The following is a 72,089-nucleotide window of genomic DNA, read 5'->3' as shown; positions in this document are numbered from 1 at the left end:
GACTCTCCGTGTGTGAGCTGGATCAGAGTGTCCCTGTGTCTCAGGTTTGACTCTCCGTGTGTGAGCTGGATCAGATTGTCCTGGTGTCTCAGGTTTGACTCTCCGTGGGTGAACTGGAACAGAGTGAGCTCTTGTGTCTCAGATTTGATACGACCAAACACTCCGAAAACGTCGAAAGGAGTGCATGCCGTCCACTTTTCCGACTGTTTGATCGTCGGACCCTAGGTTTATTTCCTAGTGGTGTTTTAGTGTGCAAATTCGACAAATACATCCATTCTACATTTTTGGACACAAGTTTTGTTCATTCGTAGGCTTTGTGATTCATTGTTCAATAACACTCAAGGATAGCAACGAGTGTAGTAGCAGTGTGTAGGCTGTCTCCCTAACACTAGAGAATAAATTAAAAAACGATCCAAATAAAGTCTAGAATGATAAGGCAAGTCTAGATTGACTCAGTTCTAGGATAAAATTAAGCATTGCATGTTTGGGGCTCCATTTGGATTATATAATTGTATTTTTGTAGACGGATATTGTTCAAACAAGATGACTTTATTTCTGAGACTAATTGTTAGTCTACAGCGGTTAATAGCACCACACCATACGCTTACAGCGTACATTAGGCCTCACACAAAATTCTTGTATCTCAAAATCATTATATTCTTTCTTTACCAACCACTTCAGCCTGAATTTATGTAGTAATAAATAAAAAATATATTAATGTGGTCTTTAGAAGAAAATAAATCACGAACGACATTACTGGTTGTCGTTGAAGGTTTCATCAAAAAGTGCTACTTCGGAATGGAAAATAACTCGTAAAAGGCGGAACCGAAACCGAATTACTATGAAAAACAATTATAAGAACTATTGGGTCAGGTCGATTTTAAGGTGATGAGATGACTCTAATTTCAGGTGGCCTTATCATAAACGGATGTTCAACTACGCTCTGGTACGTAGTGTACAACCATAGACGCCAAGCAGGCCACCTTACAACCTCATCTTGACAGCTTCTGCTTGTCTACTGATGCTTGTTATGGAAAGTGTCAGAATTTCTTACGGGGGAGACAATTTCATCTCTCTAATGGGGATCTATATATTCACATATAACCCCAACCTCCATCTATCTTGGAAACTGACAGCTTGGAGGTTTTATCATAAAATTGTCTCTTTCCGAACATCTCGCGACAAGCCGCCATGTTGTCGCCATCGAGGTCTAAGAACGTCTGCAAAATGCCGACCTATTGAATGCCTTGGACGTCTATGGTATACGGTTATATAACCGACATTTCCCCTAATGATTGAAAAGTTATTTCACAAGACCGTAATCCCTTTTCTCACATCATTTGGTGACTCATTTACGGTATTTAAACTGACTTTCCCCTGAAGTCTGACTGTCTCTCTCAATAACACCATTTGACTTAAGGCTCCCTTGTCTTCGAACATGGCATGAGGACGTGCAGAACTTTCTTGTACCTACATATAATAATATCCGCATATTTTTTTAATCTTTGACACGTCCTCATTGACATCCTTTGACGGCAGTGACAACGGTTGTGAATTATTGGAACTGCCAATGACTTAACATGTCGCCATAGTGGCTCCGTTACTTACGTAAGCCGTCAAAGTTTACATCGGGGAGGTGAAAGAAAATGTCATGCCTCTACTTCTACACATGATGAAGATGTTTCTCTGTAGAGTTGATGAAGCTGTGCAATTAGTCCATCACGCCGCCACAGAGCGGCCACATTGGCGACATATACTATTTTCCTGTAAGTTGACCTTAAAAACCTTTGAAGTTTTGATACAATGTCCAACATGTTTGATGTTGTCGGACAAAATGGCGACCACAGGTTTTGGGACCGATTAATACTGGGATTTTTGTTACAGACAGAATATCGTGCAGACAGTCCTACAAGTTTAAAAATATAGCTCTTAATGAGGAGCCGAAAAAATAGAATTCACTCACAACACATTTGTTTCAGGACATTCAGCATACCCACATTTCCAGAGAACAAATCGTTTTGTAAAAACTAAGGCCAAAGCTAAGGTTTTCCCGTGTTTTTTTGTGTTTTCCCCCCAAAAAATTGTAAATGTTTTGGTTTTTTGCTTGTACACGAGAGTCTCCCAAGATACGCACAGCGAGGACTTGGAGATTGTACTGTTTGGAAGATGGCCCCTGGTCTGGTCGCCCGACCACCAGATTCACAGAAGACAACACTGATACCATCCATCACCTGGTAGTGTACAATCTTGTATGAACATCTATATGTCAAAGGTTTGTGTCCGATGGGTGCCTAGAATGCTATGGGATGAAATGAAGGCTACGCGGATCGCCACATCTAATGCCATGTTAACCAGATATAATCGCAGGCCGGAAGATTTTCATTTTAGTCTGGTGACCGGTGATGGGACCTGGATCCATCACTATGATCGCGATAGCAAACAAGAATCTATGAAGTGGAAACACTTCGGGTCTCCCCCAAACCAAGAAGTTTAAAGCAACCAGATACACTAATAATGATATTGCCACCTTTTGGAACAATAAAGACATAATACACATTGATTGTTTGCCACGGGGTGCATCTATGAATGTTTGTTTGTTTGTTTGTTTGTTGAACGCCGCACTCAGCAATATTCCACCTATATGACGGCGGTCTGTAAATAACCGCGTCTGGACCAGGGTATCCAGTGATTGAGATTATGAGCATCGATCCACGCAATTGGGATTCGATGACATGCATCAAACCAAGTCACCGAGCCTGACCACCCGATCCCGTTAGTCAAGCATAGTCGCCTTTTACGGCAAGAATTAATTGCTGAAAACCTATTCTACCCCGGATCTTCACGGGCAAGAAAATTAACACCTTTATTAATACTGCGAATAGGATTATTTTCAAACATTAAAAAGGCTCACGATAATATTTCAATAGGAATGGCGCTCGCTACAAGCGTACTAGTTCCTGGATGTGAATGCGTTGCGTCAGATTTATTTTGTGTCTCAGGTAATTCTGGGTTTACGGGTATTAGGGATCAAATAAAATAACGTTTCACTGTTGTCACGTGTAATCCTTGACAGCCAGACAGCTCAACGCACTGTTGACATGGAAATGCATGTTCAATAATAAAACATAAATCTGTATCAGCTTAGAGCTTATGGCTACCAGCGATCTATCGTTCTTTAGCACGACACACGTGTAAATGCACATGATGAAACACCCATGCACTTAATGTGCACGATAGAAGTCGATTGTTGGGTGTTACGTGTACAGTGTCAACAGTTTGCCCGCTATTTCCAAAAGAAAACATATTCTTTTTTTACCTTGACCGGCTGACCGGCCTGAAAAGTGAAACCGAAGGCTTTCCGTTTGCTGCTCAAGACCAGTCACTTCCCACTCAAAACCGTCAATGTGTGATATTGCATCAAAATGTAAATATGATGAAAACAAGGCATTCCACAGTTTTCGTAAAAGAGCCAAAGATGTGGGACATAAACGGGTTGTCACTGTTGCTTTTGTTGGTGGTTCTGTACTGCTGGACGGTACAGAAATGAGTGTCAACCTAGCGAAGGGCCATATCAGATCGGCCCAGTTTATCAGAGAGAGGCTATCTGAATGACCACTGCATCGAGTTAACGTGCAGTGTGTTTAGAAGGTCAGCAACCCTGCGGAGTCCTTCGCTTGGATGAAGTTGGTTGGCCTGAAAGTGAAACAGAAGGATTTCTGTTTGCTGCTCAAGACCAGTCACTTCCCACTCAAAACCGTTCGTGTGTGATATTTTGCTTCAAAATGTAAATATGAAATGTAGATTATGCACTGAATTTAATGAGACCGACCAACAGATTGTCAGTGGATGCCCAGCTTTGGCACAAACACAGTATTTAAGCGACATGAAAGTGTTGCTCGATCATTTTATTATCGTCTTCGCCATGTTTGTGGTTTTGACACAAAGGTCCATCCATGGTACGACCCAGTATAATTATGTTGAGGGCGTCATGGAAATTCTTTGGAATAGGCCCATATACTGCCTCAGACGTATCCAGGCCAACAAACCTGATCTTGTCCTTTTTGATAAACACAATGATATCATTTCTATTATTGAATTTTCTGTCCCTTTTACACAAATGTGATTGACAAGATTCAGGAAAAACATTGCAAATATGCGGAACTCGCTTTTGAAAATGTCACGCTTGCATCCCAAGTACCAAGTTGTCCGACTCCCCATTGTTCTCAGTGCCCTAGGTTTGTTACCCAATCAGTTAAATGATGTTGGGAGAGTACCCGGGTTTGCTACCAGGAACACAGCCCTTCTGACAATCTGGGTAATGCAGAAGGCTACAGTGTTGGGGAGTCTTCACACTCTCCGAAAATTTCTGGTCGGGTTTGACAAGGCACATAATATATGTGGATTTAAATTCTGCCGTGTTCCATGACATAAGCATGCCCACAGCACGACGCAAGTACTAGCATGGTCAGTGAATCAGTCTGCACTCAAATTACATTCTGAGCTCCCTGGGGAGACAGTTCTACATTCACATTACCATCTCATCAAAACAGGTAATCATTCGTATGCTTGGTAAACAGAGGCTTATTTCGAAAAAAAGTCACTTGCCTAAGGAGAGCAGGACCGAAGCCCAGAAACTCATAGAAGTCCAGACTTCAGAACACGCTCACCCATCCAACAACTCCCTGCCGCCAGCGTTGCGCTGCTTCACCAGACTTTTATGTGTGCATTATTCACATGACCACGTATCACCTAATCCAGATAAACGGGTGGGTATTTATGCATCTAAAAACCAAAATTTCACTGATGGTTCGCATATGTCGAAACGCAAATGAAACCAAGGCGGAACAACCCAAATCAAACAAATGACCTGCGTACTTTTGACACAGACCCTAACAGCGCTGCCGATGTAATTAAGTGTTGTTACATGAGTACATCAGTTTGGGGTATATACAGGGCCACATCACCCCCTACATCTCCGTATGAAGGGGCCCGTCCCTCGCCTGTCATCGTATATTTACCTTGTCTCTGTGTGTGAGTGATGCCGATGCCATAAGTGAAGCTGTAGAAAGAGATACTTGAGGTACTTCAGCGATATTTAAAGCTGATTAAACTGAATGGATTTCTTTAGGAACATAAGGGTCGTTTTCTCACGTACTTACGACCGATTATACAGTGATATACAGAGAGGCGTTCTCCTTTCGAAATTGCCGTTTTATAGCGTGGTTCGTTCGTTCGTGCGTGCGTGCGTGCGTGCGTGCGTGCGTGCGTGCGTGGGTGAGTGAGTGAGTGGGTGAGTGCTGTGTTACGCCACAATCAGCAGTATTCCAGCTTTATCGGTGCGGTCTGTAATTAATGAAGCCTTGGTCAGGAGAACCAGTGGTTGATAGCATGAGCACACGTTCACTCCGTCGGGGCAAGGGTGAAGCAAATCACGCATTTTCCACCCGATACACATTTTAGTCCGCTCTGATGACTGTCACGGGGTACTGGGTACTTTTTATCACAATCTCATCTGACATCATGGAAAGACAAGCAATAGCATGGGGAGGGGTATAATCTACCTGGGCGGTCTTTGAGAATATGAATACCTTCAGCAAACAGTTTACTGGGTGTCATGGTCAATGGTGTATACCCTATTCGCCTTAATAAACGAACATTATGAACAAGAAAATTGACAGAGGGGTACTCATCAAAGTTAGATTGTGTTGTCAGAGATCGAGCGGTAGAGAATCGCCTTTCCTTGGTTCAAACGACCTTGATAATGTAACGTTTTCGAAAATAGTTACAAAGCATTTACATGCCCTTGCTAGATATGAATAGTAATGTAACATACACAGGAAAATACGGAATGTCATTTCAATTTTCGGGCTTAATTCCGGGCGCTTATGAAGACCGCTTTATGCAGACTGGTCTAGAAGCTGCACAATGGCGCTCAATACAGCGAATACGGTAACTTTAGTCCATTGTACTATGGCTATTTGACTTAAGTCAGTGGTGTATCAGTGTGTATAAAAAACGCCATGGGTTTGTTTGGCTTGAAGACACAGTGAGCGAGTGAGTGAGTGAGTGAATATTGTTTTACACCGCTTTTAGCAATATTCCAGCAACATCACAGCGGGGTAAACCAGAAATGGGCTTCACATATTGTACCCATTTCATGAATCGAACCCCGGTCTTTGGCGTGACGAACCAACGCTTTAACCACTGGGCTACCCGACCGCCCAGTATTTCAGTTATAACATGGTGCGACCACCTCCGTGGTCTGATGGTAGAGCGTCCGCCCAGAGAGCGGAAGGTCCGGGGTTCGATCCCCAGCCGCGTCATACCAAAATACGTTAAAAGATGGTACTTGTTGTTATCCTGTCTGGCGCTCGGCATTAAGGGGCTAAAACAAGGACTGGTTGGCTCGGAGTAAGTATACTGTGTCTGAGTGGGGTATTCATGTTAAACTGCCGCATGGTATCTCAGTGTGCAAGCACTATAAATCGGCATCAGTCCGGACTAGTACAAGCAGCCACACACATACATACACGTGCATGCACGTCGCTATATAAGTGCAATAATCTTGGACGCGACGTTAAACCCCATTTCACCTCACCTATAACATGGTGTGTCAGTTTGATGTTAGGAGGAAGCCGAAGTGATGTAGGTTTTAGACGGTTATCGCCACTTTGGTGAAACCTTTTATACCCATGTCGGGAATTGAACCCGGGTCTTCGGCGTCACGAGCGAACGCTTTAACCACTAGGCTACCCGACCACCCAGTATTTCAGTTTTAACATGGTGCGTCAGTTTGATGTTAGGAGAAAGCCGAAGTGATGTAGTTTTTAGACGGTTATCACCACTTTAGTGGAACCCAAGAGCACGTTTAGTGCTGACAAACTTAAAAACAATAAGGACGATAGGGATTCGTGTCCACAAGAACGTTTCCGGAACACCTAAGGGACGCAACTCTGCACAGTAGATGACGACTGGGCAACCAGTATCCTCGAGAGTGGGTATAACATTATAATGGTCAATAAATCATAATCACTGTCAACAGTTCATACTTATTGTCAGTAGCTCATTGATATACAGTCAATGGAGATTGATAATAGTCAATAAAACATATTTATAGTCATTAGTAGGTGATAACTGCCGGAGATACAACAATATTCAGCGGTACGTATTAATCGTCAAGACAGCGTATATATACATGGGACATTATTATGAACCGTGGTTCAAAATGATGATCTGTGGTTCACAGTGGTTGACGGCGGTACAATATTAATTCAACATCACAATGACAAACGACCAACCAACACATGACGGGCAGCTGGCGGTACAGACGAGGAGCTTCATGACTACTTCTGACGCGTTCTCCTCAACTCAGACAGAATTTCAAGCGTGTAGTATGTACTTCTATTCGTTTCCCATGGCCCTTATTATACTTTCTAATTTCCTGCCGTTGTTGTGTGTGATAAAGAATAGACATATTTTATCACTTAGTCTGAAATGATTTTCTGTTGGACTGGTCGGCGCACAACGTACCGGAGCCTAGGGACACACACAACTGGCGCGGGCATCGGGGCTACGTCAACGTTGTCGGCAGATTCAGTGCACGGCGAAAATAAAACTACGATAGATTTATGAACGAGGAGGGAAGGATGATCGTGTCTCGTCTACATGTTCACCCCGAGTAGCTTCAAACACTCAAGTAAAACTGTTGTTGAACCTTGACCAAGATAATATTGCTATACAGACGCGCCGTGACGGGTTGGAGTCAACTCTGGAATATATCACGCTTCATTACGAACTTTTATGATCTTTTATTTCGGAAAGCCGGCGTTCTTGTGAAGACGTGACAAGTGTTTTGAACTATCGGCACGTCATGTTGATTTCGAGGGGTAAATATGAAGTTGGAAGCGACAAAAATGTAAGAAATAAATTGTTTTTATATAGGTTCAATCTCCAGACTCGATTTTTATGTTATTTTTTCAGTCGGACAGAAGCTCTGGTCAGGGTCGTTTCTTCATTTATGGAGCCACCGAGAACATGGAATGATCCCACCAGCTCTCGTTGGCTGTCCATGAGTTATTTGGCGGGAGCGTGTGTGACGCCATTGTCAGCATTCTTTAAGAGACACGGCATCAAGTTGCTGTAAAGATTACGTATTATACAAGCAATGTAACCCCTACCCCTGTGGGACGTCCAGGGGGTTTCCAGGGGAACTGTAATGAGGATCGAATGGTTACAATGTCTGACCGGGGTGTTTGTATGGCATCGTATACTCCCACGTCGTGAATCGTGTATCATTGTATATCAACCACTGATTTACCTCGTTATCCGCCCGGAATAACACATTTCCGGATATAAGAATTATAGATCTCATTAAAATCGGATCTGTTACTTTCTTAAATGACATATCTCTCGATGTACTCGTATCGGAGTACAAGATCTGGTTTGTCCGATTCACGTGTATGGAGTAATGTCCCCTTGTTTGGATACGTCCCCAATGGTGATCTCTGTGGGGCTTCCGGGCTGACGGGATTTCATCGTATATTTTGTTTGTTTGCGTGTTGTTTAACGCCGAACTCAGCAATATCCCAGCTATACCACAGCGTCCTGTTAATAATCGAGTCCGGACCAGACAATCCAGTGACACCGTCGAGGCATCCGATGACACGCAGTCAACCAAAATCAACGAACCTGACCACCCGATCCATGTGATCGCCTCTTTAGACCAGCGGGGGCCACGGGTGGCCCAGTCGTCTAAGGCGCCGTAATCGCTGAGCAGAGTTGCATTCCTTGGGCACACAAGAACCTATGATTGTGGGTTCGAATCCTGTGTCGCCCCGATTGCGTTTCTAGGTTTGACAGCACCACACCCATACTCGTATGCTCGTGTGCTCGTCTGGTAAACGTCTGAAACGTGCATCACTTCAGGCTTGCCTCCCACATAAAGCTGACACTCCGTGATATAACTGGAAAACTGTTTAAAGTAGCGTGAAACCTAACTCACTCACTCACTTCATCTCAGCGTTAAATATTTAGCCACTACCTGGATTTTCCGAGAAGAACCTTATTTCTAACAACCTTAAGAATCGATGCAAACGACATTAAAGTACCTTTAGACAAAACAATGAATTTAAAACCAATAATTATTGGCAGTTTCGGATACATCAAAAGTCACAGACTGATAAATGTCATATGAAATTCATTCAAAAGAAGTCAAATATAGCAATAGAAAAAACAATCTGACCGCAAACCGACTGACATCTTTGTGGTGACAAAAAACAATTCGTCTAATCTTCGCAACATTCCGTAAGCAGTCAAAGTGAAATCCATTTTTTTTGTCTTTGAGATTGTCAAGTAACTATCAAGGGAGGTAACTTTAAAAAAACAGCTTCTGGCTTGGGCTCTATTGAAGTTGTGTTGGAAATTGAAACCGATGCAATTTAAGTATGAAACGTAATTCTAAGAATAATCCAGAACGACAAAAATGATTAGAATAAAAGACTCGGAAATAAAAACACGAAATACTACATTCAGCCATTAGTATATTGACCACGTGATCGATATTTCATGACGTCAGTTCCTTGATTTACGTAATTCTAACAAATAATAGGATTGCTTTAAATTCAATCAATCCGAATCATATTTCAAGACATAAATGGCTTTTGAAAACCACTTTAATGATTGAAATAAAAACGACTCATGTTGCTTAACTGACAGTTTGATCGAAAGAAGAGAAGGTTGTGACAATTTGCAGTCTGGGGTGACGCATATGCACATGAACAACAAAATATGAAATTGAGTATGAATTTCAATCATAAAATCGAAAATTTCCAATCGAAATTGTATCGTAAATATGTTAAGTCTGCGATCATACTCAGGCATGTCACAACGCCCACCTGGCGTGCGATGTAGTGGATTGTTTTAACAGATATTTTATGATAGAGATTTAAACAATTATTTCAAATTGTCCAAACGTTCACAACATACAACAAATCGCAGGTAGCTGACAACTAAAGTGTTTGAAGATCTTTAATATGTATTGCCCAACCCTTAAATGTTATTCGCAAGACCATGACGAGGGTTGTTGACGAACAGAGACGGTACACGAGGGTGGTCGCCCTTGAATAATGATGGCCTAACGCACTCTCACCCCAAAGGCATTCCGGGGTTCTTGGGAAGGCGCCTCAGACCACTGGGTGTGGGTTAAAGTGGGTGTATTGTTTCACTGCACATCAAGACCGCCTCCGTGGTCTAGTGGTAGAGCGTCCGCCCGGGGAGCGGAAGGTCAGGGATTCGATCCCCGGCCGCGTCATACCAAGAGATGTTAAAAGAGGGTACTTGTTGTTACTCTGTCTGGCGTTCAGCATTAAGAGGCAAAAACAAGGACTGGTCACAGTCAGTATACTGTGTCTGAGTTGGCTATTCATGTTAAACTGTGGCATGGTATCTCATAGGGCTGGGACGAGTCCAAATTTACCATCCGGGTACCCACCCCCCTATTCCCCGACCCTAACCCGGTACCCACTCTCGGTCTCAGGAAATGTCTCAAAATGTCCGATCGGGAACATTTTTAGGATAGACCTGGCAAAACGTAATTAGATACATGTATTAAACAATCTGGTCATTCATACACTGAAGTTGAATTAAGTTACATCTTTATTCAACCATGTGAAAAATCAGAAGGAATGGGTGCATAGTCAGAAAGAACTTGTAGTGCAACCATAGAGTTCTAGATAATTTTCCCGTTAAACAATATATCACGTGACTAACCACGGGTCCGGGTAGTCCTGTGGGTACCCGGGTCCTACTCAGTACCCACCCGACCCGGGTACCCGAGTTACCCGCCCCAGCCCTAGTATCTCAATAGTCCGGACAAGTACAAGCAGCCACACACACGTGCGTGCACGTCGCTATATAAGTGCAATAATCTTGAAACCCCATTCCACCTCACCTCACTGCATACTATCATATACCGATAACGTAGCTCGTTGATCGCGATGTCAACGACTGGTTTGCCTGGCCCATCACAGACGTTTACCATGCTTGGGCACAAGGCGACTATGCTTGTCGTAAAAGGCGACTAACGGGATCGGGTGGTCAGGCTCGCTGATTTGGTTGATGCATGTCATCGTATCCCAGTTGTGTGGATCGATGCTCATGTTGTCAATCACTTGATTGTCTGGTCCAGACTCGAACTATTTACAGACCGCCGTCAAATAGCAGGAATATTGCTGAGTGCGGCGTTAAACAACAAACGAAACAGACGGTTTACATGTGCGATCTGGAGGATAATTTTAACATGTTTACAAGGATTGAACGGTATTGCCGGTAAAACGTGATACAGAACCTCAACAAGACGCATTGCAATACGATCTTCATTATAATTCGGTATGTATGAGGGGGCACGGGTGGCCCAGTCGTCTAAGGCGGCGCGATTCGCTGTGCAGAGTTGCGTCCCTTGGACAGGCCAGAAACCTATGGTTGTGGGTTCGAATCCCAGTTCGCCCCGATTATGTTTCTAGGTTTGTCAGCACCATACCCGTGCTCGTGGGTTTCACCGAAGTGGTAAACGTCTGAGACCTGCATCACTTCGGGCTTTCCTCCCACATTAAGCTGACACGCCGCGATGTAACTGGAATACTGTTAAAAGCGGCGTTAAACCCAACTCACTCACTCACTCCGGTATGTCAGATGTAGACCCATGATGTTGAAACGCCAAAGAACAAGGTTCGATGTCCCACAGGAGCATAATATATTAAGTAGATTTGTTTTGGCGGTACTTCACTTCAACACTGCTGCAATCGACGTTACATCTCACTCTTACGTCTAATCATATGAGAAATGAGAGAATGGCTTTTGAAACTGTCCCTTGTCACAATGTTCCATGCACAGAACGTGAGGACTCTCATATTGATTATATTTTCAAACGAGCCCATTAGTGTCAGGGGTGTACACATTACACCATATTGAGCTCCACGACACATGTGTACTTCATTCCGAATATAAAACAATCGATGGGTATTATAATAAGGCTGAATTAAATGAAACACCGATCTGGCTGTAAGTTCAACACAATTAATCCATAGTTGAACAAAGCACACCCAAACACCCCTACAACAATAATAAACCCGTCCGTGCATGCGGTTTCTTGAGGGATTTCACAAGGTGAAATCTGCTCGAGGATTCGTGACGATTGTTTTCCTGTCATTTCAATATGACAGCTCATATTTGTGATGGAATATATTTCCTAATTACCTGATTGAAGCCTTACCGTGTTGCAAGTAAAATTTGATGCGTTCCAGACGCTGTAAGGTAGGTTATGTCGCCGATTCCAAGACCGCCATGAGCTCATTATTGCCTTCATTGTCGCCATAGATTCGATAAGGAATGGGGTGGTTTTCGCTGTTGTTTGTGATAATTACCCTTTATTGAACACATACAAATAATTCTCCGTCGATTATGAACTGATGGTGAATGATACGAACCGTTAATGTATTTCAACATATATTGGATATGACACATCTTTGAGTATGGAAATGTTAAAAGTGTGGGTCATTACCAGGGGTGTACGTCGGTGACACTAAATGTATTCGACCAAACCATGTTGGAAAGTTATCGGAAACGATCTAAACTGAGGGTTTGAGACGCCATTTTCAGTTATATGGTGACACTGTTCTGGTCTTTGAAATCACAACCACAACATGAACTCTAGGGATTGTGGGTTAAAATTGTCCGAAGAGAGGCCACTGCCCCCCTCTCTCTCCCTTCTGCCCCCCCCTCAGAGTGTGGATCGTTGCTTGCAATATCAATCACAGGATTGTCTGGTCAAGGAGTAATTACATGCTGCTATTGTAGCAGGGATGAAGTCATCCCACAGATGACATCCGTACCTTATCAGCTTGCCAACGGGGTTAACCTCTTTGGACTATGCTTGTCGTAAAAGGCGACTAACGGGATCGGGTGGTCAGGCATCAGTCCGGACTAGGACAAGCAGTCACACACACACACGTGCATGCACACATAAGTGCAATAATCTTGGACGCGACGTTAAACCCAATTTCACCTCACCTCACCTCACCTCACCTCACCTCACCCAAAGAGAACTAAACTGTTGGGGAATGTAGCCTGGTACTCTTGGAGTGTTGGCATGTCAGGAGCACACACACCCTGAGTTTATTTGTCAACAGTACAACAGCAAACAAGCAGCATAACCACTTGCTCAGAGCTTGTATTCACAGACTGATTTGGTAGGCGGGTGGTTACAGTGTAGCCATAGGACTAATACCTGGGTTTGATTCCTGTTTATAGTGTGTGAAACCCACACTTTATGTTCCCAACAAACTGTCTCCAATCACTCTGCACTCTGTTCAACAAGGGGCGGTTGGGTTGCCTTGTGGTTAAAGCGTTCGCTCGTCACACCGAAGACCGGGGTTCAAATCCCAACATGGGTACAATGTGTGAAGCCCATTTTTGGTGTCCCCCGCTGTGATATTGCCGGACTATAGCTAAAAGCTGTGTAAAACGATACTCACACACTCACTCACTCTGTTCCTCACACTGACTGTGCATATCACAGCACTCAAGTTCAGTTTGTCTCCAGGGAGGCTATTGGCTCCTTATCTTGTGATGACTAGAAAGACCACCTCTGTGATCTATTGGTAGAGTGTCTGCTTGGGGAGTTAAGGTTCCTGGTTCAATCCCCATCCGTTTCATACCAAGAGACATTAAAAGATGATACTTGTTGTTTCCCTGCCTTGTGCTCGGCATTGAGGGGCTAAAAACAAGGACTGGTCGGCTTGTAGACAATATGGTGTGCCTGAGTGGGGTATTCATGTTAACTGCGGTATGGTATCTCAGTGGGCTAGCACTATTACGTCTTTAATCTGGAGTAGTTCAAGCGCACGCGCACGCACACACACATGCACGTGCAGGCAATTCTCTATACAAGTGCAAAAAATTTTTAACCCCAATTCACCTCACCGCCTTACTTGAAATCTTGAAACACCGACCTTGTCATGACCCCAGGGATTCCAATTATGGGTACAATGTGATAAGCCCATTTCTGGTGTTCCCCACTTGATAATGCTAAAACATAAAAGCTGCGTAAAACCGTACTAACTCACTGCCTTAGACTATAACTGGCTTGCCGGGGTCAAGACTTGAAGTTTACAGATTTATTTTGACCTGCTCAGCGCAACATTATTATTGCCCTAGTCAATGGATCAGTGTGCTCTTGTTTTCATTCTCAGCTCCCTGGGGAGTAATGTTAATGTTAAGGCCTTGTACAGGTGACTTGTATTTCACAGGAGATTGTATTTCCTTCATAAAGAGAAGGCTTCAATGCTTCGTTTTTACATTACTGCATTGAATGTGACGTTTAATGAGAATGTTGAAATGCCTCTGAATTTACAAAAATAAGAACCTGAAAAATGCTATTTTTGAATAAAATATAATTTCCCCCAAATTGCTTACCAATGTTTGACACTTGGGAATCCAAAATAAATCTCTGGTGCTGATGGGGCAAGAATATCTCTTGCAGACTCACACTCGCTCGCTCGCTCGCTCACTCACTCACACACTCACTCACATCTTGGTTACAGTGCTTTATTTAATATAATATAAAACCAAGCTTACATGCTGACTTACTTATAAACCTTGCACCTTCACCATCAGACCATTAGTAGATAAATCAGTGTCTAGAGCTCTCTGTGGCGCTGAATATTTCATTCCTATATGACACTCAGATATTATAAAGCCTAATATCGTCCAATAATTTAAGTCTCGCGACACCAGGAAATGTTCAGTCCTGATTGCTTTGCACATTGACTACATTGGCTGCGATATAAACCAATCAGCTAATTCAGTTTTCTAAGTCATATAGTACTGATATATGCTTCTCATTCGAGTCATCGTTCATTGTGCGAAGATTCATATTTCTCTAACTCGATCGGAACTGACCAGTAGTGACCGCTGTCTGAATTAGGATCTGATAAACATGATTTAAGGAAACTTGATCAATGTTGATTCTCGAAATCACAATCTTTGATCAGCTCAAATCTCCCGAGACTTGGCCATAATCTCCCGGTCTGCAATAAATCGCTTGACCAGCACATGTTCCTCAATGACCATATTTAGAGTCAAGTGATGTCCATGATTGATAAATGGCATCATCTTGTTTGATTGTACATCCATGGTTTCAGAAAATGAAATCTTTATTCCTTCAGCTTCCCCCTCCCACTGCTCTTGACTTGGTGATGTTCAATTCAGTTAATGATCAATAGGGTTGAACAAATGAGCAAAATCAAATTACCAAATCTGCAAAACGTAATGCGTTCATGTATGTTAAATGTCGCTGTACATAAACCAAACTGAATTTTCTTCTATGCTCATTCACATTGATTGTATTGCCAAGGAAATGAAAAAAAAATCTCGAAGAATGGTTCGTTTTCTTGGGGTTTTTTCTTTCGAAAGTTTTATAACTTGCTTGATTTTGTATTTTTTAAGTTGTACCTATACAACAAGGCAAACATTGAGCTAGCAGGGAAATGTCTTCACTTCAGCTGTTGTTGCCCAAGAGGTTTTTGTCTGGCAGTTCAAGATTGGGTAAATCTGATATTTTTTATCAATCCTTGATTATGGTGACGTTGATTGATTCCGATGTTTTTATTGAAATCATTGTCAGTTTTTAATCCACACCTGTCCGTCTAGTTTTCTGCAAATTATTTTGTCATGAATAATAATGTCAAATCTCATTGTGTAAAATTGGAGGAAGTCACAGGCCAAAATTGAAGTATTGATTAAAGGAACAAAAATATGTTTGAGACACTTTGTTTAAGTACAGAACTGTTTGTCATATCCAGAACTAAGATGCCTTCAACTTTCCAAAGTTTGTGGGTCAGAATGTTTCTGAAAGTGTTTGTGAACAGACATCATGTAAGGAAAGTATCATATTTGTAAATGATGTATATTTTTGAAATTATAAACATGTTAAAATGGTGAAGTAATATTTTTAAGTTATATTTTGAATAGAGCGTCTTCGGTGAAGTCCGAATTTGTGATGATATAAGGACATGTCATGTGAACAAAGCTTGTTTTTGTAAGTTATATATGGAAAGTATATATGTGAAATCAGGATGGAAGAAATATATAGTACATGATGAGTCTCTGTAAATAACATTTTGTGAATTAAATACAGAAAGTGTGTGGGAAAGCATCATTTGACCAACAATTTAGACATTCCAGAAACTCCTTGAAAGGCAAGATAGTGTCTATGTTAAAGCTAAATAAAATTGCATATTGCAGTATATTCTGTAATATTGCCAGCCATCTGGATATATATTTATTGTCATCTTAAAAACATTTAACTGTAGCAGATTGTGAGATGATAGTAGACGTTGAATACCCCTTCCCCAATGTTCTACCCAGCCTCCCCAATGTTCTACCCAGCCTCCCCTCCTATATGTTCTGCCCAGCCTCCCCAATGTTCTGCCCAGCCTCCCCAATGTTCTGCCCAGCCTCCCCTCTCCAATGTTCTACCCAGCCTCCCCTCTCCAATGTTCTACCCAGCCTCCCCAATGTTCTGCCCAGCCTCCCCTCTCCAATGTTCTACCCAGCCTCCCTAATGTTCTGCCCAGCCTCCCCTCCTATATGTTCTACCCAGCCTCCCTAATGTTCTGCCCAGCCTCCCCAATGTTCTGCCCAGCCTCCCCTCTCCAATGTTCTGCCCAGCCTCCCCTCCTATATGTTCTGCCCAGCCTCCCCTCCCCAATGTTCTGCCCAGCCTCCCTAATGTTCTACCCAGCCTCCCCTCTCCAATGTTCTGCCCAGCCTCCCCTCCTATATGTTCTGCCCAGCCTCCCCTCTCCAATGTTCTGCCCAGCCTCCCCTCCTATATGTTCTGCCCAGCCTCCCTAATGTTCTACCCAGCCTCCCCTCTCCAATGTTCTGCCCAGCCTCCCCTCCTATATGTTCTGCCCAGCCTCCCCAATGTTCTGCCCAGCCTCCCTAATGTTCTGCCCAGCCTCCCTAATGTTCTGCCCAGCCTCCCCTCCTATATGTTCTGCCCAGCCTCCCCAATGTTCTGCCCAGCCTCCCCAATGTTCTGCCCAGCCTCCCCAATGTTCTACCCAGCCTCCCTAATGTTCTGCCCAGCCTCCCCAATGTTCTACCCAGCCTCCCCTCTCCAATGTTCTACCCAGCCTCCCCTCCTATATGTTCTGCCCAGCCTCCCCAATGTTCTACCCAGCCTCCCCAATGTTCTACCCAGCCTCCCCTCCCCAATGTCCTACCCAGCCTCCCCTCCCCAATGTTCTACCCAGCCTCCCCAATGTTCTGCCCAGCCTCCCCTCTCCAATGTTCTACCCAGCCTCCCCTCCCCAATGTTCTGCCCAGCCTCCCCTCCCCAATGTTCTGCCCAGCCTCTCCAATGTTCTGCCCAGCCTCCCCTCCCCAATGTTCTGCCCAGCCTCCCTAATGTTCTACCCAGCCTCCCCTCTCCAATGTTCTGCCCAGCCTCCCCTCCTATATGTTCTGCCCAGCCTCCCCTCTCCAATGTTCTGCCCAGCCTCCCCTCCTATATGTTCTGCCCAGCCTCCCTAATGTTCTACCCAGCCTCCCCTCTCCAATGTTCTGCCCAGCCTCCCCTCCTATATGTTCTGCCCAGCCTCCCCAATGTTCTGCCCAGCCTCCCTAATGTTCTGCCCAGCCTCCCTAATGTTCTGCCCAGCCTCCCCTCCTATATGTTCTGCCCAGCCTCCCCAATGTTCTGCCCAGCCTCCCCAATGATCTGCCCAGCCTCCCCAATGTTCTACCCAGCCTCCCTAATGTTCTGCCCAGCCTCCCCAATGTTCTACCCAGCCTCCCCTCTCCAATGTTCTACCCAGCCTCCCCTCCTATATGTTCTGCCCAGCCTCCCCAATGTTCTACCCAGCCTCCCCAATGTTCTACCCAGCCTCCCCTCCCCAATGTCCTACCCAGCCTCCCCTCCCCAATGTTCTACCCAGCCTCCCCAATGTTCTGCCCAGCCTCCCCTCTCCAATGTTCTGCCCAGCCTCCCCTCTCCAATGTTCTACCCAGCCTCCCCTCCCCAATGTTCTGCCCAGCCTCTCCAATGTTCTGCCCAGCCTCCCCTCCCCAATGTTCTGCCCAGCCTCCCCAATGTTCTGCCTAGCCTCCCCTCCTATATGTTCTACCCAGCCTCCCCAATGTTCTGCCCAGCCTCCCCAATGTTCTGCCCAGCCTCCCCTCTCCAATGTTCTACCCAGCCTCCCCTCTCCAATGTTCTACCCAGCCTCCCCAATGTTCTGCCCAGCCTCCCCTCTCCAATGTTCTACCCAGCCTCCCCTCTCCAATGTTCTACCCAGCCTCCCCAATGTTCTACCCAGCCTCCCCTCTCCAATGTTCTACCCAGCCTCCCCAATGTTCTACCCAGCCTCCCCTCTCCAATGTTCTACCCAGCCTCCCCAATGTTCTGCCCAGCCTCCCCTCTCCAATGTTCTACCCAGCCTCCCCAATGTTCTGCCCAGCCTCCCCTCTCCAATGTTCTACCCAGCCTCCCCAATGTTCTACCCAGCCTCCCCTCTCCAATGTTCTACCCAGCCTCCCCTCTCCAATGTTCTACCCAGCCTCCCCAATGTTCTGCCCAGCCTCCCCTCCCCAATGTTCTACCCAGCCTCCCCTCTCCAATGTTCTACCCAGCCTCCCCAATGTTCTACCCAGCCTCCCTAATGTTCTACCCAGCCTCCCCACCCTAATGTTCTACCCAGCCTCCCCTCTCCAATGTTCTACCCAGCCTCCCCTCCCCAATGTTCTACCCAGCCTCCCCACCCCAATGTTCTACCCAGCCTCCCCTCTCCAATGTTCTACCCAGCTTCCCTAATGTTCTGCCCAGCCTCCCCACCCTAATGTTCTACCCAGCCTCCCCTCTCCAATGGTCTACCCAGCCTCCCCTCTCCAATGTTCTACCCAGCCTCCCCATTGTTCTACCCAGCCTCCCCTCTCCAATGTTCTACCCAGCCTCCCCTCTCCAATGTTCTACCCAGCCTCCCCTCTCCAATGTTCTCCCCAGCTACCCACCCCAATGTTCTACCCAGCCTCCCCTCTCCAATGTTCTACCCAGCCTCCCCTCCCCAATGTCCTACCCAGCCTCCCTAATGTTCTGCCCAGCCTCCCCAATGTTCTACCCAGCCTCCCCTCCTATGTGTTCTGCCCAGCCTCCCCAATGTTCTGCCCAGCCTCCCCAATGTTCTACCCAGCCTCCCCAATGTTCTGCCCAGCCTCCCCAATGTTCTGCCCAGCCTCCCCAATGTTCTGCCCAGCCTCCCCAATGTTCTGCCCAGCCTCCCCAATGTTCTACCCAGCCTCCCCAATGTTCTACCCAGCCTCCCCAATGTTCTACCCAGCCTCCCTAATGTTCTACCCAGCCTCCCCAATGTTCTACCCAGCCTCCCCTCCTATGTGTTCTACCCAGCCTCCCCAATGTTCTACCCAGCCTCCCTAATGTTCTACCCAGCCTCCCCTCCCCAATGTTCTACCCAGCCTCCCCAATGTTCTACCCAGCCTCCCTAATGTTCTACCCAGCCTCCCCTCCTATGTGTTCTACCCAGCCTCCCCAATGTTCTGCCCAGCCTCCCCAATGTTCTACCCAGCCTCCCCTCCCCAATGTCCTACCCAGCCCCCCTAATGTTCTGCCCAGCCTCCCCAATGTTCTACCCAGCCTCCCCAATGTTCTACCCAGCCTCCCCAATGTTCTACCCAGCCTCCCCAATGTTCTACCCAGCCTCCCCAATGTTCTACCCAGCCTCCCCTCCTATATGTTCTACCCAGCCTCCCCAATGTTCTACCCAGCCTCCCCAATGCTCTACCCAGCCTCCCCTCCCCAATGTTCTACCCAGCCTCCCCTCCCCAATGTTCTACCCAGCCTCCCCAATGGTCTACCCAGCCTCCCCTCCCCAATGTTCTACCCAGCCTCCCCAATGTTCTACCCAGCCTCCCCTCTCCAATGTTCTACCCAGCCTCCCCTCCCCAATGTTCTGCCCAGCCTCCCCAATGCTCTACCCAGCCTCCCCACCCTAATGTTCTACCCAGCCTCCCCTCCCCAATGTTCTACCCAGCCTCCCCAATGTTCTACCCAGCCTCCCCACCCTAATGTTCTACCCAGCCTCCCCAATGTTCTACCCAGCCTCCCCTCCCCAATGTTCTACCCAGCCTCCCCAATGTTCTACCCAGCCTCCCCTCCCCAATGTTCTACCCAGCCTCCCCACCCCAATGTTCTACCCAGCCTCCCCTCTCCAATGTTCTACCCAGCCTCCCCTCCCCAATGTTCTGCCCAGCCTCCCCTCCCCAATGTTCTACCCAGCCTCCCCTCTCCAATGGTCTACCCAGCCTCCCCAATGTTCTGCACAGCCTCCCCAATGTTCTACCCAGCCTCCCCTCCCCAATGTTCTGCCCAGCCTCCCCTCCCCAATGTTCTACCCAGCCTCCCCTCTCCAATGGTCTACCCAGCCTCCCCAGTGTTCTGCACAGCCTCCCCAATGTTCTACCCAGCCTCCCCTCTCCAATGTTCTACCCAGCCTCCCCTCCCCAATGTTCTACCCAGCCTCCCCTCCCCAATGTTCTACCCAGCCTCCCCAATGTTCTGCCCAGCCTCCCCAATTTTCTGCCCAGCCTCCCTAATGTTCTACCCAGCCTCCCCTCTCCAATGTTCTACCCAGCCTCCCCTCCCCAATGTTCTACCCAGCCTCCCCTCTCCAATGTTCTACCCAGCCTCCCCTCTCCAATGTTCTGCCCAGCCTCCCCACCCCAATGTTCTACCCAGCCTCCCCACCCCAATGTTCTACCCAGCCTCCCCTCTCCAATGTTCTACCCAGCCTCCCCACCCCAATGTTCTACCCAGCCTCCCCTCCCCAATGTTCTACCCAGCCTCCCCACCCCAATGTTCTACCCAGCCTCCCCTCTCCAATGTTCTACCCAGCCTCCCCAATGTTCTGCCAAGCCTCCCCAATGTTCTGCCCAGCCTCCCCTCCCCAATGTTCTACCCAGCCTCCCCAATGTTCTGCCCAGCCTCCCCAATGTTCTGCCCAGCCTCCCCAATGTTCTACCCAGCCTCCCCAATGTTCTGCCCAGCCTCCCCAATGTTCTACCCAGCCTCCCCTCCCCAATGTTCTACCCAGCCTCCCCAATGTTCTGCCCAGCCTCCCCAATGTTCTGCCCAGCCTCCCTAATGTTCTACCCAGCCTCCCCTCTCCAATGTTCTACCCAGCCTCCCCTCCCCAATGTTCTACCCAGCCTCCCCTCTCCAATGTTCTACCCAGCCTCCCCTCCCCAATGTTCTGCCCAGCCTCCCCACCCCAATGTTCTACCCAGCCTCCCCAATGTTCTACCCAGCCTCCCCTCTCCAATGTTCTACCCAGCCTCCCCTCCCCAATGTTCTGCCCAGCCTCCCCACCCCAATGTTCTACCCAGCCTCCCCAATGTTCTACCCAGCCTCCCCTCCCCAATGTTCTACCCAGCCTCCCCTCTCCAATGTTCTACCCAGCCTCCCCTCCCCAATGTTCTGCCCAGCCTCCCCACCCCAATGTTCTACCCAGCCTCCCCAATGTTCTACCCAGCCTCCCCTCCCCAATGTTCTACCCAGCCTCCCCTCCCCAATGTTCTACCCAGCCTCCCCACCCCAATGTTGTACCCAGCCTCCCCAATGTTTTACCCAGCCTCCCCTCCCCAATATTCTGCCCAGCCTCCCCTCCCCAATGTTCTCCCAGCCTCCCCTCCCCAATGTTCTGCCCAGCCTCCCTAATGTTCTACCCAGCCTCCCCTCCCCAATGTTCTACCCAGCCTCCCCTCTCCAATGTTCTACCCAGCCTCCCCTCCCCAATGTTCTGCCCAGCCTCCCCTCCCCAATGTTCTATGCCTCCCCTCCCTAATGTTCTACCCAGCCTCCCCTCCCCAATGTTCTACCCAGCCTCGCCTCCCTCATGTTCTTCTACTGAGCCTCCCCTTGCTAATGTTGTCCTGTATCTGCTGTCCAGTAATCTCTCCCAACCAAGCTAGATTCCATGATATAGGTGAAGATGACACAAGCCCCACTCAATCAGTATTTGTGAGAACACTTGTCACCACCTTCATTACAATAAATCTCTTTTTTTATGACGCATGTCGGTATGTTGTCAATTTCTATTTCTTCAATTTTCTCCACATGGCAGCCAAAGCATACAGTAGCCAATAACGCCAAATTGGCGATTTCTCGATGTAAATATAGAGTGTATGTGATGTCAGTGATGTGTTATGAGAACCAATCAGTAGACACTCAAGTGGTAACCAAGCGCATAATGTTGTCAGTTTCAGTCTGTTCATATTGGCTTGATATATCTCATTGATGCTGCAATAGACGACAGCGTCCAGGGGCAGAATAATGACCATTCTGACTGGGCATGGCGGAGGAGTCCCCGGCAGTAAATCTGGCTGACCTCTCAGGTTCACTCACGGGTCATTCACTCTCATATGCATTCGTTATCAGAAAGTTATGAATGATAGTTGTGTGAAATTAACATGACGGTATTATTTCAGCTGAGACATTGCCATTACTCCCCAGTATAACGACCATCAGTGGGGTATTTACACTTCATTCAGCACGCTGTAGTTCCTTGTGCTTCCTGGGTTGCACTGCCCATTTGTAATGTTATATTGAGGGTTTGACTTGCCCTCTGTGGTGTTATATTGAGGGTTTGACTTGCCCTCTGTGGTGTTATATTGAGGGTTTGACTTGAGGGCTTGACTGCCAATATGGTGTGTTATGTTGAAGATTTGATTGCCCCTTTATGGGTGTTATGTTGAGGTTTTGACTGCCTCTATATGGTGTTATTTTGAGGGTTTGCTTGCCCCTCTAGTGTTATATTGAGGGTCTGACTTGAGGGTTTGACTGCCAATATAGTGTATAATATTGAGACTTTGTTTGCCCCAATATGGGTGTTGTATATAGGGTTTGATTGCCCGTCTTTGGCATTATATTGAGGTTTGATTTCCCCTCTATGGCATTATATTGAGGTTTGATTGCCCCTATATGGTATTATATTGAGGTTTGATTGACCCTCTGTGGCATTATATGGAGGTTTAATTGCGCCGCTATGGCATTATATTGAGGGCTTGATTGCCCTTCTGTAGCGTTATTTTGAGGGTTTGATTGCCCCTCTATGGCATTACATTGAGGTTTGATAGCCCCTCTATGGCATTATATTGAGGTTTGTTCGACCCTCTATGGCATTAGGGGGCACGGGTGGCCCAGTCGTCTAAGGCGACGCAATTAGCTGTGCAGAATTGCGTCCCTGAGGGACGCCAGAAACCTATAATTATGGGTTCGAATCCCGGTTCGCCCCGATTATGTTTCTAGGTTTGTCAGCACCATACCCGTGCTCATGGGTTTCACCGAAGTGGTAAACGTCTGAGACCTGCATCACTTCGGGCTTTCCTCCCATATTAAGCTGACATGCCGCGATATAACTGGAATATTGTTAAAAGCGGCGTTAAACCAAACTCACTCACTCACTCTATGGCATTATATTGAGGTTTGATTGCCCCTCTATGGCATTATTATGAGGGCTTGATTGCCACTCTATAGTGTTAAAGTTTTGACTGCTTCTATGTGGGTGTAATTTTGAGGGTTTGACTGCCTTGATGATATTACATAAGGGGTTAATGTGTCAGAAAAATCAGAAGAGCTAGTAACTAAGACAGTTCCCAAGGTGAGAAGTGACACAGATTGAACACTAGTCTGTCCATGCAGGTAACTCGCTGAACAGTTGGTGTAGTAATACATATAATACCTTTGCACAATGTTGGAGCTGCTTATTGTGCCATATTAGAGGTAGGGATGTGAACATTTTTATACCCTGGGCGTTCAGTGCATCTCGGTTCACTGTGCATATGAGTATCATATCATCATGTTATGGCTTGAATGAGTGAGTGAGTGAATGAGTGAGTGAGTGAATGAGTGAATGAGTGAGTGAGTGAATGAGTGAGTAATTTGGGTTTAACGCCCCATTGAACAGTACTCCAGTTATATCACAGTGTGTCAGGTGAATTGGAAGGAAAACCTGTACTGGTGCAGGCTTCAGACGCTTACCACTTTGGTGAAACCCACGAGCATGGGTATGGTGTAGACAAACCTAGAAACAGAATCAGGCGGAACCGGGATGTGAACCTATGATCATAGGTTTCTGGCGTGCCCAAGGGAATTACAGGTAATATCTTGATCCCAATCTGCAGGGACTAATTGTTTTATCCCCAAATCTAGTCATTTTACATGAACCAGTCCAAAATGAGCTGCGGAATAGTTGGGTATGACCAATGGTGTCTACCCCTGCAGGCTGCAGCGTTAAGCACTGATCAATCAACCAATCAATGCATCACGGGTATTGGGGGCCCGTCCCTTTCTTAAACCTGCAGTGATGTACCTGTTTTTGTCTATTTTCCTGGAACCCTGCACTGAGGAACCTTCGCTGTGTTCTGACAAGTCAGACAGGAATTACTTTAGATTCTAATTGTATTTTAGAGCAGATATAGCACTTGCTTTGAATTTTAAGAGAATCCATTTCATGGAAAAAATCTGAAATGTGAATTTTGTGAACACATTTGATGATGATTGTCAGGACCAGTAGAGAAATTTCAAAGAAGATAATTAATGTGACAGTTGAACGCCAACAAGATCATAAAATAAATTGCGTCGTTAATTTCATTGTCAAATCATCTTTCTGCTTTCTGCGCTTACACTTGTCACTTGAGCTATTTATTCATGACATGTTGCACGTGGTGTTCGGCTCTGGCCTGTTTCAGCAGCGACATGTGTGTTTTTTTCGAGAATATTATAAAAAATTCATGTGCTTGGGGAGTTGCCACCACTGTACAGATTACTATATAATGATAAGGGTAGGCTACAGAATGGGACTGAAGGATGCGAACTGAAGCAGGAATGTAATAATGTTGATTGTTGTGAGTGTCTGGTGGGATTCATGGATTGACAGAGTTAACTTTACCACTGAAGTGAATATGTGGACCATGTGTCGGGGGATTGTTGCAAGCTGCTGATGAAGTTTTTGTCTTGGTGGTTGTAATGCTATGCTTGTACTGGGATACAACTGTATCAGTTTGGGATCAGGTTTGCTTTTTGATGTGATATATGGTATCAAGACAATAACGTGAACATTTCTTTTGTTGACTATTATTTTAGAATTTGATGATTTTTATGCCCTAATGGGGTTATGAAAGTAAAGGGGATTTATCCAGGATCCCAAACTATTAGTGACCTTGACAGACAAAATGGGGTAAAAACAATTATTTTCAAAATTTAGACTTTCATAAAAGTCCTTAATTTCTTAAATTATTTAAAAAAAATATGTTTCATTCAATGCAAAAATTGTAAAACTGAACATTAAAGCTTCTTGTTTATTGGTCCTGTTGTCAGGGAAACCCAAGTCACCCCTGCAAAATCTATAACATAAGTTATTACCATAATTACAAATCTTGGCAATTTTATGTTCCAATTAGGGTACTTTTACTGACAATTGCTTCAGACATGATGCCTAATATCAGCCCGTGAGCAGATATAGATAAAGAAAAGAGAAAAATGAAAATGGTAATCTTAAACGGTTCAGTGGTTATTAAGGTGTGAAAAAGAGGTTTGCCTAATGGACATCAGTTCATCTCAGCAACATGTGTTCTTGAATAAATGAATATGGGCCTAGGATCCAATTGTCATACTATTATGTACAGTTTCAAGACATGGCATGAGGGGCGGTCGGGTAGCCTAGTGGTTAAAGCATTCACTTGTCACGCCGAAGACCTCAGTTCAATTCCCGACATGGGTACAATGTGTGAAGCCCATTTCTGGTGTCCCCCGCTGTGATATTTCTGGAATATTGTCAAAAGCGGCGTAAAATCAAACTCAATCACATGACATGAGTGCACATGATCATTCCGACACATCATGGAGACCCAAGGGGATTCTGGGTTTGAATATTTTGGCCAACAGCCTATGCTGTTCCTAAGGTGCCATCTAGGGCTGGGACCAGTCCAAATTCACAACCCGGGTACCCATCACCCTATTACCCAGTCCTACCCGGGTACCCACTCTCGGTCTCAGGAGAGGTCTCAAAATGTTCGATTGGGAACATTTTTAGCATATTCCCGGCAAAACATATTTAGATACATGTATTAAACAAACTGATCATGCATACACTGAAGTTGACTTAAGTTCTATCTTTATACAACCATATGAAAAATCAGAAGGAATGGGTGCATAGTCAGAAGGAAACGTGAACATAAGTGACTTCTAGTGTTCCAGATAATTTTAGTCATTAGACAATATATCACGTGACTAACCCGAGTTATCCATCCCAGCCCTAGTGCCATCAAATGAATGGATGGTCAGGCTCGGTGACTTGGTTGATATTGTTTTCATTGTACCCTAATGGTGTGTATCTTAATTCACAATATGAATCAATGGAATGTCTAGTCCACATTTAATTATCTACAGGACACTGTCATATATCGGGAATATTGCTGTGTAAAACAACAAACACGCAAACAAACACATGAAGTTTGGAATATGGACTTGGGTATTTAAGCTTGTTTGGCATAAAGTTGCATATATTTGTCACATATATTGCCTGACTGTTGTCAGTCAGGAAAAAGCACTATCCAGTGTGTTGTTTTTCAGCTGATTTAACAATTCCATTCCAAGATGGTGATTGCCCCCACCCCACGCCAAACACCATAGGTCATCGTGGGACAGTCGTGGTATATTAGCCATGTTAGCAGAAAAGTAACAGGATGGACTGGATGATGTCTTTTCCTGTGCAATCTCTCGTGACTTACTTAAGCCTATGTTAGCTCTCAGTCTCCTCAAGCTATGGAACTAGGGTTAGTGTCAAATGCTGTGTCAAATACTTTAAGCTGTCTCAAGTGTAAATATCCTCAGGATCTTATTTCCATGTGGATTTAGGGTTAAAGTTTTCATCTCATCTCTTCTCTGTTTTTGTTACTGCGAGTGATATTGCAACCTTTGGTTTTTTATTTGAAAAATGTCATCAACTGCCATCTTAGTCTTGCTCCAAGGGAGGTAACTCCAAATCACCAAATTTAATCAGAATATCCTCAAATGAACTTGCTCACCTCACCCAAATATCAAGGAGCACATAATCTCCAATGTATGAAAGTTCCAGCTCTACTGTGCCCCCTGATACTAAGCATGCTAAGAAACCTCTTTTCTTGATTGAACAACGTCCTCTGAGGGAGGGATGGCATGAAGGGTGAAAAAAGTCAATCTGTAAGTCTACCCGTGACCACTGTCCCGGTAATGCCCACCAGTGTTAGTGTAATTACTGTCTGATGCTACACAGCCTTTTTTCTTATTGAAACATTTATGTTTTTCATGTTGAAACAGTAAATGTGTTTCATGGTAAAGAACTTATGGTGATTCTGAAGACCAGTACCTGTAACATTGTTTCCATAACAAAATTGCTTCTTAACTTCTTTCCATGCAACCATTCTAATATTTTTGGAGCCAAGCTCAGGAGTCACCAGAATAATGAAAACGGACAAGTCAAACATACATATTTTTTCAGGTTTTCTGATTCGAAATTTTGATTTCAGTTTACAAGTTTCTTCTTTTGCTTCGTTTTTTTGTAGTCCCAAATGACTTGGTTTGAATATAAGCAGGAAGGTACCCGAGTAATTGTGCTCAAGTTTAACTTGATTAACAGTACAATCTGCACTGAACTTCAACCAGTTTGTGGTGATAGAGGAGAGTATACAGACAAAACTAATTGTTCATTAACGGTTGTCTGTAAATAATTTAGTTAGCAGATGCAGTGCTCGAAAGAGATCGGGGGCACGGGTGGCCCAGTCGTCTATGGCGCCGCAATTCGATGTGCCGAGTTGCATCCCTTTGGCATGCCAGAAACCTATGGGGTCAAACCTATGAATATGGGGTCGAATCCCGGTTCGCCCCGATTATGTTTCTAAGTTTGTCAGCACCATAGCCGTGCTCATGGGTTTCACTGAAATGGTAAACGTCTAAGACCTGCATCACTTCGGGCTTTCCTCCCACATTAAGCTGGAATACTGTTAAAAGTGGCGTTAAACCCCACTCACTCACTCACTCACTCACTCACTCACTCACTCACTCACTCACTCACTCATTATCATGGTAATTGTCTGTGTACAGAGAAAATAAAAGATAGAAATGAATTTGAACACTTTGATGTACAGACATGATTGTCTTTGTTGCTAAAGGTAAATGGCTGAAATTGAATATCATCAGACATCCTGTATCTTGGACATCTCGGGTTAGCCTTCCACTAGGGATCTGGGCTGTGATGGACTCAAAGGTCAAAATCACAGCTTGTCATGCAGGCCCACATGCAAAGACAGAATTTAGGAGGATCATTTGTGGTGATGCAATTAGTAACAGAGTTTCATTTGATTAGGGGGGAGGTGTTGCACATTGATTGAAATATGTCACTTAAAATGTTCCCAAATGTGGGGGTTATTCCGAGTCCATTAATATGATAAAACAATTTCCCTATTGCGAACCTCCTCAAATGATTTACCTTCTCACTCTGCTATTTTATTTTTATAAAAAAAATATTTTTTTTAATTCTTTTGTTTGTTTCACAATAGAATGACCGACCATTATAATGTCTGACAATAGGAACAAAATCAGACCACAAAAGGAGGCACAGTTAACCAAAGTGACATAAACGCCATTTACCAATCCCCCGGGCACCTGAACATTAAGAAGAGTATGAAGCTGATTATTAAATCTATTAAGATTAAACATCCATGATACCCTTGTCTTACTTTGCAGGACAATGATGGTGTTCATTACATCGATATGAATAAATCATATAACTGAAATGCCCAACAATGCTGTATTCATACATCCAACTAGAATATATCCCATCTCATGTGAAATATGCATGACAAAAGTTTACCCAAGATCCCACTCTATGATGATGTGATAACGGTGATTAATCGTTTTTCAGATGATGTAATATATTATTAAGCTTGCCATAGAGTCCCTGCTGTTACCAGGGTCTCGGAGGGCCATGGCCACTGTTTACCCAGAAAACAATAGCATATTGCAGGTTGATTGAATGAATAATGCAGGCTTATCGAGTCCACCTGGCACCGTGCAGAATGCCAATACTGAGCCTGAGTGTCCGTTGCCGCCTCGTCTGTATCACTGATGCCGAACTTCTGCATGGTGTTAACTATGCAGGAGATGCTGCTTAATGCAGTGGATGAAGGTAAACTACTTAATTACTTTCAACTGGACCTGTACTGTACATCCGTCAGGGGAGGTCAGATGCAATATGGCTACGTTATATTGCCCTAATCACGTAAACTCGTCAGGGGAGTTTTGGAATTGATTTACTGTTGATGTTCTCAACGATTAATGCTCTGAGCATATGCATACTGAATGATACATGGAAACTCTTTCTCCTTTGTAAATAGTCGCCTTCCATTCCCTTCATGGCGAAGGAGGAGGCGGGGTAGCCTTGTGGTTAATGCGTTTGGTGGGCACTCCAAGAACCTGAGTGTTCGATTCCCCAGATGGGTACAAAGAATGAAACCCATTCCCCCGCTGTGATACGCATAAGATATGCCAGGCTCACTTAAAATTGTAGGAACTTCCAGTATCGGTAATTCAAGGGATATCTGCAATACTATAAGTGATCTCCCATTCTCTTATAGTGAAGTATTTGCCATAACTAAAGTTGACTTATTTCCCATTAGTTGAAGTATTTCCCATTACTAAAGTTGACTAATCTCTCATTAGTTGAAGTATTTGCCATAACTAAAGTTGACTTATTTCCCATTAGTTGAAGTATTTCCCATTACTAAAGTTGACTAATCTCTCATTAGTTGAAGTATTTCTCATCACTAAAGTTGAATTATTTCCCAATAGTTAAAGTATTTCCCTTTACTAAAGTTGACTAATCTCTCATTAGTTGAAGTATTTGCCATTACTAAAGTTGACTTATTTCCCATTAGTTGAAGTGTTTCCCATTACTAAAGTTGACAAATCTCTCATTAGTTGAAGTGTTTCTCATTACTAAAGTTGACTTATTTCCCATTAGTTGAAGTATTTCCCATTACTAAAGTTGGGATGGTATTCTATTAGTTGAAGTTGTTTCCAGACCCTAAAGTTGAATAATCTCTTGTTCTTTAAAGTAGAAAGAAACATGTTTTTAGGTAAGGTCATCCTCGCAATCCCATAAATGCCTGTAATCCACATGCAGTTAGATTTTCCTGTAAAAATACTTCAGATAAATCAACATTAATGCATGTTTTATCAGAGAATTTGAAAGACTTGAATGGTTTTCAAGATGATTTTATCCCAGTGTTGATTTTAATCTGATATGCCATTCAAAAATATAAAAATAATAATGAGTTAATTTTTAACGAACTTTTATAGTGACTTCATCATTGAATAAATATGTACATGAAACATGTAACAAGATGTCATAATGTAAGTTATATCGTCAGAAAACCTATTTGAAAACAGTGATGCAGTTATTTCATTGTCAAGATCTACCGATTAACAGATTCAACAAATACCCAGATTCTTTTTACAGAATCAGTCCCCTCTGATATCATACTGTTCTCATGCTGTTTATGAACCATGTTAAACCCTTGAAGTTGCACAGTCGGTGATCTGTGACCATCAAACCTGATTCTATGACTTACAAGCCAGTTCAGTTTCTCTTGACACGTATGTAATAAAATTGAAAAGAATCCTCGATGAGTGCTTAATTGTCCCAAGGGTTTTATGTACACAGTTAACAAATAATGAGTGTGATGTTGCAAGTAAAGTGAAGTACTTGTATCTTAGTCCTCCGGGATACTTAATGTCGCTTAAACCTCTGTTAGAGGCTTCTGATTGTGAAATGTAATCCTCTTGATTTCATTATTCTTAATGCTTAACGTTCCTGTCAGTGAAATGTGATCCACTCTCCTCTGTGTGATGTTTGGGAAATACAAGTACCATATATCATCACAGAACGGGTAATGCATTTACAAAGGAGTGCCCGTTTCTTTCGGATAAACTTAATTTTGTTTTCTCAAAATTGACCTTGCAACATGGCCATCCCTTGCCATCTGGCTGATGAGGTATCGGTCACTTGCTGTGGTAATGTGGTCACTGGGAAGGTCAGAAAAGGGCACCTGCTATGTCAGCTGAGGGTACCTGCTGTCTCAGTTTACATGGGGTGGGCGGCTGGGATAATTGAAAGTTTGACCTCTTGGCTGACCTGGTCGTTTATCACAAGTGCTGTGCAACACAACACACCACAGTCTTGAGTGACCAGGACATCTTGATACAACACATAGGAAACCGATTTTAAATGCATCATGATCACTCTGTTTTCTTTGATCGGAAACTTTCGCTGATTGAAAAACGGAAATTGATTGCGGGTAACCCGACCTCATCATTTGTCCCTTGTACTCTGTTGTATAATCTGGTTAGATGGAGACGGTCATTTACGATTGTCTGTAATTCTAACTTCAGACAGTTTTCACACATGTCGTTGTCATGAATATTCTTCTAGGACCTTGCTGTGTTCTGAATTTTGTGTCTTTGTTTCCCAGAGACTGATATGGAGTTAAGTGTATTAATACAGATTTGCTGATAATTCATTAGGGGCGACATAGCTTACATGTATAACAATCTAAAAGCATTAGCACGTTTAGTGCTTAGAGTGGAACCTCATCAATCTGGAACAGTACCATTCTCAGTAAAATTGTCAGCACATTTCTGGATTACCTCCTATAGCAGTATATACATTGCACACAATGTCCTTGACGTGGAGATGTTCAAAACATCTAGACTTACAAGGACCCAACTAACAATGTCTGGACTAACAGGAGGGTCCTGACAGGGTCCAGACTAACAGGGTCCAGACTAACGAGGTCCAGGCTCACAGGGTCCTGACTAACTAGGTCCAGGCTCACAGGGTCCAGACTAATAAGGTCCAGACTAATGAGGTCTAGACTGACAGGGTCCAGACTAACAAGGTCCAGACTAACGAGATCCAGGCTCACAGGGTCCAGACTAACAGGGTCCAGACTAATGAGGTCTAGACTAACAAGGTCCAGACTAACAGGGTCCAGACTAACGAGATCCAGGCTCACAGGGTCTTGACTAACGAGGTCCAGGCTGACAGGGTCCTGACTATCGAGGTCCATTGGCAAATCCAGATGGGGTGTGCATGACCCCCACCCTTTTTGAAGCAAACTAATCTTGCCAACATATAAAGAAGAAAACATACAACCATATCATTTGTGACATGTTTTCAGGTGAAATAACAATTAACTAAATAAACTTTATGTATGGCTGTCAAATGCAAATTGAATCCCAAATGAATTATTTACATTCATGTGCCATTCACCATGTTCGTTGGGTTTTGTGCACACACACCATTTTCGGAACAGATGTATATATATATGTGCTTGTGGCCCAGATAAATGAAAACATGGAAACATGGTGAATCCTTGTCACACACTCACTCACTCGAACCACCTGCTCACTTGCTCACTCACTCACTCACTCACTCACTCATTCACTCACAGACTCACTCAAACTACCCAGTCAGTCGCTCTCACTCACTCACTCGAACAACCCGCTCACTTGCTCTCTCCCTCACTCTCTAAAACCACCCAAACCACCCAGTCACTAGGTCACTCTTTCCCAGTCTCACTCACTCTAACTCTCACTCTCTTAAACCAACGAGTCACTCTCTCACTCACTCAAGCTACCCAGTCACTCTGAATCACTCACTTTAACAACCCGGTCAAGTATTCACTCACTCTAACTCTCACTCTCTTAAACCAACGAGTCACTCACTCACTCACTCACTCACTCAAGCTACCCAGTCACTCTGAATCGCTCACTTTAACAACCCAGTCAAGCATTCACTCACTCTAACTCTCACTCTCTTAAACCACCCAGTCACTCACTCACTCACTCACTCTCAGAGTACAAGACAACTTCACAAAGTCTTTGGACCATGATATATATAACAGTTAATATTTTGCCGTTGTTCTGAAATAATGTAAAGTTTCTCTTATGACAGGACCTTCTTAGTAAAGAAACAGCCACTTGTGGAGTCCAATATATATGAATGGTGACTGTAGTATGAAAACAAATCCTTCTGAACACTTTGTAACATCATTGTAAGTAGTGTGACTCTTCTGTTTTTATCATGATTAATACCAAAATTCATGAAATAAACTAGCCTCCTCTGTCATCAGCTGGCCTTGAAGTACACTTCAAATGTTGTAAACAATCAAAAGTTATAATTAGTAATCAGCCCTACACATGAAAACTTTAATAACATCTTCTTTGGGAAACACATAAAAATGACAATATGTATGTTTTTATGATCCCTGCAGAGACACTAATAGTCAAACAAGATGATATTTAGAATCTTTCCGCTGTGTTTTTTTTTTAATTAGGCCTGCTAATGATGTCACCCAGTGCTAAGCATATATGTAAACAAGCAAAAATGGCTGATGAAGAAGTCCTCATAATGAAGTTCAAGAATCATAGCCGTCTGATCATTCACTGGAGTTCTCGGAAGAATGCAAGAAAACGAATACTTCTTGAAATCCTGTTGACAGTGCTAATTATTACTCCACTGGGTGCATGTAAAATTAAATCATGGCAGAACTTACTGAAATAGCAATACAATTAAGGAGTGTTGCACAAGAATCGAAACATGCTGTGTTATATTCTCATCCCTCATGTGGAGTTTGTAGCAAACAGTCTCCAGTGAAGGCCATCACTACCCTGTGACTGAGTCCAGTTCTCGTGAGAAGGGGACTGCGTAGACAAAGTCCAGTCTAGGAGATATCTATAACACTGTACATGTCTCTCTTAATGTTTTTGTTTTCCAATCCGGATTTCATGCAGTGTCTGGACCTGCCTTTATTTATGATTACATGCCGATATTCCGCAGTCTTTGTGGAGGATGAGACACGCAAGGCTATTGTTCTTTATTTTGTATTTTCCTTAACATTTGGTCTAATTTGTCAAACACAACAACTTAATTTTTTTCATATTTCAGAAATTGATCAAAACGTGTGTTAAACGTCAACACCAGAGTATCAACAGTCATACGCCCAATCATTGGGCACAAAAGACAAAGAGACAATGAAATTTATATGAATGGAAAATTGAAAGTCAGTGATGACTCCTGGTATTCGTGAAAAGGAAGGGAGATAATTGTTTACAATACACACTAATTTCTTTTTAAAAGTTTCTGTCTGAATGCCCTGATACATTGAATCGTTGGTTACAGTTAAAGTCACTGGTTTGCTTGTGCCAGACTTGTACATACATGTAGTCGTGACAAATCTGGAATATTGCTGACTATGACATTAATGACATTCACTCATTCACGTTCAGTATAATGGTAGTAGATTAGGTACCAGGAAGTTCACATCTCCTAATTTCTCTGAATATATGTTTAACAATGCATTCAAATGGAGTGGTTTCCGGCAAAATAGAAGATTTTTTTAAACACTAATTAAATTGATTTGAAATATAGCTGCCATTTGATTCCTTCTCAATCTGTCTTGACATGATTTATAGCAGTCTTTCTTTAGAAGGTGCAAAGGGCAGGCAAATGTCAAAATGACAATTTAATCTTTCAAATTATCTGATTATGAGATTATATCAATAATACTTATGACGAAAACTGACTTCTTTGCGCTTGACCGTTAAAGGTCTCGCTGTCACAGATATAATCTATCGATGATGCAGTACATTCTTAATTGAATTTTTTTTCTTGTCTTCCATCTTATGTCAGTGATAATTGTCTTTAAGCATATGGGTGAAAAACCCAGAGTTATAATGAATTGCACTTGTCATAAATAATTGCCACTGTGTTTGTTGCAGCCATGCGTTATTGTCTAACTACAGACACAGTAGTTCCTTGCAGAGACATCCTTACAAACTGTCTCCTATGTTAAGTAGTATCTGAACATGATACATTTGTGGTCAAATACCAGTCTTCTCCAATGTTGGTGTGAAATTAGCTTTGTCACGCAAGAAGACGTGAGACGCCATGTATGTAAGAAGATTAGACTTGCATAACATGGAGGATTCCATGTCCTGTTAACATGCTTTGTGGGGGACACATGCTTTGGATAGAGTGTCACCTTGGAGACCCCCTCTGTGGTCTTTAATGGATAGAGCATCTGTCTGGAGACCACCTCTATGGTCTAGTGGATTGGGCATCTGTCTGGAGATCACCTGTGCCTAGTGGATAGTGCCACCTTGGAGACCCCCTCTATGGTCTAGTGGATAGAGCATCTGTCTGGAGACTGCCTCCATATCTAGTAGATAGAGCAACTGTCCAGAAACTGCCTCCTTGTCTAGTGGATAGAGCATCTGTCTGGAGACCGCCTCTATGGTCTAGTGGATAGAGCATGTGGAGACCGCCTCCTTGTCTAGTGGATAGAGCATCTGTCTGGAGACCACCTCTATGGTCTAGTGGATAGAGCACCTGTCTTGAGACCGCCTCTATGGTCTAGTGGATAGAGCATGCGGAGACCGCCTCCTTGTCTAGTGGATAGAGCATCTGTCTGGAGACCACCTCTATGGTCTAGTGGATAGAGCATGTGGAGACCGCCTCCTTGTCTAGTGGATAGAGCATCTGTCTGGAGACCTCCTCTATGGTCTAGTGGATAGAGCACCTGTCTGGAGACCGCCTCTATGGTCTAGTGGATAGAGCATGTGGAGACCGCCTCCTTGTCTAGTGGATAGAGCATCTGTCTGGAGACCACCTCTATGGTCTAGTGGATAGAGCACCTGTCTGGAGACCGCCTCTATGGTCTAGTGGATAGAGCATGGGGAGACCGCCTCCTTGTCTAGTGGATAGAGCATCTGTCCGGAAGCAGTTTCTGTGGTCTACTGAATAGAGAATCTGTCTGGAGCTGCCGTGGTCTCGTGGAGAGAGCATCTGCCCAGAGAGATAAAAGTCAGGTATCCATGTTAAACTGCAGCATGGTATCTCAGTGGACGAGCTCAATACGTCTGGACGAGTACAATACGTCTGGAGTAGCACACACACACACACAGACAGGCAGGCAGACAGACCAAACTGCATTGCTGACATAATCATACACACACTATACAATTCGGGCAGCCTGCAGTGATCTGCCACCAGGTGGCACTCTCTGGTACGAATGTTTTCTTGGAAATAGAACTCCTGTGCAGCCTAACTACATGCAGATTTCATGTCATTTTTTTTTGCGAGTTGAGATTTTCTTTTCTTCCTTAGGCTGCGTATTAGGAATACAGTACATACAAAATGCATAATATGTTTAAGTAAATGGTAAATTATGTGTTGTTTACAAGAACTGACTGAATCATGATGAGAGAACCTGATACTTGTGTTGACTATGAAAATGTCATATCAGTAACATAGTGATTGAGCTAATAGCTTTTGTCTCCACAGTCCTTCATCTATCGTTATTACGCACACAGTTGCGTCAGCAATTATCTGCCCTTTTTGTTAGAATAACTGGTAGATTCTAGTTACATTCTTAGCATAACAAATATTGTGACATTTTGATTGTAAAGTCAACAGCGACATTGCAGTCTAATTGATACAGAAAGGATCTCACTGGATTACTTGTAAGTCTGTGCACAGTAAAATAAACCCGACTTCTCCAACTACGATAATAATTGAGTTAATCTGGACTAAATGTTCACAAAAACACTCAGTATTACATATGTTCTCAAGAGGCGTGGAGACACTGGTATTATGTTCTTCTTCTACAGTTGTCTGTCTCTTATTTTCTCACCGACATTACAGTTTTATGATTAAACTAAATGAAGGGAAAGAGTTCCAATCGGAAATTACGCTTTATGGCAGATACACGGTCATCCTCAAGCATTTACACCCTCAGCTCACACCCAAAACAATGCTCATGTATGCTTCAGTGCACATTCTAAAATTCCCAGCAATGGGCATGTGCAAATCCACTTAAACTTGCCTTTGTCTGCAGAGTTTTCTGGTAAAGTTACTCGATGATGTCATAGCAGTTTTAAATTATAATGCGCCAGCTGCCAATGTGGGGCTACTCTCGTCAGGGAAACATACCCTCTATTGTAAGAGCTTAAATTAGTGATGACATGTTCGTTGTGCGTTTGGCGGAACGATTGCACACGGAACAACAGTCAGCGAAGCCTGCGTACATCTACATCGACTTCCATCTTCCATGGAGGAATCTGCTGGAGGCAACACAGGAACGCCCAATTAAAATTTGAATTTTTAATCCGTTTTTCTTTGATTAGGATCTTCTTTGTTGGCGCTTCTTTTAAGCTGCTATTGATGAATGATCAAGTTAAGGACCCCAACCACAGTTCACGTTTTCTAATCTTCTGTTTCAATGACCCCTAAAGACGGGCTCGGATGTTAACGTTTAATGAGTGTTTTTAAAATGAAAGTGAGACAAAATAAACATGCTGCTGTTAGTTGGGAACAGCAGTTCATATCTGGTTATTATAGTTTAAAGGGTGTTTGGTAGCTTCGTGGTTAATAGGTCTACACATCACACCTGGGATCTCGTTTGATTTGCCACATGTGTATTCTGGGAAGACTCACTCACTCACTCACTCACTCTCTCATTGTCAGGACATGGCCTCTACCCTGGCACAATGTTTCTTTCTGTGAAAAACTCTTGTTTTGCTTGTGAATAGGCACTCACTCACTCACTCATGGCCTCTACCCTGGCAGAATGTTTCTTTCTGTGAAAAACTCTTGTGAATAGGCACTCACTCACTCACTCACTCACTCACTCACTCACTCACTCACTCACTCACTCACTCACTTGATGATAGGTCAGTTCTCCTAACTACTGTTCAATGGCCACTAGACTACTTATCCCGAGATGAGTGAAAAAGGCTACTTGATTTCTCCATAAATCTAACAGTAATTATGTAAATTAATAGGATTATCACATGGCCTCCACCCCTGCACTTAACATGTTTCATTCTCTAAGTTTGTTTGTTTCTTGTTCAACTCTGAGAAAAACTCAGGATGTTTGTGATTAGGAACTCAACTGAAAGAATTAAATTCACAAAAAATTTAAACTGACAGTAGATCATACATGTGTGCAAAACAAAAATATTTTGAAGTCCACATGAGGAACACATCCCTCAAACATGTTATCACGCTGTGATATAACTGGAATACTCACTCACTCAAACATGTTATAAGCATGACTCACGGACTTATAGACTACAATAATATTTTGTTTGAAAAGAACGAGTGCAATTGTTCTGTGACAAAAGCATGCTCTTAAAAGTAGGCCTCGCATTTCATGGCAGTAACAACATTTATTCCAAATTTGAAAGGTTGGATTATTTTTTTTGGTATTAATCACTTAAAGTTATGTGACAGAAATGTAAACAGTGTTCCAATGGAAATTCAGTTGTAAATGTTGAGTCTTCAATCCCGAGGATTGGCTGCTTGGCTCCAGTGTTCAGCATTATTCCTGGCACCATAGGTTCCTGGAAGAGATGGCGCCAAGCAAGTTTGGTAATCAAGTCTCCCTCGGCCGCTCGGCACTGTCCTTCAAGTCTAACCAAGTGAGGTCTAAGTTAGTTGTGGACTCCTGATGGGACTTGGCAGTCTGATCATGTTGATAAGTATGATAGAATGGAACAATTAGATTAGCTGGCAAACCACAGTGATGGAATCGGGGCACATAGGGTTCTGACGGTTCCGCCAGGGGGGAGACTTGACAGTGAGGTGTTTTCTCCTGGGGATGTTGCGATGCATACTGGTGAAGGGGAGGTTGTTTCGGAGGACATATCTGGACCGACTCCTTTTGTCCTGATTGTACTGATTGTGGTCTGTGCTCTTGGGGTTATTCAGTCACATGACACATCTTTGTGTAACCACTTTGGAAGTTGTTATAATTGACCATGGCATGGTTCTTTGTTTGCCAACTATGAAATTGCTGCCTTCTTGTAATAGAAAGGGCTTGTCAAAGGAACTGTATGATAAGGATGTTATCAAGATGTCAGTGGAAGCATTATCTGGCTGTCGAGTACTGTGGAAGCATTATCAGACTGTTGAGTACAGTTGAAGTATTATCAGGCTGTCGAGTACAGTGGAAGCATTATCTGGCTGTCGAGTACTGTGGAAGCATTATCTGGCTGTCGAGTACAGTGAAAGCATTATCAGGCTGTAATGAGTACAGTGGAAGCATTATCAGGCTGTCGAGTACAGTGTAAGCATTATCAGGCTGTCGAGTACAGTGTAAGCATTATCAGGCTGTCGAGTACAGTGGAAGTATTATCAGGCTGTCGAGTACAGTGGAAGCATTTTCAGGCTGTATAGAGTACAGTGTAAGCATTATCAGGCTGTCGAGTATAGTGTAAGCATTATAAGGCTGTCGAGTACAGTGGAAGCATTATCAGGCTGTCGAGTACAGTGGAAGCATTATCAGGCTCTATAGAGTACAGTGGAAATATCAGGATGTAGAGTACAGCAATGGAAGCAATGTGAGGCTGCAGTGGGTGATGGAAGCAATGTCAGGGTGAAGAGGGCAATGGAAGCAGTGTCAGGCTGTAGTGGGCAATGGAAGCAATGTCAGGCTGTAGTGGGCAATGGAAGCAATGTCAGGCTGTAGTGGGCAATCCAAGCAGTGTCAGGCTGTAGTGGGCAATGGAAGCAATGTCAGGCTGTAGTGAGCTATGGAAGGAATGTCAGGCTGTAGTAGGCAATGGAAGCAGTGTCAGGCTGTAGTGGGCAATGGAAGCAATGTCAGGCTGTAGTGGGCAATGGAAGCAATGTCAGGCTGTAGTGGGCAATGGAAGCAGTGTCAGGCTGTAGTGGGCAATGGAAGCAGTGTCAGGCTGTAGTGGGCAATCCAAGCAATATCAGGCTGTAGTGGGCAATCCAAGCAGTGTCAGGCTGTAGTGGGCAATGGAAGCAATGTCAGGCTGTAGTGGGCAATCCAAGCAGTGTCAGGCTGTAGTGAGCTATGGAAGCAATGTCAGGCTGTATTGGGCAATTGAAGCAGTGTCAGGCTGTAGTGGGCAATGGAAGCCATGTCAGGCTGTAGTGGGTGATGGAAGCAGTGTCAGGCTGTAGTGGGCAATCCAAGCAATGTCAGGCTGTATTGGGCAATTAAAGCAATATCAGGCTGTAGTGGGCAATGGAAGCAGTGTCAGGCTGTAGAGAGCTATGGAAGCAATGTCAGGCTGTAGTGGGCAATCCAAGCAGTGTCAGGCTGTAGTGGGCAATGGAAGCCATGTCAGGCTGTAGTGGGCAATGGAAGCAGTGTCAGGCTGTAGTGAGCTATGGAAGCCATGTCAGGCTGTATTGGGCAATGGAAGCAGTGTCAGGCTGTAGTGGGCAATGGAAGCAATGTCAGGCTGTAGTGGGCAATGGAAGCAATGTCAGGCTGTAGTGAGCTATGGAAGCAATGTCAGGCTGTAGTGAGCTATGGAAGCAATGTCAGGCTGTAGTGGGCAATGGAAGCAGTGTCAGGCTGTAGTGGGTGATGGAAGCAGTGTCAGGCTGTAGTGGGCAATCCAAGTAATGTCAGGCTGTAGTGGGCAATGGGAGCAATGTCAGACTGCAGTGGGTGATGGAAGCAGTGTCAGGATGCAGTGGGCAATGGAAGCAATGTCAGGCTGTAGTGGGCAATGGGAGGCTGTTTAAGACAATTGGTCCGTGGAAGCAGTGTCAGGCTGTAAGGAAAGGCATTAGTGGCCATTCGATACTGACCTGATTATTCCAGAAGAACGGGGATGTTGCTTATTGGAAGAAGGGGATTTCCTTTTCTTCACATTATGCTACATGAACAGTTTTCTCACACGTTAGATACTTAAATTCTTCTTAATATGTTCTTTGCCTGACAGTACTACCCTCAACAATTTCAATATTTTGCTGGGAAAGACGTTTTTTTTTTAGAAAATTGCATCACTGGCGGGATTTTTCCTTAAACCTTGAAAATATGACAGATGAAGTAACATTGGGAGACCAGCTTGCCAAGACAAAGCAGATGAGGGTGCACGATGGAATGGATATGCTGCTTGTTTTAGCTTTTCAAAATTGTGATTGTGTTAGGTAAAGTTGTTTGTGTTTCAGTAACTTAGCATGAGTGGCCCTGTGATCTCCAGGTTGTACCTCAATTTGCTGAGCAGAGTTGCATCCCTTGACCATGTCAGGATCACATTAGTATATCTTATTGTTGGACATGATGTAACATGGAAATTGTATCTCATGTTTTTGTAAAATGTAGGACCCAGTTTAGAAATTCTGGATCAGTGTTTTTGGTTTAATCTCATATTTGCTGAAAAGGATAATTGTTTCATCAAGTGGTATAAGTATGTGTTTGATTCCTTCCTACATTAAGATTATACAATGTGATGTCAGAGAAATACCAGGAAGTCAAACCCAACTCACCCACTCCCTTGGTGGTCAGCTCATGAAGGAGGCAGCGTTAAAGTCCTGTTGAATTAGGGGACCAACTGAGGAAGTGTCCTTTGCTTTAACCACTAGTTTGAAGCCTGCGTCTTGTAAACTTGCTGACACACTCGTGAACTGAAGTATTAAAACTCTTTACAAATGCAATTTATTTGAAATGATGACTGACATGTTTGGCAGTGTACATAAATCATGTTCTTCGGTGTAACAGGAGAACACAGGAGATGATGACTGACATGTTTGGCAATGTACATCCATTGTGTTCCTCGTTGTAACAGAAGAGTACAGGAGATGATGACTGAACATTTGGCAGTGTACATCAATCGTGTTCCTCGGTATAACAGAAGAGTACAGGAGATGATGACTGAACATTTGGCAGTGTACATCAATCGTGTTCCTTGGTGTAACAGAAGAGTACAGGAGATGATGACTGAACGTTTGACAGTGTACATCAATAGTGGTTCTCGGTGTAACAGAACACAGGAGATGAGGTGAAATGCTTTTTAACGTCGCGTCCAAGATTATTGAACTTATATAGCGACGTGCAGGCATGTGTGTGTGGCTGCTTGTACTAGTCCGGACTGATGCCGATTTATAGTGCTAGCCCACTGAGATACCATGCCGCAGTTTAACAAGAATACCCCACTCAGACACAGTATACTGACTCTGAGCCGACCAGTCCTTGTTTTAGCCCCTTAATTCTGAGTGCCATCTTTTAAGGTCTTTTGGTATGATGTGGCCGATGATCGAACCCCGGACCTTCCGCTCTCCGGGTGGATGCTCTTCCACTAGACCACCAAAGCGGTCAAGGACACAAAATAAGGGCAAGGTCACAGACATTGAGTTTTTCATCTTTTTCACAATATGCATATCTGTTTGGGGCGTTAGGGTAGCCTAGTTGTTAAAGCATTTACTCTTCACTCCAAAGACCTGGGTTCGATTCCTCACATGGGTACAATGTGTGAAGCCCATTTCTGGGGTCCCTCGGTGTGATATTGCTGGAATATTGTTAAAAAATCAGTGTAAAACCACACTCACTCACTCACTCACTGTTTGGTGATGTAACAAAGAAGTTAATTTTTTACTTTGTGGCTTCAGTTTTGTTTGTTTCTGCTAACAGACATATCAGTGGGATTTAACCTGTAAAGAGAAATCCAACTGGTTGCTTTTAATGAAAGTTTGTTTGTGAAAACTGGTAAAACTGGTTTCAACAAAGATTTGAAAAAGGTTTGTTTTGTCTTTATGTTGATATTGGTTTTGTTTCAACTTAAAAACAATTTTTATCTGTCACACATATGAACCAAAAAGTTCCATCAAGACTATAAGGAGATCTACTTGTTGATGATATGTTGATTTGTTTTACTTATTGATCATTGAAGATGGTTTTGTCCAAGACATAACTTAATTTGTTTCATTTATGAGGTTGAGAACAGTAAATCTGGCGCTATTAAGGGCATCTGTTGTGTGCCGGACTCGGATAATATTCTTTGTTCTTATTTTCCATTCTTTCATTGGATATGTTAGATTTCATTGTAATGAAAAAAAGTTGAGAAACCCTTGCCACAGCATCAATTACCGAAATACATAAATCATAAACAGTTGTTGTCATGGGAAGAGTTTGGTAACATTAAACAGTTCATTGTTATAATTACGGAGCAAATTAGGAGGTTCCGTTGCCATGTCTGGGTCCAAGTGTGTTATGCCTATCACCAACAGATCCATAATTTACAACTTTTTGATTAGTGATTAGATTAAGGATGAGGTGAAGCGTACACGACTGGTCAGATGGACATGCTAATCACATGTGTCTGCCGAAGTTTACGATTCATGTGTGTCTGCTGAGGTTTACGAAGCATGGATGTGAAAGGTGGTAGGCGAAACTGATTCATCAGCAGGAGACCAAGATACAAGGTCACATGCTTGAATGGTTACCAATTAAAAGTTATTTTTAAATGTGCTAATTGTGGGAGTAGTGAGGCTGTTAATGAAAGGTATGACATCAGTCTTCTAACTTTTTATCCTAGGCAGATTCCAGTGAGAATGAGTTCCCAGTGCTAATCCTGTACAGTAGATTCGAGGATGGAGTTTAGACTTGATGACCAGTTGATTGCTGTGGGATCGCGTAATGTATGGCTTTAAGATTGGCTAGCTGGTCACTGGCAATAATTATGACTAACGTAACTTTCATGAAATGCATGGTTAGAGATTAGAACGAGGATTAAATGGATCCAGAGCACTAATTATCCCGGAAATATTCCGTCATTATGTTCGACCGCTTACGGTCATTCTCCACGAAAATTTATTCAGACCAGATTGGTTTGAAGATTTGCGCGAAGATTTAGCGCTACCTTGATCGTAATTTCTGTTTCGGTTAGTATTTCCTCATTCCGGATCAACAGAGCGATTGTTTTTTTTCATGGCTGGTAAATGTTTCGTGAGGAGCAGAGTGGAAGCTATAATTACAATGGCAGGATGAAATGTGTTTAAGATCTGTTATCCATTTTAATGACAACATGGCTGGTGTAATTGAGCGTCAAATAGCCTGGTACTGTCAGTGAATTGTGACCTTAGACGAAAATCATTAAAAGAGGTAAGCTGAAAAGGAGGGGTTGACTTTTCCTTGTGGTTCGGGCAGCAATTTAAGCAAGCAAAATGACGGTGATTAAATCAATTACTAAGTGGTCGTTGCATGTCTGGACTCCCAAATCAATTACCTTCATCATAACATGAAGTGTGTAGTCTTTTGAGTCCTGTGTTCTCCACCTCAAAGACTGGTCACTCTCCACGGAGGTCACACGTTGCTCCCAGAGACCCGAATCAGATCCCGCCGTGGGCCTAGTCCTCGACGATCTAGACTTGTCTGCTTTGTTAAGCAGTGTTTGGTCATCGGCAGTTTTAATAAGCTCACATTGACTGGGTAATTAAACTGATTTCCCCCAGGGCAGGGAAGGCAAACCCCTTTGCAACATGTTGTTGTTAAGCATGGACGACAAAATAACAGCGCTTACTCAACACGTTGGAAAAAAATCCAGGACAATTCGTCATGCTTTTGATGATCCCTGCAGGGCAGGTTCATCAGGATTTAATTTTGCTAAAAAGTCCCTGAGTAGCTCCTTAGGGACACAGGAGTCACTTTTGGCCGCCTGTCGGTCGGTGTGTCCACTATGGTAACCATGGAGATGGCGAGTGCTGTCTGATGCCCCTGGTCATCTTGCCTCTCTGATTTAACAAGTTGCACAATGTCGCACCTGATAATGTTCACATGTGATTTGCTGCACATGGTGGCGGTTTACGAAATTTGGCAAGATGACAAATTGGCAAGAAATGTTGATTTCTTTGGACCCCGAGTCTTGTTAAATCTTTCTCCTGCAGGATAGTCCATTTAGATGCACATTATGTGGAAATTTGGCAAACTTGAGGTTTGATGGGAAAATGCAGGGATCAAATCTAATAAGTTTACGACTTGCCATCCATATTGGAATTAAAGGAATAATTTGTTTCAGCCACGTGTTGATAAATTGATTTACCCCTGATGACTTTCTTGCAAAGGTGCTGCAGATGGATGGATGGGTCTTGCCTGCGTTGGTTTGTCATCCTGGACGTAATTTATATGTTGAAGATTCTTGCATGGCAGGGCGCTGGTCACCTCCTGGAATACCAGACTAATAATCATGTTTATCGGTCCATAATTGCACAAGGCTATGTCCGTTTTCATGACCTCTGGCATCTGAAGGTAATGTTACGGTATCAACCACTCCGTAGAGGACATGGAGGAATATTCTCATGTGTATAGTGCACACTTGAGTATAATGTTAACCCACCATTCTTAAGGTAATAGTTTTGGGAAAAACTTGCTATTCTGTGTATCTGCATTTCAGTTCACACACAATTTCACCAAAGTTAATGTAAGCAGTTTTGAATGAAATTGTGAATAAAATTAATATAGATTTGAAACAAGTCAACCTACAATGAACACTTTTCATTACCAGATAGTGTTATAACAGGATTGACTGGCGTACTTCACTACTGAATTGTTGATATGCTATTTCCTGACTTACATGCACACAGGTATGTTCTTTCCATTGTGTTGGGTGCACTCACTGTTTTATCACTTTTGCCTAAACGTATAATAATAGTATTTAACTTTTTGTAATGTCTTTAGGACATATATAACAATTGTTCAATAGGAAAAAATAATTCCTAAATGTTGCCCTTTTTATACCATTTTTGAAGCATATGGATAAAAATGTGCACATTTAAGTGAAATCATCTTGAACGTGACATAACACCCAATTTCACCTCACCTCACATTTGTTATTTACATATTACATATTATTACATTTGATATCTATGGGACGAGTCCAAATTTACTACCGGATACCACCCCCCTATTACCTGACTCTACCCGGGTACCCACTGTAGGCCTCAAGAGATAGGACAAAATAGCCCTGGCAAAACGTATTTAGACACATGCTTTAAACGATCTGGTCATGCATACACTGAAGTTGTCTTAAGTTATATGTTTATTCAACCATATCAAAAATCAGAAGGAATGGGTGCATAATTTTTGTCATTAAACAATATATCACGTGACTAACCACGGGTCCAGGCAGTCATGTGGGTAACCACCCAACCCAGGTACCCGAGTTACCCGTCCCAGCCCTAATATCTATGTACATCTTTGGTTTGATATATATCTTCAGGTGGTGATGAGGTGAAATCTGTCATTCTGAGCTGCACCATTTCATGTGCGTGATAGACTGACAAAAGATGTCATTAAAATCTTCCCAATTAAGACAGTGTTATGCAGTGAATACAAAAACATCATTTTGCAGACACCACCTAAGATCAGGCCGAATGTATGTTTTTTCTTATGCATTATTCTGTATGCATAATACCAAAATTAGTGTCACACTGATTGTCCTCTTCAAACTTTCCCCTCACGCCAAACTTTCCACACACTCCCTCCCTGCTCCAAACACTTTCCATAGACAAGACTTTCTTAAGCTGAAAGAATTTTTTCAGAGCATAGTCTCATATGACTTTGAAAATATGGATGGATTTCTTGTAAAATAAAGTAAAACATTTTGAATGGCCATATAACTGGTGTAAATAACAGATGTTTACATCAAATTTGATTGCTTCATCGCCTGAGGTAAACCCACACCACAAAGAGAGATATCAGACTCGAATGTTGCGTCCACACGATGATATGTGACACGCTTACTTTAGACTTGAATCACGACCCGTGAAAACGACGCGCCAGCATGTGCTTTAATTCTGATTACCCAGCAGAAACAAATCGGGGGACATTTTTTATAGACCTAAGTGAAGACAATTTTTGGCTTCTGTGAACCCTTGCCACAATTAGGTCTTTGTTGTGGAAACAATCAAACCTAGATGAAAAGAACTCCGGTCTCAGAAGTCCGTCAGTTTTTCTGCGACTTTGATTTTGGAGGTGGTTTGAGAGGTTTAAGAGAGGCTTTGTGGTCACATGACCTGACGCACCACATGTTCAAGATGTGTTGAAGTTGGGGATGTTTTTGTGACAATTAACGTCATTTGGCTAATTCTGGATTTTATTTTCACACTGTTTATGTGTTCTACGTACCACCTAGCAGACACTAGATATCATAATCGGGGATGTTTTTACAGAAATGATTAGATGTGGGTGTTCCATTCCAACTTTACTGGTCTTTTATTAGAGTTCCTGCACTTTCTTTAACCATGCAATTACACATATTGAATCAGTGGTTTATTTTTTTGACACATGCTTATTAAGGTGAAAGCAGACACTAACTGCTGAGTGAAAGTGATGCGAGCTACATTGTCGTCAGTTTTAAATTCGTTTGGAAGAAATTATCATAAATAACAGTCAGAAATCCTTTAATCCATTATGTTTATCATCAGTTTTTTTGTGTGTGTGTAAATGCTAAAATTGCCAGATTATTTTTATGGCCTTATCATGATAGTTATTATACATTCATATACGTTTATATACGTTCTCTTTTCAATATAGACTTGGATTTTTTTCTCCTTTTCACTGCTTCCGAGGTGTCGTGGTTAGAGCATCTGCCCGGAAAGTGAACGATCAGTGGTTAGCGTCCCAGCAGTGTCATTCCAAAAAACTTTAAAGATGGTATTTACTAGGGCTGCAACGAATACACTATGAGGTGAATACGATTCATATCACTAATATAGGGTAACGAATACGAATATTTATTCACGAATACAATAACGACTCAGCTGTTGATGTATAATTTATTATATTCAGTGAAAAATAACAACATAAATTATTTGACATTGTTGGATAATTAGTAATATATTATACATTTATATACTACATTTATCCAGGAACTAGTATCTGCTCAGATACGATAATGACCGGCGACCACAATACTGTCAAATTATATATATGAGTGTTGTCTTTAGAGAAATCTCTGCATATAATATGTTCTTATGGATATTTTTAGGTACAGGGTATGTAAATGCATATGACTGCATATTCGTAAATATTCGATTCTAATGACCACGAATAACGAATTCAATTCATGAATGGATATGGTTCGATTCTTCGAATACGCGAGTGAATTGTAACAGCCCTAGTATTTACCCTCCTTGCACTGAGCATTTAGGGGATAGAACAAGGAATGGTCAGAGTCAGCATACTGTGTCTGAGTGGGATATCTGTTTTAAACTGTGGCATGGTATCGCAGTGGGCTAGCACTATAAAACAGGCATTAGTCTGCGCTGGTACACTCATGTCGCTATGGAAGTTAAGTCATCTTGAACGCAACATTAAAACCTGTTTCACCTCACCTGTTCCCATTATCAAGGGTTTTCAAAGAGTGAGGAGTGTCAATGGATAGAAGCTTGTACTTTGAGGTTAATGACCTTCTTCAATAGTGTATTTTTATCCAATCAATATGATTATGGAACTGAGATAACTGTTCTATTTGCTTTCTGTGGGATGTTTATTGGATCAGTTATTCCCAAAATGTAAGTTATAGTTATAGTCGAGTGTGCCATTGCACAAAACAACCTTAGCACTACGTCTGTCGTAAGTGTGTGTTAAGGTATGGGAGTTACGATCACCTTAGCACTACGACTGTCGTAAGTCTGTGTTAAGGTATGGGAGTTAAGATCACCTTAGCACTACGACTGTCGTAAGTCTGTGTTAAGGTATGGGAGTTACGATCACCTTAGCACTACGACTGTCGTAAGTCTGTATTAAGGTATGGGAGTTACGGTCACTTTAGCACTATGACTGTCGTAAGTCTGTGTTAAGGTATGGGAGTTAAGATCACCTTAGCACTAAGATAGCATTGTACGGCACCCAGGCCCCAAAGCTTCCAAAACCCTGAAGGGATAAACATTAAGTTAGAGGTGCAAGGGCACCCACCTCCCACCTGAAGCAGTAGCATCTAGAAGATGTTCCATAGTTCCATAGGCTAAATATAAAACTTAACTTTGATAAGAAGACACAAGAAGTTCTCTGACATTTGTGTGAAGTAAATTGCCACTACCAAGCCTTGGTTATCCTGATCATACAATAATGTTGTTCACAGTGATGTCACAGCATGTCTGCTTGAATTTTTAGTTTGATAGTATAATACACATTTTTAATGTCATATCTACGACACATGCTTATACTAAATTCAATTATCACAGTATGTCAGTATGAAGATCCGGGGTAGAATACGTCTCCAGCAACCCATGCTTGCCGTAAATGGCGACTGTGCTTGTCGTAAGAGGCGACTAATGGGATCGGGTGGTCAGGCACACTGACTTGGTTGATGCATGTCATCGTATCCCAATTGCGTGCATTGATGCTCATGATGTCTATCACTGGATTGTCTGGTCCAGACTCAATTATTTACAGGCTGCCATTATATAGCTGGAATATTGCTGAGTGCGGCGTTAAACAACAAACAAACAATCCCTCTTGCAATGATGCTCGACAACTGATGCTTTTGTTACAAAAGGTGCTTTAAAAGAATAAATTTATGCTTGTAGCATCAGCAATGATGCAAGAATATTTTGCTGTCCATGTTGATCAAACTTTGCATGAGAAACTGCTCCCCCTTTATACTTAGTGAACTTGTATTTTTGGGCTGGAGACCTATGTTTGGATTCAGAATCACTGCTTCTTATTGTGAAAGATAAGTCCTACTAAAAACTACGATCAGCCTGCCGCACTGAAAGGATGTTATGACTTCACTGTTTGGCTGGTAGGTCATGTTGGCTCCAATCACAACCATTTTATGTGTTCTGTGTATGAGGGTAGCTTAGCTATTTTTATTATGGGTCTATTAAATAAACAAGATATGAATAATTTTAATTTGGAGTGAGGTGGACAGTGTTAGTCGTGCAAGCAGGACATTAACACAAAATGTGTGAGTCTCAAGCTAAATGCGTGAGAGTTGGCAGGTGTGAGACCCCCTTCAGAATACCATCTCGGCATCCCCTCACTGGAGCCTCCTCATGCAAGGCATCTGCAGATACTCAGCAGAAGATGTCCCACTCCTGGGTTCCGCAACCTGGGAGATGTTTATGTGTATGTTTACATGGATCAAGTTTGTTTTCAAAACGTATTGTTTCTTTTTTCATTCCGCAATCACTTCTTGAGGAATAAATGAGGTTTGGCAAATGGAAATACAAGTCCTCAACACCAATAATGCCAGGAACATCTTATGTTGTTGTATTTGTTTAAGTTAATCATGTATTGCCATAACTGACTGCCTGATGTGGAGGCGTGGAGTTGACACCATCTGTCTCATTCCTGGAAAGATATGTTGTAAAGAATGGAGGATGATTAAGGGACTTTTAGAGGCTTTGTTGCTTCAGGCTTGGTAAGTACAAGGTTTGAAATTCCTTGTATTAGACTGCCAAAGACACGTTTCCCATCATGATGGCATTGTTGCAATAAGTTCTGGTCACTGTGAGACATTCGGATTAATTTGTAATGTGAGTTTGATGAAGCCAGGGATGAATAGAGAATCTGACCTGAGTGTGATCCAGGATCAATTATGTCAAGACAGATTGATGACGCATATACGTGGGACTCATGAAGATCCAGGGTAGAATAGGTCTTCAGCAACCCACGCTTGCCGTAAAAGGCGACAACGCTTGTCGTAAGAAGCGATTAACAGGATTGGGTGGTCAGGCTTGTTGACTTGATGATACATGTCATTGTATCCCAATTGCGTGGATCAATGCTCATGATATCAATCACTGGATTGTCTGGTCCAGACTTGATTATTTACAGACCGCCGTCATATAGCTGGAATATTGATGAGTGCGGCGTCGAACAACAAACCAACAACTCATAGAGACTGATAATACCCATTCCAGCTACTAAATCTCAAGGTTTTTGTTGTGATCTACTGCTCTTCATAATGTTTTGTACAGAGGTCTCCCTCAAGCAAAGCAGAATCCTTTGAATTCCAGATTTGCCCTTATTATGTCTCAAGGTTTGTCAGCGCCATACCCTGTTCTTAGCTTCACCAAAGTTGCAAACATCCAACACCTGCTTCACTTCAGACTTTCCTCGACGTACCGTGAAATACTGGTCAAATGGCATCTCACTCACTCACTCACTCACTCACTCACTCACTCACTCACTCACTCACTCACTCACTCACTCATGGCCTCTACCCTGGCACAATGTTTCTTTCTGTGAGTAACTGTTGATATGTTTGTGAATAGTCACTCACTCACTCACTCACTCACTCACTCACTCACTCACTCACTCATGGCCTCTACCCTGGCACAATGTTTCTTTCTGTGAGAAACTGTTGATATGTTTGTGAATAGTCACTCACTCACTCACTCACTCACTCACTCACTCACTCACTCTAATGGTTTTATGCATATAGCTAGCTTTATTTTTGTTTGCCTTCCCTCTACCAAGAATAAACCCAGTACAGTCTACCAATATCCCTTTCGTTCAAAGATTATTTCTGATAAAAACAAATATTGAAATATATTTATAAGTGCTGATACGTTTTAGTACGATTTATGAATGAAATAAGCCTTGACTTGTCTTAATTTCATTGGTTGACTAGTACTGGTGATTGCCGATCTGGGACGCTAGCAAACTATTACCCAATCAATTTGTATAAAATGATCACATGATACATTCTCGCGAAATTTGATACAGTTCAGTGTGCTGATATTTCTGTGAAGGCGAGTCACGAAATCAGCCTAAAGGCAAATTAACCTAAGTTTTACATAAATTTTTGAGGGGTGGTCCGGTAGGTTAGTGGTTAAAGCATTCGCTCGTCACACTAAAGACCCGGGTTCGATTCCTCACATGGGTACAGTGTGTGAAGCCCATTTCTGGCGCTGGCTGGTCATATTTTGTTTTCATTTCCTAGATCTTAATGGCGTAACTTTGAGATATACCGTATTTGACGTAATAAGCGCCCACGGCGACATTTGCTAATATTTTGGCTGGTGAACAATCCCAATTAGCATCCCTTCTGATTGATCAATGTACACAAGACTTATTCATTTGCGTATAATACGCACTCGTGTGTTATATGCACCCTTAGTTATGGGCTAATAAATCTGGATTATATATATTATATCTGTCGTACATAAAAACTTCAGTCTGTAAAAACCACGAAATTTATCTTTCAACTCTGTTTTTTTCACCAAAATAATATCCTAATAAGAGCTCCCTATTTCTAATTTTGAGAGCGCCCTGGGTGCTTATAATGTTGAATACGGTATTGACTTTTTAACATAATTTCGGATAAATCTGATAACCAATAAAGTCATGTTGACTGGGCTGGCCATGTATGTCTATATTTGTAAGTTATGGAGGAATGAATATACAAAGATCCTGAGGAGAACAGTTCATTTCAGAAAGTGATAAGCACTCGGCTGATTATTCATTTCAAGTCCAACCCTTCAGGCACCTGTTAGGACTATCCTAGTTTTTTTCACAGTTTAAATTGTTAAATCGTTCACCATATGGATTTAATCAGCAGTTGATTACAAGACAAAGGCTCATTAGGAGCAAACAGTCCCCTGGCGGGTGTCGCTAATCTGGGAGCCTCCCAGACAGATAGGGAGGTATCACATGCATGGATGCACTATGGACTTAATCAGAATACTTACTCGTAGATTTCCATGATTGTAAAATTCCTGTTCCTTGTTTTTACTTGTGTGACAATGGAGGCAAAGTCAATGAAAACTGCTGTTTTGCGGGAGAAATAGTCTCTAGTGTGGGAGAGTGGGTGATTTCATCTAATTGCAAGAGTGTTGACAGGTTTGGCCCTCTCACTCACTCAGGATATGTTTGTGATTTGGTATTCGACTACTCACTCACTCACTGCATCTACCCTGGTACTATGTTTCTTTCTCTGACTCAGGATATGTTTGTGATTTGGTATTCGACAACTCACTTACTCACTCACCCACCCACCCACCCACCCACCCACTCACTCACTCACTCACTGCATCTACCCTGGCGCTATGTTTCTTTCTCTGACTCAGGATATGTTTGTGATTTGGTATTCGACAACTCACTCACTCACTCACTCACTCACCCACTCACTCACTCACTCACTCACTCACTCACTCACTCACTCACTCTACCCAGGTACTTTGTTTCTTTCTCTGACTCAGGATATGTTTGTGATTTGGTGTTCGACTACTCACTCACTCACTCACTGACTCACTCAATCACTCACTCACTCACTCACTCACTCACTCACTCACTCACTCACTCACTCACCCACTCACTCACTCACTCACTCACTCACTCACTCACTCACTCACTGTGCTTCACATGACTTCAAAGCAAGATAGATTTGGTGAGCTGACATTAGACGAACATGCCTTTTATTTAGTTTAACTTTGTTTTGTTACTTGAATGTCTGTGGGGACCAACAGTTGGAAGATAAAACAAACAAACAGTCATCATAGCAGCAGCATGAATTACATCAGCCACGGAACCTTTGACCTTGTATTGTCTGTCTTTCATGTCTTGGATCCCTGGGGATTCTGTTTCCGTGGATGATTGAGACTGGTTATTCTCTGGCGTTGACGTTTTAGTTTTACAGATAATATATTTTTTTATGATCTTTGTTTTCTTAAAAAAGTTAGCTGAATATGGTGCCACATCTGCGTTGTTTGTTAAGTTTGTATCTCTGTTTAACCAAGTGTTTGCATTCAGTGAGATTGCCAAAATTGTGTTTTGTAGATGATATTTTCACTCTTACTTTTTGTATTTTGTATCATCAGAATCCTTAGACTAATGAGAAAATAACTTGTGTAGGGTAACCGAGAATGAGTAAAAAAGGTTTCTATTAATAGTTTTCCACTTTTTGAGGCAATGCTGCATTGTCTGTGACCTAAGTGAAAATAAGATTTGCCTGAAAATGATTTAAAGGTTTGCGGTTGTCCAAGACGATTACGTCAGTGTTTCTCTATCATGTTGGTATAAAAGAGCCAGCACTTGTGTCATGATAATAATGGCCTTCACTCCGGAGGGTGCTATTTTCCACACAACTGAATAATGTGAAGCCAGGGTAATTGCCAGTTGTCAGATGGATTGGGTAACAAGTGAGGGTGGTTTACTGTTTGACATGATGTAGTCGACATCACCGCTCACCACAGCGTCTCGGGCGATTACTTACCTGTAATTGACACACCTGTAGTACACCTACGAGACACTGATACAGCGTCTTTGTCGGGCTTGGTTGATGAGTGCTCTTGACTGAAATTCAATGCCCGCAAATAAACTGATGTCACTCGCATCATGTCAGACAGGAAATTCCATTGCAATAAACACGCCAGGTACATAATGTAGATTGCGGTGAAGTGCCTCGAGTCTTTGTGTTGATGTTACCCTCAAACATTAAAGCATGCATGAGGAATGTAGCAGGGAATTGTTGCCAGGGCTTGTGTCAGAGTTCTGGTATATGGCTGCCTGTTAACAATTAGGACACATTTTGCTTGTCAAGATTGACACAGTTATTTGTTTGGTTGATTGTTCATTTATGACCTGGTTCTCTCATTCATTCATTCATTCATTCATTCATTCATTCAGTATATCAGTCCATCCATCATTCGTTCATTTAACCATAAGGTATTTATCAAGCCAGCCAGGCATTCATCCAGGTATCTATCCATCTGTTTTAATAATTTCCAAAGATACCTTTTATTGTAGTGAGTGTGTTTTATTTTATGCCGCTTTAAGCAATATTCCAGCAATATCACAACAGGAGACACCAGAAATGGGCTTCACACATTGTACCCACCTTTTATTGTAGATTTGAGGCTGAAAATGCCTTAAATCTTTTTTGTAAATAAGGCGACATCCATCCATTTACCCATCCATCCATTGAAAGCTTTGTACATTTAGAGCCTTGAAACATCTGTGTTTTTTGTTACCTCAAAGTAGTGGAAGATAATTGTGGTGATAGATGCCATAGAGATAACACATAAGGTCTGTGTACATTACACTGATCAGTGACATTGCTGGGCTGAGACAGTTTCACGCTTGCTGATTCCCTTGCCAGCGATACCCTCAAAGTGTGTCTCGGACCTCTTATAGTGATCAGTAGATACCCAGAGGTGTTATGTCTGCTGTAGATACCACACAGTGGCGCCAGCTGCCGTGGCGCCGACATCCCTGGCACCCGGCTGGCGACCACCGATCATGTAATGTGACGAACATGCCCCTTGCTAGTTCCGGCTTTTTAAACAAAGATGGAGAGTGTTTTTTAGGTCATGACTTCTTGATCACCTTGCCGAAATGATTGATAATGAATCAGTTATGAATCACACCTTGAATCAACCACCCACATGTTTTACTTTGTGAATGGAAATTGTTACAGAGCTTTTAGCACGGTGGGGGGTGGTCACACATGTTTATGGTCCTTGATATCAGTCTGGGAGTGTCTTGTTCTATTTTCCCAAATGATTGTATTATTTGGTGATGGGAGCGAGTCCTTTGAGAGTGTGATGTACATAATCTTGAATTTCACTGTTGTTTTCAAGGTATGCTTACAGATTTTCAAATTATGATAGGGCAGATTTTGAAACATGCTTTTGTCAATATATGATGATTTTCCACTGTAGCAACCCATTTTTTCATAAACAGAGCCTTCGAACTGATTAATTGAGCAAAATAGATTTTTTACCAGCTTCCTCTGTTAATAATGCTTCAAGCATCAAAATAAAATATTGTACATTTAGAAATAACTCTTAATTTGGTTCTAAGTAACTTTCGATCAAAGAGAAGCATTATGCTGCTCTCACTTTTGAAATACGAGACACACTGGGGTAAAAAGTACTAGCCTAAAGACAAATTGTATGGAAATAATGATTTACATAGATTTTCAAAACTTGTGTGATTTCGATTTTCCTACCCAGCGGGGTATGCCTATGATAATTTGACATCCATTGCAGCCGAGTTCACCGAAAGTCTAACCAGGATAATGATAGGATATTGTAGGCACTTGGACGTGTTCAGTAACGTTCAATTTCCTGTAATCATACTTGTCACACCACTTATTTTCATAATTAACTGTTAGAGGACTTCAACTGTGCTTCCCTTGGGGAACTGATCTCACTGTCTTTCAGTGTGGACAATTTACCCGATTTGTAGACATTATCATATAGTTTGTAAGGATAGCAGCTTTTTGATTTGTTGTCAGGACGTCCTTATGGCTTATTGTGCAGATGAACATTTACCCAGGATGTGAAAGACTGGCTTCAAAGCTGTGGCTTTTCTTTGAAGATATTGACTGGAGAAAGGGGCAGTGAGGTGGCCATGTGATTATATCTTAGCTTATTGAGCTGGCCTGGGTTCATTCCCCACCTGGTACACTGTGTGAAAGCCATTTTGGGTTTCTTCTACTCACTAAATCCCTCACTCACTCACTCATGGCCTCTACCCTGGTACTATGTTTCTTTCTCTGATTCAGGATATGTTTGTGATTTGGTATTTGACAACTCACTCACTCACTCACTCACCCATCCACTCACTCACTCACTCACTCACTCATGGCCTCTACCCTGGTACTATGTTTCTTTCTTTGATTCAGGATATGTTTGTGATTTGGTATTTGACAACTCACTCACTCACTCACTCACCCATCCACTCACTCACTCACTCACTCACTCACTCATGGCCTCTACCCTGGTACTATGTTTCTTTCTCTGACTCAAGATATGTTTGTGATTTGGTATTCGACAACTCACTCACTCACTCACTCACTCACTCACTCACTCACCCATCCACTCACTCACTCACTCACTCACTCACTCACTCACTGCATCTACCCTGGTACTATGTTTCTTTCTCTGACTCAAGATATGTTTGTGATTTGGTATTCGACTACTCACTCACTCACCCACCCACCCACCCACCCACTCACTCACTCACCCACCCACCCACTCTCTCACCCACTATCACTGATGTCAAACATTGATTGCTTTTGAATCGTCTTGCCCGTCATCTTTTACACTCAATGGAAGACCAAGACTGTTTGCGTTGACTAGAGCGGAATGTTTCTTAAAAAATGTATTCCATTTTTCATCAACAAAGAATCTGCGTTAACATAAATCATGACTTACAGGGGGAAAAAATCTTTAAGAAATGATCATCCTTGCCTAAGTCCTGATGGAATAGCAAGATTGCATGCAGAACCCTGATTTGTCAATGCATTTTCTGCCACATAAGACAAACATCATAATTGTTTTGGCAGTTAAAGAACAGCATATGCCACCAACACTTTTATCTGATGTAGATTGTGGTTTTACCGTGTTAACATCAGTCGGGCATGCTAATATCCACGGAGAAGCACATCACCGGCAAGATATATCAGTATTGAATTGTACTTAGATGAGAGATTAACACAAAATCAATGAAGGGCGTATAGTCGTATATCGTTGAGCTCTGTGTAAACAGCGCAGGGGCTTCGCTGATAGGGCACTTCAAAGAGAAAGGGGCCCATCGGCATTGTTATCAGAAATGTATCAGGTTGTCGTTACTAGCAGTTAAGTAGCAACTTTGATGATGCTTTCTTGTATGTTAATGAAGAGATTGGTGGGAATGGGGGTGGGGGGAGAGGGGTTTGTGTGCAAACAATTTGACATACATGGGGATATATTGATTCAGTCAATGCAGTAACAAGTATGTATTGTCAACATGGCTTTGTATTTGATAATAGGAAGAGCTTGAACTACAATAGGGGGAATAATATAGAATGATGCTGATATTTTTGTCATCAGCAACATGCTTCATTTGACTTTGGGATTTGGTTGCTGTTGGATACAACAGCATGCAGAGAAATATATCTGTCATAGATGAAATTAATATTTGTTTCATCGTGTCTGAGGGGTGGTCGGGTAGCCTTGTCATCACACCGAAGACCTGGGTTCGATTCCCGACATGGGTACAATGTGTGAAGCCCATTTCTGGTGTCCCCCGCCGTGATATTGCTGGAATATTGCTAAAAGCGGCGAAAACCATACTCACTCACTCATCGTTTCTGATATATGGAATTGATGTATCCTTTTATTGTTTGTATCAAATTGATATGTACTACTCAAAAGAAGTTGAGGAACTATTGTCAGATGATCATAAATGATTGGGGAAAATCGTTCTATGTAGCAGTATATTTCAATTTGATATTTGAAGTAAATGTGTATCGTTGGATGTTATTGATGCATTTTCATTCATTTAGAAATTTTTTTTAATGATGTTTTATTTCTGGAGTCATGTTACCATGGTTACAGATAGGAGCTTCTGTTTCTGCATATTTCCTACATTTTTGTGAGGATGCAGGCATGACAGGTGGCCCCGGTGTCAATGACCAGAAACCTATATGGTTGTGGGTTCAAATCCCTGTTTGCCCTGATTTTGTCCCCAGGTTTTTCAGCACCAAACGTCTGGGTTCACAAAGTGGTAAATGGCTGACACCTGCAACACTTAAGGCTTTCTTCCTTGCTGTTATATAACTTGAATATATCGAATCAGAAATAAACCCACCTCACTCACTCAAACACTTTGTGAAATATTTGTGAAATATTTGTGAAACATTTACATATTATTGGACGTTATTGTATATTTCACACTTTATGTGTCATATATCAAACTGATATATCGTATATATTAGCATTATTTATAGATGATTCAGTTATGTTTTGTGTTTGATATGAGTATGAGTATGGTTTTTTACGCCGCTTTTAGCCATATTCCAGCAATATCACGGCGGGGGAACACCAGAAATGGGCTTCACACATTGTACCCATGTCGGGAATCGAACCCGGGTCTTTGGCGTGACGACCTAACGCTTTAACCACTAGGCTACCTGACCGCCCGTTTTTGATATGGAGTTCAACGATTTTCATCCTAGGATGTAGTGGTGACTTGATACTTGTATTTGTATCATGCCACAGTGTGGATGCATTGTAGTCTACACACAGGGACAGACACCACAGTGTCAGCTGGCACAAATAGATAACATTGTGATGAAATGTTTTCTCATATTATTTACATGTTCGATATGGTAGTGTTATATGGCTGTGGACTCTTGGAGATCCGGGGTAGAATAGGTCTTCAGCAACCCATGCTTGCCGTAAATGGCGACTGTGCTTGTCGTAAAAGGCGACTAACGGTATCGGCTGGTCAGGCTCGCTGACTTGGTTGATACATGTCATCGATCCCAATTGTGTGGATCGATGCTCATGATATTAATCACTGGATTGTCTGGTCCAGACTCGATTATTTACAGACCGCTGTCTCATAGCTGGAATATTGCTGAGTGCAGCGTAAAACAACAAACCAACCAACCAACAATATGGCTGTGCTTGAATTATGAGAGGGATCATCATCATCATCATCATCATCATCATCCATCTTTAGCATCATAAGCATCATCTAAATCATCTCAGTCATTTATCTCAGTTAATTATCGTCTCAATCGATCGAGGGTGTGATTTCTTATTGACAATTCAGCACTGGTGTAGGTTAAATCAGCTTCTGCAGCACTCTGTAATTATTCCGCAAATAGGCCAATAGATATCATTTGCTTCAAATTTATGCCATCTAAACAAATTGAAATAAAATTACATATTCATGTTTACAGCCTGCTTATGTTTACTACAGATTGCCAGTCTTCGCTACATGATACATGTTAGCCAATCAAATCACTCATCGTCATTCATTTACATACACAATAATTTCTGTAAAAAATACCCGGAAAATAATCCACACAAAAAGATATGATCAAATCACTCGGTCTACTCTCTCAGGTTTGAGTCCAAGGCTTCAGAGCATGTGATGACAGTCCACGTCCTCATGGCAATTTCGGAATAATTTTGCCCATAAATACAGACATTAGACAGAAGATTGTACATTTGTAGAGTATTATAAAAATGTCAGGGAAAAACCAGTCAAAATTGTAACCCGTTTTCCATTAAATAAGTTCAATACCAACATGAAATCGGACACAGTGCCCATGGTGATCGAAGTTGGTAAATGTCAAAAGGCCACAAAATGAGTTGATCATACTGATACTGATGTGCAAAGAGACCGTTTAGATGTGGGGCCTAGATGTAATCCAGTAAAGCCAGCATACACTGTCAGACATTTTTGGAAAGTGAATACGTACAATTTTTGATCTGCATGGAGTGATGGGTGCACTGAATTGAGTTGTCATGAAGAAAGTGTTTTGATGTACTGTGCATATTGTGATCATGATGATGATGATGATCATCATCATCATCAGTGTGAAAATGATACAAATGAAACCATTTTGCCTTTAACAAATCTGTAAATACCTGAAACAATAACATTTTTGTGACAGTAAGTGGGGCACGAGTGACCCAGTCGTCTAGGAGGCTGCTGTTCTGCTGTGCAGAGTTGCGTCCCTTGGACACACCAGAAACCTATAACTGTGGGTTTGAATCCCAGTGCTCCCCTGTGCTCATGGGTTTCGCTGAAGTGATAAACGTCTATGACCTGCATCACTTCAGGATTTCCACCCACAAAAAGATGACATGCCGTGATATAACTGGAATAATGTTCTAAGCAGCGTTAAACCCAACTCACTCCTTTAACAAGGTTTTGTTGTGAAAGATACATATTTGTCTGTACAGTACAGAAATTTTCAATTTATTTAATACCTGTCACTCATTTGAAATATAAGACGTTTAATTTCTGATGACAAGTCTCAGTATGTTCATTACAAGCACCAGTACAGACTGATAACAAGTTAATCCCCTGATAGTGAACCATCTCAAGTATACGACTGCAGTCCAGACACAATCAATTTCAGTCGCAACAGACACATTTATCGCTAGTGTCTGTCCATATCATGTGGATTTCAAGAGTATGTAGTATATATATCAGTTTCTCCGCTCCCTGACAGACAGTATCATTGCAGCGCGGCGTCGGCTCACCAGGTAACGCTTTACTTATCGCACTATCTATAGGAACAATGCCGGTCTATTTGCTATCTAACATTGTGACTAATGCTATCTGTGGTCATAGCAGTGCTGTTGATATCACTGTCATCCTGTCAGTGATAGATTTCAGGACATGACGTCCCTTCTTGCCCACTTCCTAGATACTGTGTAGGTAGATTGGTTTGATAAGTGGTATGTGTCACTTTTGTGTTTATGTCGAACAAATGCCTATTTGAACTCCTTCTTTTGTCAATAATCAAACTGTCGATGAGGTTTGTTGTATGGTGTGAATCATGAGCCCAAACTGAAGTGATGGGGAATGTGGTTGTCGATTGTTCTCAAACTGGGGTCATAACAGCAATGTGAGAAGATTGTGTCAGTTTGTATGGAAAGTATTTGTATTTAATTGGAAGTACTGAGTTTTGTGATCTTGGTATATATTCTGACGCTTGTATTGACGAGGTGCAATCATTGATGAAATTAATGAAACCCCACAACTGACTGCCCCCTGATTACTAAATTATGACCATCCTTTTAGAACTAATCCATGAATTACCTTAATCACTGTAATAAGTGCTCTGGGTGTTTAGAATATGTCACAGTGCGCTTACCAAACCATGCAAAATGAGATCACTTTCAGAAAATGAGCGGTAGTGAAGCAAACTTTTTTCGATTAAAATTATTATGTGCCCCTTCTGCTGGGCTGTTTTCTGTAAAAACATTTTCATAATATATTCAAGAAAATATTGAATGGAAATTTTTGTTTATTTGTCCACAGCACTTATATTAAGATTACACATTGGTGTAATTTAGTCAGGGGGGCGTTTATTGAAGCAGGGTGCTTAATACTTAGATTACAATTGCAAGGAAATCTGTAACATGTATCAGGTTTTATAGTGTCAAGTATTTCTTCAGTGAAATCACAAGAGTTGAATTGAGTGATCATTTGATGTGATCAATGCACAGCACTACACTGTTCATCTGGAACTCAGGACATGGAATACCAGCGATTTACAATGTGTCACAGCATGGGGATGTAGATGTCCCTGTATTTGCATATAGAGCTTCCCAGCAGGATTGGACCCGTGAAGATTCCGGGGTAGAATAGGTCTTCAGCAACCAATACTTGCCGTAAAAGGCGACTATGCTAACTAACAGGATCGGGTGGTCAGGCTCGCTGACATGTCATTGATCCCAAATGTGTGGATCGATGCTCCTGATATCAATCACTGGATAGTCTGGTCCAGACTGGATTATTTACAGACCGCCGTCATATAGCTGGAACATTGCTGAGTGAGGTGTTAAACAACAAACCAACCACAACCAACCCAGCAGGATTGTCCTGATGGCTGTCCAGATGGGGTCAAGACTGACTGCAGTGTATTGGAGTAGCTGAATACCCCACTCCACAGAAATACTAAGGGTTGAAATAGGTCTCCATCCTTAAATATTCAGTGTAATCAGTGGTAACTGTCTGTGTCCAGATCAGTACTAGCGTCTTCAGTATTTTCCAATTGGTATGTAAAAAGCCCTGGTGGACCCTTTTGACAAGTTACAAGATATTTTATTGTGCAGACTTTCCATGGAGAAACAGTGACAGTTTGCTATAAGCTATGTAAACAGATACATAATAAATCAGGATAACAATGCAAAGTACCAATACAAAATATTATGTTATGATCTAAGATAATCTATAATGAATAGTTCAGATTTATTTGAAGTTGTATATGTATCACATTAATTGTCGTACCTGGTTCATTATTTCTAAAAAGTAGCCTAGCCTAGTGGTTAAAGCACCGAAGACCGGGGTTTGATTCCCGACATGGGTACAATGTGTGAAGCCCATTTATGGTGTCCCCCGCCGTGATATTGCTGGAATATTGCTAAAAGCGGTGTAAAACCATACTCAGTCAGTCAGTCAGTCTAAAAAGTAAGCTATATTTTTCTGTGATTTTAAGGCTTTCAAAATTATTTCTTTTGAGGAGGAAAGAGAATTAATTAGTGTGTGCCTTATGTCTGAGTCTTTACTACGAGACATCAAACAGTGTTCTTCATCTCCAAGGACTGAGCAGTGGTCACAGAGACGTTCTTCCAAAGGTGTAGGTGTTCTTGTTCTTCTACCAGTTCAATTTTTAGTCTGATTATGTGAAACAATCCTCCCTAATTACATCCTGATCCTCGTTTCAGCCCCAGCAGTCTATACTCATCCCCATTTCAGCTCTGACATTAACACACTTGTGGGTTCCTTAATACTCAGGGTTGCTTCAAAGATGTTGTTTTTATTAAACCTCATGTATAACTTTAATCTGGGACCTTTTAGTCTATTAAAGCCCCTTTGACTGGGTGAACTGCCCGGGTGCTAATTATGTCAATTACAGTTGCTCATCCTGCTCACAAGTCTGGTACTTTCAGTACCTTTTTGTGTTGAGACAATTATCCAGAGTTCTCACCAACAGGGAACCAAAGTGGTCTTCATCATGGGGTAGGGAATTATACAGCAAGTGCAGTGGTACTGTGGTTTGTGTGTTTGCTTATCATACCTAAGGTTGGGTTCAATTCCCCATGTGGATTGATGATCTTATTTCTTAGAACTCGGTGTCTCCATTCACTTTTGAAAATTGCACAACTGTCATGTACCTAATTTAACCCAATACCTGTCGAAAAAAATTAGAAGACAAAATAGAAATTTAATTAAATATTTGTCATGAAAGTTTTTGGATTAAGCTTTGATGTAAGCATACACTATATTTGTTTCAGTAACGAATAAATCACCCAAATGATTTTCATAACTTTTTCATAAACGATATATTCAGTTATGATAAGCATTTGTTTACCAACATAAGCTTCTTCATCATTCACTCCCTTGACGTGGATCATTGTATTGACTGTCATCACCGAACGGCCCAGCTTATCGCGTTTAACAATACAACATCTATTTCACCATCTATTGATATTCATGTGCGGTAGGCTGTCAGAACACAACCACCTCGTTGTAACTCTACCTTCAGACTCTCCCACAAATACCCGTTAAAGCCCTACCCCGACAGCATGTAAGCCCCAAACAGGGGATCTGATGTTACAAAGTGCTTTAACGCATGGCCGTGTGCCGAACATTGGTCACATTATACTAAGCAAACAACACAAGGGTTATCTACTTGAATCGGACCGGCTATCAAGGTGGCCGATGTTAAGAGTCCTTGAGACACCTATTGGACATGATGGACTCGAAGCATGTGTCACCTGGACCAGGGCAATAGACGACAGCATACTCTCGACAGGTGTTGCGGGGTTAGGAAGGGCAGTGAATCGGAACAGCTGATGCTTTGAAAGCATTGATTGTATTGGCTATGAGGCAAACGGCATTCGGATAGCTTGGCGGTCCAAAGGGATAAATCGTGTTGGTGTGTGAGGATTGTGTGCATTTATTGCTGTGGAATTGATAAAACTATCAAGGTAAGGTAGTAAAACTTTGATTTGATGGTTGTAAATATTGTGAAATGTCATTTATCCTGTTTGTGATCTTGGAGAAACATTGAATAGATTTCTATCGCGTGTGTCATCTGGGGATGGTTCTTTATGATGTTTACAATACTGCTTCATTCATTACTGACAGACCCGCTCTGTGTGTATTCTCAGCAGTAATTTACATTTTAAAAATCATTGATTCTATCCGTGTTTAGTACTTGGTGAAGTCGTTCACTCCTCTTTCCACTTCGTCTTTGTTATGTAACGCTAACCTGCATAATTTCATTTCACTGCATCCAGATGCAAAATGACATATTGGAAATAAGCGTCAATACTCCGATGCTGGTTCTATTTAATTCCAATTCTCCATGGAGTTTCTTGATTTAGATTGTCCTAGGAGACAGATTTTATGAATAGTATGGCTTACTCAGGGATTGATAAAACCTGTTGCAGGAGTACATTGTCAGCATGCCAGGCTCTATTGTGTATTGGATGTTTTCGATAACAATCTTGCTAACCTAATGCAGTTACAATGCCATTCGAGGATTATGGAATATGATTGTGTTGAAAAATCGATACAATATGTTGCCAGCATTGTGAGACAGGAGTTGCACCAATCAGGTGTTGTCATGCTATGTTGGTGGTATTTGATTGTTTGAGATACGCAGAGATATTCTGCACCGAAGAGCCAGATTAAAAGGTAATGTATGATACTGATTATGTATAAACTTACTCTTGAATTTCATGTATGTCAGGGTGGTTACTGAAATGCATTGCAATTTACATGGCAGCTATAATGTGTTCACTTCTGAATTGGGATATTGTGCTGGAGACTGTTTATACAAAGGAAACAATGAACTACAATTTAAAAAAAAATTAATATGGTCATTGAGAGATATGGTGCCAATTTAAAAAAAAAAATTATGGTCATTGAGAGATATGGTGCCTGTTTTGAATTTAGGATACCGGGTATTCCTCTTTAAGTATGCACATGAAAAGGTATTGCTTTCAAAAGACAGCCTGTTACAGTGCCAGTATACGTTTGGGAATTTAGGATATGAAAACTGTTATTGTCAAGAGGTATGATAACAGTAATAAACATGATAAAGGTAGAAAGATCTGGTGTAATAACTGATATTTGCACGTGTGGATTTTAGCAATTCTAGATGCTGATTGGTCAATTGAAGTGATATGACATCACATTGCTTTATTTTAGAGAACAATGTCATCCATTGTTATTGTGTTCCTTTCATATGTTTCTTTCTTTGTTTCTATGGCAATGGGTAATATATAGAGCATTCTTAAAACTCCATCCATTGTCACTTGCCAAAAGTTTTCATTCACGAGGGAGTAAAATGTATATCACCGTCTATAAAGCAACCCCACATATAAGGTGACCCCCCCTGTACAAGCCTTGAAAATCTATGCTAATTTATATACCCGTCTGTCAAGCAATCTGGAATGAAGAACATCACCAGAGTATACACAATCCCTTCATTTGCAATTAGAAAACAAATGACATCATTTCCCTTGAGGAAATCCAGGTAAACAAACTGGTGATAACATTTTGACTTTGTCACTACAAATTTGAGATGAAACATCACTAGACATGATGATTTACTGTTTAAATAGTATTTCCTTTCGAGCCTCCTGCGCTTGTTATTGCATATGCTGACTTAGAATAGTCAAACTACAACAAATACTTTTAATGAGTCTAAGTATGGCATTTACGATATATATATCTCCCTCTTTTGTCCACCAATGTTCGTTTCAAGGCATCAATAGTGGTAATCTGACCATGGTAGGTATAAATAATGTTAAGTTGTGCGATCTACTGATCACTTCACACACTATTTAACCGTAATTGATGTAAACAATTATGAATGAAATTTTGAATAAAATTAATAAAATAGGTTACCAACATCAGTCAAGATATGCCCTGAATGCTTTTTATAACCAGACTGTGTAATTATGTGATTAATTTGCATACCTCAGTAAGGATTTGTTGACATGGTATTTCCAGTGTTGGAATTTTGCTCACTGTGATTTCTTTGTGTTGGGGGAGGGCAGGGGGGGGAGGGGACATCAAAACCCTCCCGTGCAGGAGACCCCCATTGAAACCACTCTTATCCTAGGTACGAAAAACTCGCCTTATGCAGGTGATATATTGTAATCCACAGTTCCATGATGCTTGCTAGATATTCTCTGAATGTTAATTGTCATTCACTGATTACTTTGGTAAAATGACATTTTTTATTTTTTTATTTGCAACATTTTAAGTCATATGAAGCTATGTCCTTTTTCTGTCTGTCACAGACATACATAAACAATTATGAAAAGGGGCTTGCCATCTATGCAGGTTGACTATTGGCCATTTTCTTTGGGGCAATGTAGCCAATATCATGAAAAGGCAGTGTTTGGCAAACCCAAATAGTGGTAATATGAGGACTGTCCCCATATGTCTGAAATATTACTAGCCCTCTCGATACTAGGGACAAACAGACACGGCGAGACTACCCAAGGCTAGAGTCAGTGTTTATCACTGCATAGTACTGCTTATTTTTACTCAGGCCTTAGAATTTTGATTAAGTTCATTTACAAGATCGACCCGAAATTAGAAGGAAAAAATGACATTTGACAAAGAAAAGTTGGGGTCTTGTTACATTTAGTTGCAAAAACAAAACAACAAAATTTCTGCTCACTGTTCATAAAGAATGGTGAATATAACATATATACCATCTTTTGACAGAAGAAAACAATCAATTATCTTTCGGTGTGTTAAGACTTACTTGTTGTTCATTCATTAAATGCAGAACCAGTTTGGAAGTTGAAATTGATTAATATATTTTTTTTCCTACCGGTATATTGAATTGAAGGCAAATGTTTGTGTAAACCAACTTCGGTAATTAAATATACCTTCCCAAGTCAGTATCATTGAAAAGTGTAATGAATTCTCTGGTGATTGTCTGCAGTGCTTGACTGGCATTTACTGTTATCTTATTGGCCATAGCCCTAAGGAATTACATTTCAACTGTCTGAAACCCATAATAAATATGCTAGTGTCATATTTTTACTGGAGAAACATATAATATTTCACACATTTCATGTTTATTTCTGAAAAATTATGTTTGTAATCTTTCATCTTGATTAAGATCCATTAGCATGTCATGAAATATGGTGTCTCAAAATCGTTTGAAAGAGGTTGTGGTAGCTAATACTCATTAAAAACAGGTTGTAATTTCATCATTTTAGATGTGAAAGTATCATCCTTAAAAAACAAGGCCCCAACAAAATCATTAGATGTATAGATTTTGCCTGTCATGTGCTAGAACTCTGGAGTGATGTACGTCCTATTATTGTGGTGTTTGTGGACTCCTGACATTTATAGCTTCAGCTCCCCTTCTTTGAAGTATTTGACGAGTTTGAGGATTTATCACCTCCAGATATGAGAGTTAGTGAGCCATGGAGTTGAAACTAGATGCGTGTTGGTCATAAGTCACCTTTAGATTTCTAATCACATCACTATCTTTTTATGTGATTTAACATACCACCTGATCTGAAACTAAGGTGGTTTAGTCAGCTTAAACATTAGTCCCAGAAATGAGGTTATATCATTTGAAAATATATATCTATAATTATGAAGTACAATCCAAGTGGAGGCCAGAACAGCTGAGGCAATCTGGACTTGCCAAATCATTCTTGACTCTGAGTTGGACTCATTTATATTTTCTTGGTCCTGGGAGATGGACCAAGTCAGCCGTTGCAAGACACACTGTGTGTTTTTCTGTTAAATCAGCAACATGTTTTATTCCCGGCATGCATGTGATTTAGATATGATTTTAACTGACATTTTGACCAGTGGTCATTTAGAGGTGTATTCGCAGACAAAAGCACAGCAAGTGGTCAGGCAAACCAGTTATTGACAGATTGGTCAGTGTATTGCTTGTCAATGGTTGATTTCAATCCCTGAGCGAGTCCTTTCAGTTTTGTTTGTGAAGCTTGAAGATGATATCATGCTGTCAACTCGGGATGAGCCTGGACCACTGGTGATAAGCCTTGACCAGAAGTGATCAGAAGTCGAAAATCCTCACCATATTGTTCCTGTGGTTACTGAAGCGTGCGACTGTGTACAGGACAATTCCATTTCATTGAAGCCATTCTGTCTGGCTTTGAAGCCAGCAGTCTATACACATGTTTTGCTTATTGAATTAAGGGACAGTTTGGGGGCCAGAAAGCATGATTCGTCTGATTAAGTATTGATCCTGATTTATATATTTTCCATTTGGAGCTGTGAGTTTGTTGTATTGATCCCCGAAACTCTTGTGATGGCTTTTTGTGGATGGTGAAATGAACGCGTGTTGATCTCACCAAGTTAATGTGTTTCATATCCATTGACCGAATTGACCGTGATACATTACTGTGTTTTTGTACATGTTTAATAACGTGTGCTTTGTGTGTGATCAGTTTGTTTAGGGCATCGACATGATTTAGCCATTTATCATTTCAAAGTAATACATCTCATCGCACTGCTATTATTTCCACATCCGTAATGATATTTATGTGCTAATGATATTGCATAATCCTTTGATATTTGAATTTCCATATCCAAAATAGAATTTTTCAAATCAAAGGCAAAAAAGGGGAATTGATTGGATGGGAGGCTCATTCTATTACAGCTGTGATGTCATCAGCTTGCAGTATTTCAGTCAACAATGCTACAATGGCACAATTCTCGTCTCTACATCGAAACACACACAGAACATGAGACGATTTCGCTCAATTGAAATCATTCCAATGACGCAAAAAATTACCCAAATGGAAGAAACGAAGAGACGTGGAAATGGTGAAAAACCGTCAAGCAGTCATTATTTTGGTTATTGATTGCGTGGAAATCTGGTGAGGACCTTATTTTCCTTCTCAAAGGATTGGGCGGTTACTGGGCAAGTGTAACATGTTGCTTGAGCAAGTGCCCAGAAACTAATGCAATTTCTCAGTTCAACTCCCTGGGACGAATCCCAACCTACAGGGAATGAGTTGCTAGACTCCAGAAATAAATACAATTAAACATTGGTCTTCGGAAAGCTTCGTGTCACAGTCTCTCAGGCATGTTGCTGCACCGATCACGGCAATTGAATTAAAGTGTGGTCACCTCGATGGCCACCACTTGAGTGAAGACACACGTGACAAGAAGGGAGACAATTAAGTGGGGGATGGACGGATCGACGGAGCAGGGGGATTACTATTGTGTCGAGACTCAGTCTTCATCATCAATGAAGATTTCTGATTAGTATCGGCAATTGGACATTTTTGTTACAATGGACATTGGTGATTTTCCTGTGTTTTGAGGTAAGGGGTTTTCTTAGATTACACTAACATGGCAATGTATAATTTTCGGCCAGGTCATTTCAGTGTTTGGAGTGTTTTAAATGTGTGTTTTTTCAAAATAATCTGATTTGGGTGATGTACCATTGAAGTGCTGATGGTGCTCTTGGAGGGGTGTTTGTTGTCATGGTGCCTGCTGGACAATGTCCACACAATGTCTCAATGTGTACAAATGCATGAGTCAGATAATGGGATTGCTGGGAGTTTTCTTGGGGAGAGTAAACCACAGTAGTTGTTGGAGTTGACTAATGAGGTGTAGTGTGGGATCCATCAGCGTGTGGGGGGCACGGGTGGCCCAGTCATCTGAGGCGCCGCAATTTGCTGTACAGAGTTGCGTTCTGGGCACGCCAGAATCCTATGATTGTGGGTTCGAATCCTGGTTCGCCCCGATTATGTTTCTAGTTTTGTCAGCACCATACCCATGCTCATGGGTTTAGTGGTAAACGTCTAAAACCTGCATCACTTGGGGCTTTCCTCCCACATTAAGCTGACACGCTGTGATATGACTGGAATACTGTAAAAAGCGACGTTAAACACTACTCACTTACTATCAGCATGTGTTTCATCCTTGCCCAACTACGTGGGTGTCATCTTTCCCCAACAGCTTGAGTGTCACGTCACAGAGTGTCACGCCACAGAGTGTCACGTCACAGAGTGTCACGTCACAGAGTGTCACGTCACAGAGTGTCACGTCATAGAGTGTCACGTCATAGAGTGTTACGTCATAGAGTGTCCCGTCATAGAGTGTCCCGTCATAGAGTGTCCCGTCATAGAGTGTCCCGTCATAGAGCGTCCCGTCACAGAGTGTCACGTCACAGAGTGTCACGTCATAGAGCGTCCCGTCATAGAGTGTCCCGTCATAGAGTGTCCCGTCATAGAGTGTCCCGTCATAGAGCGTCCCGTCACAGAGTGTCACGTCACAGAGCGTCCCGTCATAGAGCGTCACGTCACAGAGTGTCACGTCACAGAGGGTCACGTCACAGAGTGTCACATCACAGAGTGTCACGTCACAGAGGGTCACAGAGTGTCACGTCACAGAGTGTCACGTCATAGAGTGTTACGTCATAGAGTGTCAAGTCATAGAGTGTCCCGTCATAGAGTGTCCCGTCATAGTGTCCCGTCATAGAGCGTCACGTCACAGAGTGTCACGTCACAGAGTGTCACGTCATAGAGCGTCAAGTCATAGAGTGTCACGTCACAGAGTGTCACGCCATAGAGTGTCACGTCACAGAATGTCACGTCATAGAGTGTCACGTCACAGAGTGTCACGTCATAGAGTGTCACGTCATAGAGTGTGAAGTTGTAGTGTGTCATCGGTGTTGTGTGTATCAACAGACAACCCCCATGGTCTACATGTAAATCATCCGCCCAGAGTGTGGAACATCCCAGAGAGTGGAACATCTGGGGTTTGATCCCCGTCCGTGTCATACCAAAAGACTTCAAAAAAAGGTACTTGTTGTTACCCTGCCTGGCTATCAGCATTAAGGACTGGTCTGCTCGGAGTCGGTATACTGTGTCTGAGTAGGGTATTCATTCATGTTAAACTGCAGCATGGTATCTCAGTGGGCTGGCACTATAAAATCGGCATTAGTCCAGACTATAACAAGCAGCCACACACAAACATACACACACATGCAAGTACGTCGCGATATAAGTGTAATAATCTCGGCCGTGAAGTTAAACCCCATTTCACCCCATCTCACCCGTACATCAATCACTGGTTTGCCTGGTCCAGTTACTAATATATTGAGATTGCCTCCGTGGTCTATTGGTAGAGCATCTGCCCAGAGAGAGGAAGGTCCGGGGTTTCGATCACCGAACTTGAGATGGTACTTCTTGTTACCCTGTGTGGCGCCTGGCATTAAGGGGCTAAAACAAGGACTGGTCGGCTCAGAGTCAATATACTGTGTCTGAGTGGGGTATTCATGTTATCTGCGGCATGGTATCTCAGTGAGCTAGCACTATAAATCGGCATCAGTCCGGACTTGTATAAGCAGCCACACACAAACACACATGCATGCATGTCGCTATATAAGTGCAGTAACCTTGGATGGAAGTTAAACCCAATTTCAACTCACCGACTAATATGTTGATAATGTTGCTGGAATATTGCTGCAACATTGCTGACTGCAGCTTGACACTACATTCACTCCTTGAAATGATGTGACTGTTGTCAACCAAATCTTGGTGCTGCTTCAGAATGTTACACTAGGTTGAGTTTACATATATTTGTGCTAGAGATTTGTAGCTTTGTTAAAGTTTTATGAGTTGCCTGGATGTTGGGGGTGGTCGGGTAGCCTA

General features: G+C 42.3%; 2 protein-coding genes across 2 annotated transcripts; both read left to right on the top strand.

Annotated features, from left to right (window-relative positions):
- The first annotated feature begins 16,409 nt into the window (after nt 1–16,409).
- Nucleotides 16,410–21,917, top strand: LOC139450796 (uncharacterized). The gene is made up of 5 exons (XM_071232636.1): nt 16,410–16,573; nt 16,658–18,223; nt 18,788–19,302; nt 20,302–20,723; nt 21,606–21,917. The coding sequence occupies exons 1-5, from the start codon at nt 16,410–16,412 to the stop codon at nt 21,915–21,917; spliced, it is 2,979 nt and encodes a 992-aa protein (XP_071088737.1).
- Nucleotides 21,918–31,134: 9,217 nt separating this feature from the next.
- LOC139450795 (serum response factor-binding protein 1-like) lies at nt 31,135–70,914 on the top strand. Its single transcript, XM_071232635.1, has 2 exons — nt 31,135–31,203; nt 70,393–70,914. Exons 1-2 carry the CDS (start codon nt 31,135–31,137, stop codon nt 70,912–70,914), a joined length of 591 nt encoding a protein of 196 aa, XP_071088736.1.
- The last annotated feature ends 1,175 nt before the right edge of the window (nt 70,915–72,089 follow it).

The sequence above is a fragment of the Haliotis cracherodii genome, unplaced genomic scaffold, assembly GCF_022045235.1.
Source record: "Haliotis cracherodii isolate W230 unplaced genomic scaffold, xgHalCrac1.p SCAF_8, whole genome shotgun sequence".
NCBI classification, from domain to species: Eukaryota; Metazoa; Mollusca; class Gastropoda; order Lepetellida; family Haliotidae; genus Haliotis; species Haliotis cracherodii.
Note: the sequence above shows the minus strand (reverse complement) of the source record. Positions and strands in the feature narration are given on the sequence as shown.

What these genes read in the sequence shown, in the direction of transcription:
- LOC139450795 (XM_071232635.1), top strand. Translation starts at nt 31,135, where the DNA reads ATGGCCATCCCTTGCCATCTGGCTGATGAGGTATCGGTCACTTGCTGT. An exon ending in GTAATGTGGTCACTGGGAAG is followed by an intron (nt 31,204 to 70,392) that starts GTCAGAAAAGGG and finishes TTTCCCCAACAG; the next exon opens with CTTGAGTGTCACGTCACAGA.
- LOC139450796 (XM_071232636.1), top strand. Translation starts at nt 16,410, where the DNA reads ATGTTCTACCCAGCCTCCCCAATGTTCTACCCAGCCTCCCCTCCTATA. An exon ending in TTCTGCCCAGCCTCCCCAAT is followed by an intron (nt 18,224 to 18,787) that starts GTTCTGCCCAGC and finishes TGTTCTACCCAG; the next exon opens with CCTCCCCTCCCCAATGTTCT. An exon ending in CCCAGCCTCCCCTCCCCAAT is followed by an intron (nt 20,724 to 21,605) that starts GTTCTACCCAGC and finishes TGTTCTACCCAG; the next exon opens with CCTCCCCTCCCCAATGTTCT.